The sequence below is a fragment of the Polypterus senegalus genome, chromosome 4 (genome assembly GCF_016835505.1).
Source record: "Polypterus senegalus isolate Bchr_013 chromosome 4, ASM1683550v1, whole genome shotgun sequence".
NCBI lineage: Eukaryota > Metazoa > Chordata > Cladistia > Polypteriformes > Polypteridae > Polypterus > Polypterus senegalus.
In genome coordinates this window covers 226,367,724-226,427,809 of record NC_053157.1, presented here as the reverse complement: position 1 = coordinate 226,427,809, position 60,086 = coordinate 226,367,724, and the positions used below count along the sequence as shown (strand labels likewise).

Genomic DNA, 60,086 nt, shown 5'->3' with positions numbered 1-60,086 from the left:
GGGACAAGTAAGTAAAGCAAGCTCCTGTGGACTCTTAATTATTCCTTTTTTCATTCTAGCGATATGGCCAGTTCAGAGATTCCTGCAGAGCCTTGTTTTCTTTACTTTGTTTTCCCGTCCCTGCTAAAATTCTTTGGTGACTCATGAAATTATTTGTGGCTCTCCTTTATTGTATTTTATTGTCCCAGCTAGGTTTACAGCACTTGTCCAGTGTTGTTTTGCAGCTTGACTTAACTAAAGAAGGATGTCACAGGATGACAGGAGTTCTCTTACCTGTTTTTTGGATCAGATCTCTGTTGTCTGCCCAGAGAAATCAGCTGCCTTTCACCTGATCAATCATGCCAGTCCAAAAGGTTTTGTTATTACCACCTTTATTAATTTCATTATTAAAAAATGCCTGACAAGGAAAAAACACAAAATTACCAAATGTTAACTTATTTCTCATCAAACTGCTAGTATGTCTTTTTAATTCCCCACTTTTTTTCTTATCCTTTGGAACTTTAAGTCCAACTTGCATAAAATGTGGTCATAAGGTGGTTCATGCCAGTATTTCTCCTGCAATTTGCTGAACTTTCTCTCAAAGTTTCAAACCTACTTTTTGTTTTGCCAACTTACAACTTCAGGAGAACCAGTTCCCCTTCCAGTTATAGCCCTGTTGGCAAAGCACCATAACTACTAAACTAACTCAGCCACAGTAGTCCATTGTATTTTGGCTTGTCCCTTCTTTAAAAACATTGAAGCAAGCAGTTCAGTATGAAGCTGCATCCTGCTTGCAGCGACAAATGTGTCCAGATGGGGGTGTATGCTTCCCAGAAACATGTTCTTTTTAGAATTGTAGCTCATACCTTGAACATCTATAAACTGTATATCCCTTTAGTAAACATGGTGGAAATATTAAGACAAGAGAAATGTGGTACAAAAGAAAACTTATATTCTACTTTCTTTAAAATACAGCTTTCACTGCTAATAAACATTGCAATATAATGATTTTTATACATGCAAAAACTGCTGAAGAGAAGCCATTGGAACAGTGAAACTGTCTTGCAGTTGCTCAGTGAAACTGACATGACGATTGTATTTCCATCTTCTGGAGGAGAGTGGAAGCATTATTCTTGGTAAAGACCAAAACCACAACTGTGGTGCCAGATTTTCTGGCTTTGAGGCAGCCTGGCAAGCATTTATACTCCCACTTTCCACTGACCAATGGTATGATTGGGTAAGTGCCAGTTTATTATACTCAGAGAGCTATTTGCAGATTCCATTGACCAAAGCCATATTTGCATTAGGCTCTCTAAGGCCTTCTTCTATCAGAATGGAGAAGTACACCTGTTCCAACCACTAACCTTTGTTTACAGCCCTTAGTTTGAAAAGATATTTCTGCTTCTTTGGTTAGAAAATGTATATTAATATTTAAAACACGCAATATTGGATATATGCTTTTAACTGTGAACACAGGACTTATGTAGGAATAATGCAAACTACACTAAAAATATTAAAGATGGTGCACACTGAAACCATCACCATTTTTATAGCCTCACTTCCTTTGACTTAATTATTGCAATGATTGCGGTGACATGATGATCTAAAAAGCATTCTGTAAGCAATGAAGACAAGACAAGATAAAAATAAATCTTTGTCGGATCAAACCAAAACTAAAATTAAATCTCAGAAACAAAATCCTGAGAGCAATAAACAAACAATAAAAAGGAAACAAAAAAAATAACCAAAGTAAATGTATAAAATGGGCAGCATGGTGGTGCAGTCGTAGCGCTGTTGCCTCGCAGTAAGGAGACCTGGGTTCGCTTCCCGGGACCTCCCTGTGTGTAGTTTGCATGGTCATCCCCATGTCTGTGTGGGTTTCCTCCCACAGTCCAAAAACATGCAGGTTTGGTGCATTGGCGATCCTAAATCGTGCTTGGTGTGTGTCCTGCAGTGGGCTGGTGCCCTGCCAGGGAATTTGTCCCAGCCGTGCACCCTGTGTTGGCTGGGATTGGCTCCAGCAGACCCCTGTGACCCTGTGTTAGGATATAGCAGGTTGGAAAATGACTGACTGACTAAATATATATATAATGTGTGACAGTTACCATTGCACTCACTGGGAAACGAGACCTAGAGGTATCTAAACTCCGTCAATATATTACTGACAAGAATGTGTCCAAGATACTCCTGATGAGGAGTGACAGCAGGGATTTTTATGAGATGGGGACTGAAAGATGAGAACAAAAAACAAAGGCAGGGGTCCCAGCCTAATCACTAAACACACTCATAGTTCATTACTTGTTGCTAAATTCAAAATGCAAAAGATTCATACATCTATCATCAATGCTCAATATGTTATTTGAAGTCAAAGGCTGAATTTCAAGCCCTAAAAATCAGAATCTGAAGAAAGTCTTTGCTATTTGTTTTGGTTTTTATCGACATTCTTGAATTCTGTTCAACTCGTGTGCTGGCTTTTACATTGTTACCTTGATGATTGTTCCACAGCAATAAGCCTGAATCGCATCACGGGACTAGAGCCCAAGGACAATAAAAACAAAACACACAAAAAAAAAATGAAAAGCTACTCAAAATGATGGCATGAGTATCAGCTTGTATACCTGGAATGTTCCAATAGAATTTTGCCAGCAAAAACTAACAGCACCAGTATGACCCACCACCCACCTTACTACTTTGTCTAAGTTGAGTAAGACACTTACGGTACACTGTTAGGACGATGATGGCAACTACTAGCAGAGCACACAGCGGTTGTCTCAACAGGCAGGAGGATAAGAATGACTAGAAAGAGAGAGGAGAATCTGCACTGAAAAACTTCACTGTATCTAATGTACTGTAGACAGTTATGGCCACGTTCTTCTTTTCATTAGCTATTTCAATCATGTCAGGCATAATATTCACAAGATGAACATCCTTTAGTTACACCACATAGTGGAACCTCACCATGTGATTGGGAAGAAATTTAACACAACAGCTTTCTTTTTCAGCTAGGTTCATTTACATAACATATTCAAATACATTTTAATTTACACCAGTCAGAGAACAGATAAATGGTATTTTCCACCAACGTACCTATGTCTCCTAATATAAAGGTCCCAAAATAATTAAGCATTTAAAAATATTTGGTAAATATCTGGTTCATTTTAATACTTTTTATATGTAAATAAATCAGAGGCCAAAATGAAAAGTTGCAATATTACACAATCTCATCACTTACATGATGTGCTGGTACAGATGATGTTACGATCTCTTATTTTAACAGGCAGAAACAATTTCAAGCACTTCACAAATTCATACAACAAGTTTTTCTCTTACAACTGCTGCAGGTTTCATCAAACGCTTTTTCTCAGAACTGTAAGGCCCTGTATTTTCCCTCCTGCTTCACAGTTAGTACAGAGGCACAGAAGCAGTTGCTAATGGCTGTTGTGTACCTGCTGTGTGCAAACCTAAAATGATCATGCCTAACATTAGTATTAAATACCATGCTAAGTATTTCTTATCAGAGGGGTTGATGTGGCCTGCTTTAGTTCTGGATGTGTCCATAGAGAGCTAGGAAAACACCAATGGAGCTTGTCACTAAGAAATAATCACCGAACAATGTCAGAGGTTAAGGTTCAAAACAAACTCTTCAAACTCTAAAGGGGGAGTCCATAAGACGCTTTGGAAAGAAGCTACCTGAGCACCCTGGGAAGAAACATTGGATGACCTTTTCTAAAACAAATGGGGAAGCAAAGATATGTCTTAAGGGTTTGCTTGTCTTTTCTGATTTTAACAGTTTATAAAGACTCACCAACTTAGTTTTGTTTTTTTTTTTTTAAATTTTTTGCATATCAGATGGCATCTGTTCTTAAATTAATACTTTCCAGATTAGGAAGCATGATTAGCCACATGTCCTGATGTGTCTAGACATAGAAATAGTTTAAGAGACAGACTCAGTATCTGTTCCCCTGAGAAAACCTGCACAAACCCGGAGGAATGTTATATACATTGGTCTTACATTTTTGTCTCATTATTTTTTCTGGTTTCTGGTTTACATTACTATTTCTGGTACTTATTTGGTGAAAGTGCATAGTAGCTTCCTGTGATGGACTGGCATGGACTTGACATCTGATTCCTGCTGCTGGGGTAGGCTCTGGCTCACTGACCATGAATTAGAATAAGTTCATTTCAGAACATAATCTAATGTATTATATTAATTGCTGCTGTGGAAGAAAACAGGAAACCACTTCATTAAATAATTAAAAGTCTGAATTAGCTGTCCTAATTCTGGGTGTTAATAAGAAATGTAATGATTTACTTCATGAAGTAGAAGTGTATAATAAACAAGAATAGTTGCATCAGATATCTGAAATATTAAAATGCATGCTTCCATTTAAATGTTTCAAGTCTAAACTAGGGGTTTCATCCCCTGCTCTCTTCGCTCACCAACACCCCCGGCCTGAACTACACACCAGCCACTTCACGTCTCTGCTGCTCGTGTTGTGAAGAGGGGGGCTGAATTCACCCAAAGTAGACGCAGTCGCTCCTCCAAAACCCCCTCTTAAGCGGTGATATAATGGGACGGAAATAGGTTTTTTTTTACCTTCTCTTTGCTGGCTTGCAGCATCTCGCACGGCACTTCAAACGTTTAAAAGCCTGTACAGCAGCTGTCCTACTCTTTGTCTTTTATTTCCATCCCTGGGCATGGTTAAATCTCTTGGCACAAAGTATTGTCTCACAGAACATGAGTTTTTGATATTTTTTAGTTTATAATTTAAAAATATTATCTTAAAATATTATAACATCACATTAAAGTTTGATGAATTCTAAAAAGAATGATACCAAATATATATATATATATATATATATATATATATATATATATATATATATATATATATATATATATATGTAGGTTTTAAAATAAGCCGATTTAAACCATAACAAAAAACAATAAAGAATCAAATCTTAAAAATATTATCATATTCATGATCAGCAACCTCAAAATACCATACAACGACACTCCAATTCCTGTTTTTTCAAATTTTTGTGAAAAAGAGTAACTTTGGACACATGTTCTGGGCCTGCACCAAATTAACATTATTCTGGACCAAAATTTTTAATTACCTTTCAGACAGCCTTGGACTCCCAATCCCTCCTAACCCATTAACAGCTGTGTTTGGGGTTCTTCCAGAGGGGCTTAAAGTGGAGAAGGACAAACAAATTGTGATTGCATTCACTACACTTTTGGCACGCAGACTTATTCTGATAAACTGGAAGAACCCAAACTCTCCTCTTTTAAGTCAGTGGGAAACCGATGTGTTATATTATTTGAAATTGGAAAAAATCAAATACTCAGGGGATCTGTACAGACTTTATTCAAAACATGGCAGAATCTAATCAGTAATATTTTAAAATAAGTTTATAAAGCACAGAGAATTTATTAATTTAGGTATTTTTACAAGCCTTAAATTTTACGCCGTTTGGCTTGCTCTCTTTCTCAGGGGTGGGGATTGATCTGTTCTTAGCATAATTCTTTTTTTTGTAAAAACTTGATTGCTTTGTATGGATTGTAATAAAATTAATAAAAAAAAAGAGTAACTTTGACACGATATATCCCATGAGTGGGTGAACCCCTGAGGTCAGTCAATGTGGCAAGCACAACTTCAAGTCCTCCTGGTCATTTTGTTGACAACACCTAATGGTTTACTTTTTATCATAAGGTTGTAAGTTCTTGCACAAAATATGGTCCAACAATGATCTAAAAATGAGGGGTTTAAGGGTCCGCAGGGCCATAAATAGGCAGAACCATAAAAAGTTTAACATCTTGCATGACTAGGTATCAAGAAGAATGGTATATCACATGTGGAGGTGCTTTTTGTTTCTGTTGTTTGTAATTTGCTGTTTTATTTAAATGCAGAACAAGGGGTTTTAAGTAGACATTCTTCCAAAACCAAGTTACTTTTTGAAGGGTGACAACTAGAAGCCTGAGTTAAAGCAAGACATTGGGCATGAGATGGTGTGTCTTCCACCAAAGGAAACTTTACAAATCCAAGATGCAAAACAACCCATGGAAAGACACGAGTATTTGAAACAAACAGGTACAGCCACCTTGTAGTTTGATTGACCAAACAGAAAGGCTGTCACCTACAGGCAGACATGAAAGAAATATGACTGACATCACCTAACTTTGGCAAATAGAAAAGTAAATAAAGGTGGTCATTATTCCACTTTTGAAATGTCACAAGATTCTCAGAAAGTCTGTTTCAAAATATTGACTCTTTATGCGTTATGCTGACCTTTTTCCATTTTCGTCTGGTGTCTTCACTTCATATACACTAAAACTCTGTTTCAGTTCTAATCACATTTCTGTTGGTGATCTATAGTCTTTGAGTTTCTCTGTATTCCACATTACAATCAGGAACATCTCCACTGGTTTTGAACCTAAGATGGCCTGCCATCTTAAAAAAATATATTGAGATTCAAAAAAATTCTAACTCTATGTGTTGCTGATAAAGCTTGTAAAATCATTCCTTAGCAGTCAATTCTTTGATTCATGTTATAGTGTTTTATCAGTTATTTATATAACTCAAACTTTTAAACTAACTGACTGACAAGAAATTCTTAGCTATTCAAAGACAACATAAAGAAAAAAAGTTTCAATAATAGAGTAATATAATGCCCCTGACATGCACAAAAATCAAAAGTCAGAGAAAAGTGCTTTTAATAGTTTAAACATTCAGACAAATATATAATGATGTTCTGCACTTCCACTACCTTAATAAAAGGATAAGTATCTGTGTCTGTTTGTGTGCTCATCCAGTTACTAATAAAATGCATTGCATTTGTCATTCCAACATATGGCACACAACGAGTATTAACACTGCTTTCAAAAATCCCATACCAAATGGCATATAACAGAGGCATATGCATTGCATGGTGCACTGCAAATGTTAACAATGAGGTCAACATTGATTATTTAGGTTCCAACCCATAGTTGATGGGCAGCACAGCTAGTAACCTATTAAGCTTTGAATTTAGGAAGGCATTGAACTGACCTGACATTCTGACCCTTCTTTCAGTTTACCTCTGTGTCCAGATGTCCAGGAACATCTGTGTTTGTGCCACAAATTATGTTTCTTATTTGTGGTTTTCTTGTAGTATTCATATATTTTCAATTTATTCTGGTTTATTGTCTTTGTATGTCAAGTTTTTATCTTTATTTAGCGTTTTATGCAGATTTTATTTATGCCCTGTTGCTCGGGAAAGGTGTTAAATAAATAAAATCTATTATTATTGTAATTAGTATTATTACTAGGCCTGTGTTATCCCAGTGGCCTGGAATACTCCATGTGGGTGTGACTCAGGAGTCATCCTCATTAAATGTCCAAATTACATCAGTTGATTCCTCTCATTTTAGCTTTGAGTTTCTCTTACATTGATCTTCTATTACACAAAGTGAGCCAAGGAACCCTAAGAAGGAAACCACCCAGAGCTCATGACCACAAACACAGGTGCAGATAAAGATATAGCAAGAAGAAGTTTGTGGAAGTGTTTTTGGAAAATAAATAAATACCATTGTGCTGGGTGGAGGGGGGCAGTGTGGGGTTAAGTAACATAATGTTGGTCCTTATTGGAGATTCATGGATGTGCACAGCCCATCAAAGTAGCCTATTAATTGTTCTGGGGAGTTAAACATCAGTTGGGATACCTGGAGGGAACTATGACTGAGTGTTTGAGCAAGCAGTCTTCACCTTGAATCTTGACTGTTTGGATTTCCTACAAATATTTCTACACCTTTATGGCTGTCCCCTTAACAAATGATTTTTGGTTTTAAAGACTTTGCTGGCAGTTGACCCCTTTTTAAGTTTTTGAGTTTAGTTTTGTCTAGTTTTGCCTAGTTTTTGGTTTTTGTCTATTTTTTTTTTTTTTTTTTGTCTAGTTTGGTTTTGTCTAGTATCTACTTTGCATACCCTGAGGCACACACAAAAAAAAACACATGCTTAATGTATTGAATGTTATTTCTATCTGTATCATGTTCTTTTGTTTTTCTTCTTTTACTAATTTGCCTTTAACACTAGAATTACTAAAGCTTATGAAAAAATCCATCCCACCTTAAATCCGCTTGCACCTTAAATCTGCTCGCACCTCTCCGTCAGCGTCTTTTGTCTTGCAAATGTGTCGAGAAGCCCAAGCAGTAAGCAGCCTACTATCCCATCCTCCCCACCACTGCAGAAATGACAAAAACCTCTCCCAACTGAAGCCTTGTTTATCAGGGAGTGACATAGTACCAGAGCATGGCTTACAGAGCTTGCTGATGCTACACCGTCCAGATTTAAACACTAGCGTGGTGTATGTGCCCAAAAAAAGTCTAACCGCATTCTTGTACCATTGCTCACATACTAAAGTGTCAGCAGGTATTTTTCGTGGCATTACACATGTAAATTTTGAGCATGCCCTTGACAATCAAACAGAGGAAGCTCTGCAGTATACTTGTGACTTTATGCTGTAGGAAGATAAGTAAATAAAGTAAAACTAAAAAAGACGCTAACTTTGACAAGTACTATACGTTTACAGCGGCTGTTACAGATGCAAATCAAATGTATGCTTTTATTGTATAATATTAACAATAAAAAACAGCTCACTACTCAAAACGTTCATTTTGGGAGATGTTAAGACTCAAACCCACAACCTTCTGAATTGGAGTCAGCAGCTCTAACCAGTATACTACCTTAGAAGCCAGAACAACATGCAACACTAAACTGATTTCTCTTTCTTCGGTTATAGTCTTGGAACAAAGCGCATTTGTTCTGTTATACTTGTATCTTTTGTGAAAGTGTTTCTTTAATATTTGGAATTCAGGCTTCACACATTATACACTTCATGTCTACATTGTGTCAATTATTACTAAAATATGAAAAACATTTCTGTTTTAACAATGTGTTTACTGTGCATAGATTGTTGTAGACACAGAACACACATGAAATGCAAGTGTTCCAAATAACGATATAGTATTTATAAAAGGTGTCATTTTGCTTGACTTCTCACTCTCTACAACTCTAAGCAACTGACACGCAGGCAAACAGACTTGAGCTGAGAAAACTGTGCGAGGTGGGGGGATGTGATAGCAGACTGCCTGCTGTTTGGTGCTTATCCACACATTTACAGGACAAAAGACGCTGACGGAGAGGTGAGAAGCGATTTAAGGTGGGATGGATTTTTGAGTTTTTTTGTAGGCTCTGGTAATTCTAGTGTTAATATCCTAGAATCAGCAATCGCCCATTACATATACACCTGCACAAAATTTAGACTTTGGCTGATGAAGTTTAATGCAAATAATAGTTACATTTTAAACCTGTAAATAAAAATATTATGTTGATATAATTAAATAATAAGAGGTTTTGTACATTTTATGAGGAAGACGTATGTGCCCTAATGCACTAACAGTATGCACACTTAAACTGAATAATCATTTATGAGGCAACATCTGGAATATTTTGTGCAGGTTTGGTCTCCATATTACAAAAAAAAAATAATGATGCTAGAAAAAAGTCTTGTGAAGAGTGATGAGACTTCTTATGGGACTTTGAGAAATGAGCTATGAGAACAAATTGTAGCTAGTAGTTTGTACTGAAGTTAGTATGTCTAATTAAGGGAATCAAGTTTACAAATGGACATGATATAAATTTTATGAAATTACATTAGGACAGGCCTCAGCTATTGCATAAGAACAAAGGGACATCATTTGAATCTGGTTAAGGATACATTTAGCATACTTTCTGGACTATACCTTAATACAGAGAAGTGTGGATAAAGGGAATAATTAACAAGTAATACATTTTATAGTAATTTAGGAATGTCATATTTCAACTTGGCAATATTTTGAAAATGTTTGGGAAATGACCAGTATGCTGGTTTGGCCTGAATGACCTGTTATTTGTTATGTTATCTGTTTATTGTTCTTACCTTTAAAGGTGCATTTAGGCAATTAAGTTTTTCCTACAATAGCATCTCTATGTGCTTATCTGATGTGGTAACCAGGGTTTGCAGAATTACATTCAAAATATTATATGACATAAATAATGGGCTATAATAGCTAAATAAACCTCCTTGGTAAAACTAATTGAAAATATTGTTTTAATTGGTCTTTAATTGAATGACAGCACATTTATAGGGAAAGCCCTGCAGAAATTAAATAGACAAAAAATTAACATTTATTTCTGGGTGTTTCTACAGGTTCCTTTGACACCTGAATAGCTTAATCCTGCTCTTTCTAGTAACAGTTGTGAGTAATCTGTCTATGCCAGCCTTGTGGTCAACAAATAAATGTCCAGAATGGTGCGGTACACCTGTCATGCTTTTGTAGTAGCACAGCACAGTCAACCTAGCAGAACATGAGCAAAACCTTGCCATCTATTTGAAAAGCTTTTTGATAAATTTGTTGCCAATGATAAAGATTCTTACAAAAAGGATCTAATTCAACACCAAATCAACTTTTTTCAGTGCTACTCCAATCTATTTATACCAAGGCCACCTACTACTGGACTATATAACAGAAGAAACGATCTGGAAAATGACGGTACAAAGCACTGCCAAGCAAAAGTTGAAATCAAAATAAACAAAGCAAAAGTTACTCATGTTAACTTGGATTTTTGCTAATAACTATCACTATCAAATTGTACATATTATTGAAGTGGCCCCCACACTAACCTAACCTCCAGCTTTTGCTGACTTTTGATTTGGAGAAGGATTTTAACCAAATGAACCGGCATTTTACATGGAAGGTATTACAAACCATTGGTTTTAATGTAAACTATGTCAATTTGATCAAGACATAGTACTCACCAACTTTAGTCTCCCAACCCTTTCGGATCTAGAAGGGTGCCAGACAATGCTGTCCATTATCTTGTTTACTTTTTAAGATCTCACTTGGGCCCCTTGCTGTGGATATATTCTATCTTTATCACAATCGTCTATTTTTGTGATTTCTTCTCATATTACAAGTACTCACACAGTACAAAAACGACACCTGGAACATCTGTGGTGATCTAAAAGTAGCAACACTGCAAAGCACTGCAAATGGGACAGCTGTGCTAAAGGGTCTCATTATATTTAAGTGATCTGGTTGCTCCATTGCAGAAATGTGTACCATGTAAACCACTTTTGACCCAATAAAGCTCTTTTTTCTTCTCTTCTTATAAAAACTTGGACTGATTGAAAATTTTGTTAAAGCAAAATACATGAAAGGTGAAGGATTTCGATACCTGAGACAGTTGTTTTAATGAATAACTAGTAAAGATTAAGGAATCCCACAAATCAGACACATCATCAACTACAGGCAGTTGGAAAATCTAATAGTGGGGCCAACAGAAATCACATGGAAGTCATTCTAGGATGTTGTTGGCAATGCCAGAGCACAAAACTACATCAAGATGGTTGACAACATTTTTCAATCATACAAAACCTACACTTTATTTGTCCTAAAGGGGGAAACTGGCTTTTTACAGAAGTTCTTTAAATAAATAAATCTATTATAAAAAAAATCAGCTCATGCCCACGGTCCTCTCACCTCTCATTCGTGTGAATACTTTTGTCAGACACAGTTCCTGCGCTCTTATAAATTTTTACGTTTTTCTCACTTTAAGTTCACAATAAAAGAAGACTTATTATGTCCAAATCTTAATGAAGAAGTTCATCCCAAAGGCTTATCAACAGAAGAGTACAAGGGCAATACTAGAAATGATGAAGTCAACGAATTTACGCAAAAATTGTCGATTGGTTACACGGCAAATTGGTTAAATGCGTATTAGACTATGCTGAAAAAGATAGTGGAGATGGTGCGTAAGATGAAAACATCAACTTACAATATCCCGTAGAATATCTACAACCGTTAACACCATTCGATCTTCCACCGGCAAAATTACTGTTGAAAGAAGGATGTATTATAATATTATTGTGTACTTTATGTATGAGTGATGGGCTATGCAATAAGACAAGATTAGTTGTATTCAAAATTGGTCAAATTATTCTGATATTTAACATTTTAACAGGTGACAAGAAAGGTAATGTAGTACATTACCAAAGAAGATCTTGATATGCCATTCGGTTTAAAACATTTACAGTTTCCCATTAGAATAGCTTTTGCTATGACAATTAACAAATCACAAGGACCAGTATTCGAAAAAGTCAGTTGATTTATTAGAGAGAAAGAAATGATATTCACTCACGGGCAGTTATACATTCAGTTGTCTAATTACTTGCCGTAATGTAAAATAGTTAGATCTATTATGCATATGTAACAATTCCCATGAAAATGACAATCTGTTTAAATTGTACATCCGCTTTCCCATACACGAGCGGCAGAGCCACAAAGTGGCTAGCGTCGAGCCCACATGGGGTTGGCGAGCAGGGGGCAGAGCCCCCAAGTACATACATAAGTAAATACAAGTGGAAAGCATGAACTTTTGTTGGACACCAAAACAAGAAGAAACAGATGCTGAGTACAAGTTAAAATCAGCACAAAAACATTTTAGCTTATTTGAACTAATTGAAAATGTCAGGCAAAACTTCTGAAAAAAAAATCTTTTTCAGTGTTATGTGTATTTCTCTACCTCTGGTACTGTACTTTTTAAAAAATTGTCCTAGTTAATATTTGGGACTTTAAAACCCCTTTACTAAAACATCTGTTGTCTGCGTAGGAACGCCTATAACACACTCCTAATATCAGGCCTCTATCCTTGATATGTGCCCATCCGTGTTATACTGATCCCCATCTCTCAGATTTATCCAGGGATTTGTTACTGCTATATACATATAGTTCTAATTAATTTTTTTTTATGTCTCTTGTATTAATGTAAGAAATGTTTAATGTATTACTAATTTTGTTTTGGCTTAGTTCCTGTAGGTTAGTTATCTTGTATATTTGGATTAACAATACTGTGTGTTCCTTTATGTGGAATTGTAAATCTGGCCTCTTCTAAATCCTGTGCCCCATATCTCCAGGCATAAACAATCCTCAACAAACCTACAAATAAGCCTTTTCCAACATATTAGCTCCAATCAGGTCAAATCTATTTTTTGGTTTAAATTTTTTGATTTGATATGATATATTTTGTTAATTGGACCTTATCAGTTCTGCTGATCAATTTAGCAACTAACTATTTAAATTATTTTTACAGAACAGATAGCCTGCCTTTATTTATGTCAGTTTATCCCAACATAGGCAATGACAACTAGAATAACCCACACTCCAACTAGACCATCCCTCCAGGGAGGTTTGCCACCCACATACCAGGAAGGCAAAATACTCTGCAAAATGTTTTGACTCTGAAGCAAACTAAGTCCCAAATCCTTTGGTATATATTGATTAACATCCATCCATTTTCTAACCCACTGAATCCAAATACAGGGTCACGGGGGTCTGCTGGAGCCAATCCCAGCCAACACAGGAACCAATCCTGGGCAGGGTGCCAACCCACCACAGGACACACACAAACACACCAGGGCCAATTTAGAACCGGCAATCCACCTAACCTGCATGTCTTTGGATTGTGGGAGGAAACCGGAGCGCCCAGAGGAAACCCACGCAGACACGGGGAGAACATGCAAACTCCACGCAGGGAGGACTCGGGAAGCGAACCCAGGTCTCCTAAGTGTGAGGCAGCAGCGCTACCACTGCGCCACCGTGCCGCCTAGATACAACTATAGAGGAAATTATTTTATTTTTTGAGTATCTATTTTAAACACAAAAGACAAAAGGAAAATAAATGTGTACATTGTGCTTTACCAACTTCAGAATTCATTTTGACCATTAAAATAAATTGGCCAAGGGACAAGCTGAGACTGCATAAAATTACCATCTGGTTTACTGCCAGCATTATTGTTGATAAAGGGTACCCCAAACAAAACAGGCCTAACACCTCATGAGACATTATGTTTAGGATCCATAAGTAACTTTTAGCAATTACAGATGAAGTACTGCAAGACTGACTAACATTGAGAAAATTTTTTTTAAGTCTTTGTGCCAGCTGGTAAAAGTTGCTCTTCCTAGCACATTGGAAATAATAGAACTTGAATTTGAACCAGGAGATTGCACTGTAACATAGGTCTGCAAACAAATGGACTGTCCAACTCCAAGGAGAGGAGATCAAGCCGTGGACTAAGCCATCAACCAAATAACTATCGCTTCTCAGCCTTTAACCTAAGATCAAGAATAGTGTAGTGTAGGACTGGATAACATACCCAACTTCCAGTCCAAGGTATCACAGCCCTGCTGCTAACAGCTCAGCTGTGCTGGTGACTGTTGACACCAAAAGATCATTATCTGTCCCGAATCATAGAGGGCAGCCTGGATGGTACCCAGACCAGAGCCCCATTAATCAGATCAAGCTTTCCCGATACCGATACCCTTTGCTTTGGGGTATTGGACCCCAAGACCTGATTATCATACGAAATCCTCACTGTAGAAGAAATTTTGTCACAACCTGATATATTTTTTTCCTCAGCAACATTTTTCAAAGAGGATTTCAACCATGGTGTGATCGGTGAATCAAGAACAAAAGCACAGCAGGGGAAATTAACTATTTTCATAAGCAACATGTATTTATTAAATATTTTATTTAATTACATGATTATTATTATGAATTTAAATTGTTTTGGGTTTAACCTTTATACCAATTGGGATAATATAATTGAATAGTTTATAAAATGTAATAAGCATATCATGATCAGTGCTTGGTGTAAGAGGAATGTGTAAGGTACAGTTATGTCCATAAATATTTGGACAGAGGCAACTTTTTTCTAATTTTGGTTCTGTACATCACCACAATGAATTTTAAATGAAACAACTTAGATGCAGTTGAAGTTCAGACTTTCAGCTTTAATTCAGTGGGTTGAACAAAACAATTGCATAAAAATGTGAGGCAACTAAAGCATTTTTAACACAATCCCTTCATTTCAGGGGCTCCAAAGTAATTGGACAATTGACTCAAAGGCTATTTCATGGGCAGGTGTGGTCAAGTATGTCATTATGTCATTATCAATTAAACAGATAAAAGGCCTGGAGTTGATTTGAGGTGTGCTGCTTGCATGTGGAAGATTTTGCTGTGAACAGACAACATGCGGTCAAAGGAGCTCTCCATGCAGGTGAAAGAAGCCATCCTTAAGCTGTGAAAACAGAAAAAACCCATCCGAGAAATTGATACAATATTACGAGTGGCAAAAGCTACAGTTTGGCACATCCTGAGAAAGAAAGCAAGCACTGGTGAACTCAGCAACGCAAAAAGACCTGGACGTCCACGAAAGACAACAGTGGTGGATGATGCAGAATCATTTCCATGGTGAAGAGAAACCCCTTCACAACAGCCAACCAAGTGAACAACACTCTCCAGGGGGTAGGCGTATCGATATCCAAGTCTACCATAAAGAAGACTGCATGAAAGTAAATACAGAGGGTGCACTGCAAGGTGCAAGCCACTCATAAGCCTCAAGAATAGAAAGGCTAGATTGGACTTTGCTAAAGAACATCTAAAAAGCCAGCACAGTTCTGGAAAAACATTCTTTGGACAGATGAAACCAAGATCAACCTCTACCAGAATGATGGCAAGAAAAAAGTATGGAGAAGGCGTGGAACAGCTCATTATCCAAAGCATACCACATCATCTGTAAAACACGGTGGAGGCAGTGTGATGGCTTGGGTGTGCATGGCTGCCAGTGGCACTGGGACACTAGTGTTTATTGATGATGTGACACAGGACAGAAGCAGCTGAATGAATTCTGAGGTGTTCAGAGACATACTGTCTGCTCAAATCCAGCTAAATGCAGTCAAATTGATTGGGCGTTTCATGATACAGATGGACAATGACCCAAAACATACAGCCAAAGCAACCCAGGAGTTTATTAAAGCAAAGAAGTGGAAAATTCTTGAATGGCCAAGCCAGTCACCTGATCTTAACCCAATTGAGCAGGCATTTCACTTGTTGAAGACTAAACTTGGACAGAAAGGCCCACAAACAAACAGCAACTGAAAGCCGCTGCAGTAAAGGCCTGGCAGAGCATTAAAAAGGAGGAAACCCAGCATCTGGTGATGTCCATGAGTTCAAGACTTCAGGCTGTCATTGCCAGCAAAGGGTTTTCAACCAAGTATTAGAAATGAACATTTTATTTCCAGTTATTTAATTTGTCCAATTACTTTTGAGCCCAAGAAATAAAGGGATTGTGTTAAAAAAATGCTTTAGTTGCCTCACATTTTTATGCAATCTTTTTCTTCAACCCACTGAATTAAAGCTGAAAGTCTGCACTTCAACTGCATCTGAGTTGTTTCATTTAAAATTCATTGTGGTAATGTACAGAACCAAAATTAGAAAAAAGTTGTCTCTGTCCAAATATTTATGGACCTAACTGTTAATATTTTTAGATAAGATTTTTTTTATTTAGGCAATTGCTACTTGGTGTAAGAGGATAACAGTCACTCTTGAAGGTTAATGTTTGTATATAATTTGGACTGTGTCCATGTCCACTGTGTACTTCCTATAGTTAATCAGAATCTACACATAAATATTATATTTGATATTACTTTAGAGACTATCATCACATTGGTATTTAAATAACATTATCAGTTAAAGTTGATCTAATTTAAGAATTACTGGGCATTGATTTTAATAATGGAATGAATAGTATAGTGTTGAACATTAAGGGAAATTTATCAACTGAGAGGAATAATAGTAAACATATGGGATGGTATATAACGTGTTTTAGGAATATCGACACTTGGGTAAAAATGTCTAAATCCGTTAGTATAGATAAGAGATATATAGTTTGAACTAGCAACGGTTGGTGGTGATGCAGGAAAAATAATTAATAGTGAGGCTTCTTGGACTTAAGTAATATGGAAGATAACCATACAAATTAATAATTGGGCACTGCAGAGATGGAATACCTTATAAAGATAAAGACTGTGAGTGCAGTTGTGAATTGGACAGCCCAAAGACAAGCCAAAGTTTCATGCAGGTGGCGGAAGATTTTAACATCAATAAGAAATTTGTGTACAACCCTTGCAATTTACACGTGACCTTGGAAAAGAGCAAGTGATTTACTTTGCTGGGGCAGTGCTGACATCTTCTGAAGGGAAGATTGGCACTGACTGTCAGCAAGATGTATGTTTGCTTTAATGCAATAAAGGTGGTAACCTAGCTTAAGACTACAGCTGGATGTAAATTAGGACAACTTTGTGGATGATTTTTGAGGTAAATACTTGTGCTGTCTGTATCACCACCAACAAATATTCTTAAATAGTCTGATCATAGATGAATTGTAAGACTAGGTAGTTTAATGAACTAACACAGCTAATGTTTATTGGATAAGAAGGAAATCAAGTAAGTTACCTAACAAACAAGTAAAATATGACTTGATGAAATAGTTGTTAAGATTAACCCAGAATAATGGGTGATACAAATGGGTCACATATATAGCCAAATTTGTAAGGAATATTATTGACCAAGACAGGTATTGTAATAGGTGTTTTGCTTTTTGTTTTTTGTGTTTCTTTACCTCTAACAAAATGGTTGGAGCATTTCTCGTGGAGAATTTTGTATTTCTTCATATATATGTTATTAATTGACTTTGATTTTCTTTGTTCAGTGTTATTGATTTTTTTTTTATTTTATCAATTTATGAGATTCTTAGATATTAATCATTTACACAGATTTCTACTTTTCCCTAAATCCGGGTGAGGTAGACCTCAGAGTTTTAGTAGGACTTTAAAAAATCCAAAAGGGGGAATAATTTAGAGATAATAATATTTGAGTAATTTGGTTTGCAGTGCACACTGAGATATATAAACATTTGCTTTAGAAATGTCATTAACAGAACTACTGAATTGATTAAGTGAATAAAGGACAAGAATGTATTAGGATGAAAGCTGATGTAATGCACACAAATGTACAAGGAAATGATTAAGAGATCAGCTGATATCCTGTAAACAACAAGACTGTACAGTTAACCCGAGGATAATAGCTGAACCTAAAGGATATAAAAAGAACAAGAGTGTAATAGAATAGACTTTCACTTCAATAAGTTATTTGGGTGTAAACCAATGAACAAATCAGAGTAAATGTGTGCATTAATTAGCACTGTTATGTAAGTTCAGTTGTTTATAAAGCTGATCTCTGCCCTTACTTTTTTGACCATTCTAATCATTGTGTAACAGACTGCTGTGATGAATGCTCCCTCTTCGGCATTTCCTGAGGAGTGATTAAAGACACAATGGACAATCTTCCTCCTGCCAGTTTACTGAAGAGGTTTTATCAAACTTGTCCTAGTAGAGGATAAGTTTCTTTCTTTAATTAATATGTTGATTTCTACCACATGATTCACTATTTTACTGACTATGATGACCAAATGTCGCAGTGACAGGGATAGTCATGATTTCAGGCTATGCATCCTGATAAATACTGTAGCTGAAGTATATCAAAATGTCTGCCTTAAAAAGGCTGCCAACCTAATAAAACATTGTTTTGTTGACACATGCATCCTCACAATATATTTAGAATATATAAACTCCAAGGGGCACAAACCCCATAAAGCCCCCCTCCCCTCCATGCAATATACAAATAATAAGGCAGTCAAAGCTCTGATTGGGAAGTCTTCATTAAGAACCATATAATTTAAATGTTTGTCCCTGTTTACATTTTTTATATTTGTCTGAATCACTTGGCAGTCAAAGCAACTTTTAACATAATCTTAACAAACATGTCAATGTTTTGGAAAGCTTTAATATTACAGCCATCTAACGAATTGGATGGTTGGATTAGTAACAGTTTTGAGAGATCAGGAGAGAAGATCAATCAGTCTAATCAGACCTTCAAGTCAGGTTTGAAAGAGCAGGTTTCTGACACATGAAACTGGGTTCTGATTCACAATAATAGGAAACAGACAAAAACAAAATATCTTTTCATTTAATCAGACAGAAAACCTTCAATAATTTAATGCATACTGTATAACATTCATTCAGGAGCTAAAAATTGATTCTTGATACCCTGATTATGGATTACCTGAAGAACTGAAGATGGATGCATGACTTCTTTAACTCGGATTCTCCTGGGATCCCAGACGCAATCTTCTTCTAAGCCACTGGGCACCATTCCACAGTTAGGTGGCACCCAGGCTGTATCATATCCATTGTCATGCCATGTTTTCTGCATGGGATGCTTCTGTCTGTCAATCTTTTTAACTCTTCCCACATTGACTAGGAGCTTCAGGATATATCGTTGACTTTCATCAATATCCAAGGGGTACCTGCTGGCCTTCTGAAGGTCACGGCTAACATATACCCCCCGTCCTAGCATGCCATCGGCAGAGGGTCTAAAGCCATTCTTCTTGATTAGCTCTGCATTTTGCTTTGTTGTTCCATGGAACATTACATAGACTTGGTCTGGCACAGGTTCAGTATAACTCCCGAGACTAGCTGGAATGTAAACATTGGAATCAACTTCTGCCCAAAGGTTGGAGGCCATGGTGGGTCTAAATTGAGGGAGTGCAACCTGAAATAAGAAATTAATAGTAATTTAAAGGGCAACATTTACATACACTGTTAATATTCAGCCAATCGCCACCCAAGCCATTGTCAAGCCATGCCACATGATTTACTATATGGGTGCTTAAATCCTTTAGCCTTTTTAAACTCACCTACAATGACATGGAGTATTAAACTATACTACCTATGTTGGTGGTGGTTAGTTGTCCGTAGATCTTAAATGAATGTTCCTCATGAGCATATGTCTACTGTATGTTGCCAGAGTGTGTCAACAGAGGTTTTCACCAAGTTCTAAAGAATTACCACTGCACTATCAGAAGCAGCCAAGTTTTCTGGGAGATTCACTTATCAAATGATCAAAAATAGTGTCCTCAGGTGTTGTGGGTGGTTTCAGTAGGGGAGAAATTAATATACAACCACTTCACAGAGACAATACAGAAATGTATGCATGTCTATAGCCAAGAATGACAGTAACAGTTAAGTCAACATATTGTTTTTTTGTATTTTCTGCTCCACCATGCTGTCGTATGTATCCATATACAGGTGAAGACAACCTATTCATGAAGTAATATTGCACAAAACGGATGTTTTAGGTATTTTCAGGCTGTTGAGAACAAAACCGAGAATTTATGAGCAAAATAAGAACACGTGTGTACTCACACGTATCTGCTACATTTGAACATTCTTTACTATTTTCCCTCAAGAAGATTCTCTGTCACTCACATAAAAAATGACAATTTTGATTGCTCCTTGGTCTTAAACAAACAAAAATGGTGCATTGTTACCTATCTTAAAGTACAACAGCAAAGCACTTTCCACCCTTTTTAAATGCCATTTCTCCCAGTGTTTTATTGTCATTGTTTTCTCTTTTCTACAATTTTGCTCTCTCTGCCTTTCATGCATACACACACTTAACACTTTAGATTAATACTATGGAAAATATTATCAAACCTTAGATAAATCACCAACTCCCATCTCACCCCAACATTGACTTCATTAGTGATTAGGAGAATGTCAAGGATTTTTTCTTTTGGGGTTATAGTTCAAAAAATAAAATGCATAACCATATCTTGTCACATAATAATAGTTTTATCTAGATATCTAACATCAGTAATACATAAAAGTATGATAGGATTAATATGCAAACAAAAGCTGCAATCCTGCCAAAACCTTACAACTATCTGTTCTCTTAATACAGTTTTTCATTAAAGAGGCAGCAACATCTTATCAGCATCATCTCATCAGCATCGGGTAAAAAACAGGAACAAACTTAGGACAGCATAGTGTATGAACATACACACACTAACACATTTTCAGTTAGCTTATATTTAACATAATTTTTATTTACACAAACTAGAATGTTTGGAAATAAACCTAAGTGAAGAGGATTTACAAACTCCACACCATTGTCAACTAATCCAAAAATCAAAATGATGCACCAGAACTGTTAGGGAGACCTATGTCCACCATCAATCAATCTATCTGACTAAATATTTAAAAGCATAATTCTCATTGGACTTCTTCACAAGAGAAGTTGTCTTCTGATTTTCATTATAAGTTCTCTTGTGTTGGAATCACAATAGCCTGGTCACTATTTAGGCAAGAATGCTAATGAACCTGAACTTGCACAACAAAGTTTTGTGTTCAGAAGCAGTTAGAGCTCACTAAATACATTTCAGCTCACATCAGGGAAGAAATGGAGAAAGCCCTTCAAGGTGGCTTTTCTGGTTTTGTCATTTTTACCTCTGCATAGTTCAACACAGGGCTTAATTAAATGATTTTGAATTCCCATTCCCAGTCCTTATAATTTTTTTCATTCATGTGAGGTCAGAAAAGTCTCAGACGTATAAAGCAGAATGCATAATAATAAGTTGATAGAACAGAAGTTCTAAACAAGTCAGCACATGCAGAAGAGGGCGGCTTACCTCGAGGAGTGCAGAGAGCGGCAGTGTGCCAGCGGCGTGAATGGCGGCCGTATTATGGTCTCAGTTTTGAGTTTCGAAATGAGATACAGACAGGGTGTGTCTTTTACTGAAAAACAGAAGTTAAAAAAAGGTATCTGTAAGTATATCTTAAACAAGAAACTTGCACAGAAGAATTATCAACACTCATCCAAACTAAGTACTATTAAATAATTTAGGAATCTTATAAATCTACAAAAAAATAAACAAAATTAGTATCTTATTTACAAATATAGGGTTAGAGTAAGGGTTGACTGTGAGATATCATGTTTAAGACTTTACTCTTAAGATTTCTGCTGGAAAATAATGTGTGTTGTGTACTAATTTTCTTTGTTCCTAAGAATAAGAGTTTTGGTAAAGCTTCAGACCAGAATATGATATATAAAATGTAATATAACAAAATTTAAACACTCTGAACACTTTTACATCCATCCATACACTTTCAGATGTATAATGTTTTATTTTAACTGTATCAAATTTTCACACATCTTTAACTCTGTCTAGTGTGCGTATCTATATATATAAAATTCTAATGTATATAATTTGGACTGTGTCCATGTCCACTGTGTACTTCCTATAGTTAATCAGAATCTACACATAAATATTATATTTGATATTACTTTAGAGACGATCATCACTTTGGTAGTTAAATAACATTATCAGTTAAAGTTGATCCAGTTTAAGAATTACTGGTTATTGATTTTACTAATGCAATGAATAGTATAGTGTTGAACATTAAGGGAAATTTGTCAATTGAGCAGAATAATAGTAAACATATGGGATGATGTATATAACGTGTTTTAGGAATATCGACACTTGGGTAAAAATGTCTAAATCCGTTAGCATAGATAAGAGATATATAGTTTGAAATATCAACTGTTGGTGGTGATGCAGGAAAAATAATGAATAGTGAGGCTCCTTGGACTTAAGCAATATGGAAGATAACCATACAAATTAATAATTGGGCACTGCAGAGATGGAATACCTTATAAAGATAAAGACTGTGAGTGCAGTTGTGAATTGGACAGCCCAGACACAAGCCAAAGATTCATGCAGGTGGCGGAAGATTTTAACATCAATAAGAAGTTTTTGTACAACCCTTGCAATTTACACGTGACCTTGGAAAGAGCAAGTGATTTACTTTGCTGGGGCAGTGCTGACATATTCTGACGGGAGGATTGGCACTGACTGTCAGCAAGATACATGTTTGCTTTAATGCAATGAAGGTGGTAACCCAGCTTAAGACCAAAGCTGGATGTAAAGTAGGACAACTTTGTGGATGATTTTTGAGGTAAATACTTGTGCTGTCTGTATCACCACCAACAAATATTCTTAAATAGTCTGATCATAGATAAATTGCAAGACTAGGTACAGTTTAATGAACTAACACAGCTAATGTTTATTGGATAAGAAGGAAATCAAGTAAGTTACCTAACAAACAAGAAAAATATGACTTGATGAAATAGTTGTTAAGATTAACCCAGAATAATGGGTGATACAAATGGGTCACATATATAGCCAAATTTGTAAGGAATATTATTGACCAAGACAGGTATTGTAATAGGTGTTTTGCTTTTTGTTTTTTGTGTTTCTTTACCTCTAACAAAATGGTTGGAGCATTTCTCGTGGAGAATTTTGTCTTTCTTCAGATTTATGTTATTGTTTGACTTTGATTTTCTTTGTTCAGTGTTATTGATTTTTTTTTTATTTTATCAATTTATGAGATTCTTAGATATTAATCATTTACACAGATTTCTACTTTTCCCTAAATCCGGGTGAGGTAGACCTCAGAGTTTTAGTAGGACTTTAAAAAATCCAAAAGGGGGAATAATTTAGAGATAATAATATTTGAGTAATTTGGTTTGCAGTGCACACTGAGATATATAAACATTTGCTTTAGAAATGTCATTAACAGAACTACTGAATTGATTAAGTGAATAAAGGACAAGAATGTATTAGGATGAAAGCTGATGTAATGCACACAAATGTACAAGGAAATGATTAAGAGATCAGCTGATATCCTGTAAACAACAAGACTGTACAGTTAACCCGAGGATAATAGCTGAACCTAAAGGATATAAAAAGAACAAGAGTGTAATAGAATAGACTTTCACTTCAATAAGTTATTTGGGTGTAAACCAATGAACAAATCAGAGTAAATGTGTGCATTAATTAGCACTGTTATGTAAGTTCAGTTGTTTATAAAGCTGATCTCTGCCCTTACTTTTGACCATTCTAATCATTGTGTAACAGACTGCTGTGATGAATGCCCTCTTCGGCATTTCCTGAGGAGTGATTAAAGACACAATGGACAATCTTCCTCCTGCCAGTTTACTGAAGAGGTTTTATCAAACTTGTCCTAGTAGAGGATAAGTTTCTTTCTTTAATTAATATGTTGATTTCTACCACATGATTCACTATTTTACTGACTATGATGACCAAATGTCGCAGTGACAGGGATAGTCATGATTTCAGGCTATGCATCCTGATAAATACTGTAGCTGAAGTATATCAAAATGTCTGCCTTAAAAAGGCTGCCAACCTAATAAAACATTGTTTTGTTGACACATGCATCCTCACAATATATTTAGAATATATAAACTCCAAGGGGCACAAACCCCATAAAGCCCTCCCTCCATGCAATATACAAATAATAAGGCAGTCAAAGCTCTGATTGGGAAGTCTTCATTAAGAACCATATAATTTAAATGTTTGTCCCTGTTTACATTTTTTATATTTGTCTGAATCACTTGGCAGTCAAAGCAACTTTTAACATAATCTTAACAAACATGTCAATGTTTTGGAAAGCTTTAATATTACAGCCATCTAACGAATTGGATGGTTGGATTAGTAACAGTTTTGAGAGATCAGGAGAGAAGATCAATCAGTCTAATCAGACCTTCAAGTCAGGTTTGAAAGAGCAGGTTTCTGACACATGAAACTGGGTTCTGATTCACAATAATAGGAAACAGACAAAAACAAAATATCTTTTCATTTAATCAGACAGAAAACCTTCAATAATTTAATGCATACTGTATAACATTCATTCAGGAGCTAAAAATTGATTCTTGATACCCTGATTATGGATTACCTGAAGAACTGAAGATGGATGCATGACTTCTTTAACTCGGATTCTCCTGGGATCCCAGACGCAATCTTCTTCTAAGCCACTGGGCACCATTCCACAGTTAGGTGGCACCCAGGCTGTATCATATCCATTGTCATGCCATGTTTTCTGCATGGGATGCTTCTGTCTGTCAATCTTTTTAACTCTTCCCACATTGACTAGGAGCTTCAGGATATATCGTTGACTTTCATCAATATCCAAGGGGTACCTGCTGGCCTTCTGAAGGTCACGGCTAACATATACCCCCCGTCCTAGCATGCCATCGGCAGAGGGTCTAAAGCCATTCTTCTTGATTAGCTCTGCATTTTGCTTTGTTGTTCCATGGAACATTACATAGACTTGGTCTGGCACAGGTTCAGTATAACTCCCGAGACTAGCTGGAATGTAAACATTGGAATCAACTTCTGCCCAAAGGTTGGAGGCCATGGTGGGTCTAAATTGAGGGAGTGCAACCTGAAATAAGAAATTAATAGTAATTTAAAGGGCAACATTTACATACACTGTTAATATTCAGCCAATCGCCACCCAAGCCATTGTCAAGCCATGCCACATGATTTACTATATGGGTGCTTAAATCCTTTAGCCTTTTTAAACTCACCTACAATGACATGGAGTATTAAACTATACTACCTATGTTGGTGGTGGTTAGTTGTCCGTAGATCTTAAATGAATGTTCCTCATGAGCATATGTCTACTGTATGTTGCCAGAGTGTGTCAACAGAGGTTTTCACCAAGTTCTAAAGAATTACCACTGCACTATCAGAAGCAGCCAAGTTTTCTGGGAGATTCACTTATCAAATGATCAAAAATAGTGTCCTCAGGTGTTGTGGGTGGTTTCAGTAGGGGAGAAATTAATATACAACCACTTCACAGAGACAATACAGAAATGTATGCATGTCTATAGCCAAGAATGACAGTAACAGTTAAGTCAACATATTGTTTTTTTGTATTTTCTGCTCCACCATGCTGTCGTATGTATCCATATACAGGTGAAGACAACCTATTCATGAAGTAATATTGCACAAAACGGATGTTTTAGGTATTTTCAGGCTGTTGAGAACAAAACCGAGAATTTATGAGCAAAATAAGAACACGTGTGTACTCACACGTATCTGCTACATTTGAACATTCTTTACTATTTTCCCTCAAGAAGATTCTCTGTCACTCACATAAAAAATGACAATTTTGATTGCTCCTTGGTCTTAAACAAACAAAAATGGTGCATTGTTACCTATCTTAAAGTACAACAGCAAAGCACTTTCCACCCTTTTTAAATGCCATTTCTCCCAGTGTTTTATTGTCATTGTTTTCTCTTTTCTACAATTTTGCTCTCTCTGCCTTTCATGCATACACACACTTAACACTTTAGATTAATACTATGGAAAATATTATCAAACCTTAGATAAATCACCAACTCCCATCTCACCCCAACATTGACTTCATTAGTGATTAGGAGAATGTCAAGGATTTTTTCTTTTGGGGTTATAGTTCAAAAAATAAAATGCATAACCATATCTTGTCACATAATAATAGTTTTATCTAGATATCTAACATCAGTAATACATAAAAGTATGATAGGATTAATATGCAAACAAAAGCTGCAATCCTGCCAAAACCTTACAACTATCTGTTCTCTTAATACAGTTTTTCATTAAAGAGGCAGCAACATCTTATCAGCATCATCTCATCAGCATCGGGTAAAAAACAGGAACAAACTTAGGACAGCATAGTGTATGAACATACACACACTAACACATTTTCAGTTAGCTTATATTTAACATAATTTTTATTTACACAAACTAGAATGTTTGGAAATAAACCTAAGTGAAGAGGATTTACAAACTCCACACCATTGTCAACTAATCCAAAAATCAAAATGATGCACCAGAACTGTTAGGGAGACCTATGTCCACCATCAATCAATCTATCTGACTAAATATTTAAAAGCATAATTCTCATTGGACTTCTTCACAAGAGAAGTTGTCTTCTGATTTTCATTATAAGTTCTCTTGTGTTGGAATCACAATAGCCTGGTCACTATTTAGGCAAGAATGCTAATGAACCTGAACTTGCACAACAAAGTTTTGTGTTCAGAAGCAGTTAGAGCTCACTAAATACATTTCAGCTCACATCAGGGAAGAAATGGAGAAAGCCCTTCAAGGTGGCTTTTCTGGTTTTGTCATTTTTACCTCTGCATAGTTCAACACAGGGCTTAATTAAATGATTTTGAATTCCCATTCCCAGTCCTTATAATTTTTTTCATTCATGTGAGGTCAGAAAAGTCTCAGACGTATAAAGCAGAATGCATAATAATAAGTTGATAGAACAGAAGTTCTAAACAAGTCAGCACATGCAGAAGAGGAGCGGCTTACCTCGAGGAGTGCAGAGAGCGGCAGTGTGCCAGCGGCGTGAATGGCGGCCGTATTATGGTCTCAGTTTTGAGTTTCGAAATGAGATACAGACAGGGTGTGTCTTTTACTGAAAAACAGAAGTTAAAAAAAGGTATCTGTAAGTATATCTTAAACAAGAAACTTGCACAGAAGAATTATCAACACTCATCCAAACTAAGTACTATTAAATAATTTAGGAATCTTATAAATCTACAAAAAATAAACAAAATTAGTATCTTATTTACAAATATAGGGTTAGAGTAAGGGTTGACTGTGAGATATCATGTTTAAGACTTTACTCTTAAGATTTCTGCTGGAAAATAATGTGTGTTGTGTACTAATTTTCTTTGTTCCTAAGAATAAGAGTTTTGGTAAAGCTTCAGACCAGAATATGATATATAAAATGTAATATAACAAAATTTAAACACTCTGAACACTTTTACATCCATCCATACACTTTCAGATGTATAATGTTTTATTTTAACTGTATCAAATTTTCACACATCTTTAACTCTGTCTAGTGTGCGTATCTATATATATAAAATTCTTTTCAAGTTTGAAACGGAAATTACGCATGACCACGCAAAACGGAAATTACATATGACCACAGAACATATTATAATACAGGAACTAATCATTTCGTTTGTAGACTCCATTTTTACATTGTCTTTACGAATTGTTATTATTTGTGTGAGAGTTATTTTACTGATATTGAAAAGAAGTAAACAAAAACACACCGATCTGTCCCATAGAAGTGCGCCCTGCGTCGCCCTATCCCAGCCCTCCTCTCTGGACTCCAGTGCTGAGCTGTCTGCTGCCAGATGCGTTCTGACAGAGAAGTTTTATTTATTCGTCCATGTGACTGTCGCGGAAACTGCCACATTATAACTTTTTTTTAATTGGCAGTACTTGATAGTAGAAGAGATGAGGAAAACAGCTTTGCGTCTTTCTACTTTTTAACTGTGCCGAGCTGTAAACAATGTGAAGACGACACTGCCTTCAGCGGCGAGGGGTCGTGAGAGCAAAGTGGATGCTTGGAGGTGCAGAATGTCGGGCTGCTCCGGCGTGTCGAGAGCTTCAAAGTTTCGGGTGGAATCCTCTCTTTCTCGCACTGTTCGTGACACTTCGAGTGCCCTGTCGCCTCCTGGGAGACTGGAAATCTTTGCAAATGAATGTAATTGGCGCCATCGAAGCAAAACTCTAAATTGCACTGCACGACCTCTTACTGCCCTTGATGTGAATTCAGGTCACTAAAACCCTGCAACATTCAAGGTTGCTTTTGCGATGAATTCTTTTAAGAAGATGGAGGGTTTACATCTAAGAAGATGTACCGACATCTTCATGTTAAGTTTTAGACGTTAAGCACGGAACAGCAGCGTCCACATTTCTCAGAATAATTTTTTCTTAAATCACTGGCACATAGTGCAAGGTTGTCAGGCAGAAATTTGCAGGATTGCATAGAAAATGTAATTTCTATACCACAGCGGTCGAGTAGCACCTTACACATGGGATCTTCTACCGAGAGATGATCCAAATACGTTTAAGCTGCTGTTAGTGCTACTTACCTATTGTGTTATAACACCTTTAAAATCAACTTTACCTGAAAGCACTCCAGTACTGCTCAATGTATCTTTACTTCTTACATGTTAATGTTTTACTGTTTAATAATTTATGTACTACATTTTATTTTTTTTCCCTTGCACTCACTCATTGAGTGAAGCCACTGGGTAATCAGCTAATAAAATAATAAATTGAAGTGATATATTTATCAAGAGTAATGTGAATTTCAAACAGATTTTTCTGTTCATCACTTTAGTCATCATTCTTAATTTGGTAATCAAACACATGCTATTTGTATCCAATAAACAGTCTAAGATTGTTAATTTTTACATTATGCTCAAACTCATATTTCTAACCCACTTTTACCAGTAAAGGTTATGGTGGTTATGGAATTTTTTTTTTAAATATTCAAATACATTCATCTGTTTTATTAATGATCTTTTCCTAAAGCAGTGGTTCCAACATTGTTTGTGTCATTAGTACCAAGCTGAGACTTCATTATGTAACGACTGAATAAAAAAAAAATAAAAATGAAGAAGTAATAGTTTTTAAATGTAATGGTATTAAAATTCATAAAAGAAGTAATAACATTTGGTTTGGAATGACTTGCCTATATTTGTCTTACAGTTAACATCAGCAATGATAAGCTAAAACAACTTCATCTACCCAATAGGGTGTGACAACATTTGTTGCCCTCAATAGCAGTTTGCTTTGTTTTTCTTTTAAAAATTATCTTGCCATGCAGGAACTACTGGTTTTCAAACTTCGCCACAGTAAATAAAAAACGAAACTGAGCATTTCCCTGAAACAATTACACTTTCAATGACTGGGGTGAGCCTGCTGTGTGCTGCAGATTCTCTGAACGTGGGGCTGCCATTTTGAGATGACTACTCTTAGTTTATTTTCAGTGTTGAGCTTTGACTTGTATTTTGTCTTGTTTAAGGCAGAAAAACCAACCTCAAACAAGTAAGATTTAGCAAAAAGTAAGAGTATGACCAGGTCTCTTTGTCCTATAGCATATAATTAGACCTACTGCTGCATTCTGGTACTATGGAGGATGGTACATACATTGTAGGGTCTTTAATATATAAAGAATATCAGGACTGGTGACCTGAATAAATTAATACACTTCTAACGTTATATCTTCCTTATATGATAACACCTGTACATACAACACTCTCTACATCTGATCCCACCCCATCCTTTGTCTACAGCGAGGTGTATTTATTATTAGCAGCATATGTTCAGCATTCCTGACACCACCGCTGTGTCTCAATGTTCCCCACAAGGTTCGCACCTCCCAGTTTGAGAACTGCTGCCCTAGAATTTGATCTTTTTGGGAGGGACTCAGTTAGTTAGTGTGGTACAGTGTGTCAGGGGTCTGTGACAGATCAGAAAGTTGCACGATTTTTTGCAAAATAGTGTGGCTCAGATTTCATGGATGTAGGGAAGAAAAGACATGCGTTGACGGAATTCTTGATGGGGAAATTGGCTTGTTAGTAAATTCATGTATGCAAACACAATTGGTGCAGCCATTTCTCATCCCAGATTGTTAAAGGAAGCACTTACACTCAAGTTGTATAAAGGTCTGAGTGGGTCAATAAAGAAAAAGAAAAACGTAGGAGAGAAAATGAAGGAAAACTGAAAAAAGGTGGCCGAGCAATGATGTTGGAAAGGCCCTGTAGTGGAGTGAAGAGAATGGTGTTCCAAAGGCAGATCAACCTTGCTGAGTTGTCGGAGCCGGGGCGATTCTGTGTTTCTGAGGGTCCTGCAGTGATTGACGAAAGTTGGAGTAAGACAAACTCATTGGTTCCAAGTTGGTATCGAAGGAGTTTCCTGGGATGAAAGTTAATCCTTTTTTTAATGATTTATTGTGTTCACTTATTATTTATTTATTAATATTTATTGTTTTTAACTCCCTTATGACACTGTTGTAGCATGGGATATTATTTATTAAAGTTTTTTGACTACATCACAGACTGGACACCGACTGTTTTGTTGCTTTCCCAAGTTCATTCTTGGTTTGGAAATGCTGATGCTCCAGGAAACATATGAAGCCCATGGTTGTCACCTGTGAAATTTTAGGAGAACAAAGGAAAGCCATTGGATAAAGTAGGATAAAGAACTATGGAGGACTTTCACTCTGCTTGGTTTGGATAAAGTTTGTAGTGGCAACATGCCAAGATAGATTGACTACACTGTGCTATTGCAGATCTTCCCTGGGAATAACCATATCTTCCTGTGAACCACCCAGTCTCACTGAGGTTGCAATGGTGGTGAACCAGCCCCAGGAGTCTGAAGGGATCTGTGGTATCCGGGTTGAACTTCTCCAGGCTGGTGGTAAGGCTGTCCTCCTGGCATTGCAAGCAATCTTTGCTTCCATTTGGGAGACTGGCATCATCCCAACTGACCGGAAAACGTGACTTGTTGTCCCTATCTGGAAAGGGAAGTGTGATCGCCTGGATTGCAGCAACTACAGGGGGATAACACTGCTTTCTGTGTCCAGGTAAGGTCCTTGCTAGGGTCGTCCTCAGTAAGATCCATGATCACTTGCTCACCTACCAGCAACCGGAACAGACTAGTTTTATGCCTAAGAAGTCTACTATCGACCGCATTCTGGCACTGAGGGTTCTCATGGAGCCCAAACGTGAATATCGGCAGAGTTTCTTTGCAGCCTTTGTTGATTTTCACAAAGCGTTCAACTCAGTTGATTGAGCTGCCCTGTGTGACATCCTGAGCGTTCGCGGGATCCCCTCAAGGTTGCTGGATATCATGGCCAGCCTATATACTGGTACTGTGAGTGCTGTGAAGAGTGGAGGCAGAACCTTTGTGTTTTTCCCAGTTGATTCTGGGGTTCGTCAGGGGTTTGTTTTTGCTCCTACTCTGTTCAATGATTGTATGAACTGGGTGTTGGGCAAGGTCGTAGGGTCCAGTGGCTGTGGGGCATTTGTTGGTGAAGAAAGGTTCACAGATCTTGACTTTGTTGATGATGCTGTGATCTTCGTGGAATCAATGGAGGCTCTGATTGGGGCACTCAAGAGGCTGAGCGAGGAGTCTGAGTGTCTGGGCTTGTGAGTGTCCTGGATAAAAAAAGATCCAGGACTTTAATGTCCTGTTGGGCGCAGCCATCAGCAGTGTGTCTGTTTGTGGAGAGAGTGTCGACCTTGTCAAGATGTTTACTTACCTCGGCAAAGACCTTCATGTATCTGGTGACTCTTCCTATGAAGTCAGTAGACGGATTGGGAAAGCATGGGGTTCAAGAGGTTGCTGGAAAGGGGTGTGTGGCACTCCCGATATCTGTGCAAAAGGACGAAGGTCCAAGTCTTTAGAGTCCTGGTGCTTCCAGTCTTGCTATATGGTTACGAGACATGGACGCTATCCAGTGACCTGAGACGAAGACTGGACTCCTTTGGTACTGGGTCTCTCTGGAATATCCTTGGGTACAGTTGGTTTTACTTTGTGTCGAATGAGCGGTTGCTCATGGAGTCTCGAATGAAGCACATTACCTGCATTGTGAGCATTTCCCCCAGGGTGATCCGGCTTGTAAGATCCTCATTGTTGGAGACCTGAGTGGCTGGACCAGGCCAAGGGGTCGCCCACATAACACCTGGCTGCGGCAGATAGAGGGTCATTTCCGGAGGGTGGGACTGGACCGTGTGTCTGCCTGGGGGTTTGCCAACTGGGATCCCAAGTTGTTTCGTCGTTTAGTGGGTGGGGCAACGCACTGTACCAGTGCATGCTCCCTAACTTGACTTGATTTGATTAATAACTATATTCCAAAAGTTTGAGTCCTTTTGGCACTGTATCTGATCATGTTCAGCTCTGATGGGAGAGTGCCCCCCACATGGGGAGAAAAGTACATGGGTGTGAAATCTCTGCCAATGAGCAGGTACCCTCTAAAATGCATGTAGCTCTGATCTATCCCTCAAAAACATTAAATGTTAATCCTTAACAATCTCCAGATGATAAAGTCTGCTGAACAAACAGGTATCACTAGCTAAGTGGAGGCAAGGTATACTCCAACACATGACGAGAGGTAGAGCAACTCAAACAGAGGCTGGCGTGTGAGTGAGAAAGGCCCCGCCCTGCCAGCAGCCTCTCTCTCAGATTAAATCTGTACTGCAAGTGAACTATGAGATTTAGTGAGATGAGAGAAGTCGCAAATTCAACAAGAATGTTCAAGCAAATTACAGAAAAAAAACAATCTAAATCTTTAGTAGTAGTTCTCTCATGAAAAGCGGACAGACATTCATACAGAAAGACAGACAGACGTTGGATTTCATAAATACTACATTTTAAATAATTTAATTTATTTTAAATAATAAAATAAAAGTACATTTACAAACATAGAATAACAACAGATAAAGAAATTAAACTTAATGTAACAACAGATCAACTAACAGTATGAAACATTACATAACACAGTACTATAGGAAAGTGACAGAGGAAGCTCTGAAGCTGATGAAAAGAGGCCTTCACTAATTTGTTAGCAAGACAATGTCCACATATGAATGACAGGTATGGGCTGGCCATAACGGTGGCAGTTGTGACAATGACCAACACAAAAGCCTGTATGTGATTGGAGTTTGGCAAGATCATGGAGAATGACTTGAATAGGTCCTGTCAATCTATTCAATGACTCAAGAAGGATAGGGTTAGACATCAGCCTGGCTGTTCTCAGCAAGAGTGAGTAAACACTCACCTCATTTGAGGTATTGTTGTAAAGTAGAAGCATTCTGGGGAACTACTAAACTCTATTAATATGCTCATCTCAGAAAAGGCACTACCAGAAGCACCAGTTCATGTTGGTCATGTTTGCTGCAGTGATTAAAATGTTCCACAGTAGCAAGGCCAAAGTGGCAGATGTAGTCCAATCAGAAATGCTGAAAGCACAGGATGTTATGGGATATTTTAATGAATGCAGCTCTTCAGCATTGACAAGGACAGTGCTCTGATAATGGTGGACTGGGTTTGTAATCCTCATTTAAAAAAAAGAGAACAAGATGGTGCATTCCAATTAGGAAGAGTAATCAAAAGGAAAATGTCAAATTTTTGAAGATAAGAAAAAGTAATGTGGGTTTCATCTTGGCAGTGAAACAGTCGACCAAATCTTTTCTTTTCTGAAAATACTTGAGGGTTCATGGGAATTTGTCAATTCTATCAAAGTTTACCTTATGGACTTAGCTTATGACCACATGCAGAGGTGCCTTGTGAAATGTTACATAAGATTATGGTTTCTGGTCCCTGCATTTACATAATGAGAATTATGTTTCTGTTTTGAACTGTGGACATTGGACTTCAATAAGGGTTTGTCTTTACTTCTTACCTGTTCATGATTTTCATCTTCAGGACATTAAGGCACAGCCATGGGATTGAGAGAATACAGTCTGGGAACCAAAGGGTAGCATCTCTGCTGCTTGCAAGTGGTACTGCATCGCCAATGTCTTACTGTTCTAGCTAAGCCTACCTTTCTTCAAAAGGCTGTAGTCCACATTCTGTACAAAAGAGACAGTGAAGACTACAGAAAAATCAGTAACCTTGCCAAAGTTTACTTTAAATTATTAGAATCCCTTCTTGTTCTCTAAATTAATTCCTTTAGTCTTAACTCTTATTCTTTACCAGGACGCCTCCCCAGTCATATTTCCACTTAAATCTGAAAATGGCAACTGCAACAGTTGTGATATTTAAAATAAAAGATTAAGTGAACAAACACTATTATTACATACAAGTATATTACACATACATGATGTTTCATACACTAGATAAATGATTTACGCTAGGTTCTTTTATTAAACTTAAGAAAGTGAAACAAAAGCCATGTTTAAAGATGTTAATGTAATTGATGATTATCTTCATCTGAATAAACACCAGGATCCCAAAATTAAGAGATTCTGAGAAGATTTTGAAGACCACTGTACCAATACTGGGTAAGGCCACCTTTTTCTTTCAAAACAGCATACATTCCATAAGATATTTAAAACATTCCTTTAAGATTCTGGTCCATGTTGGTATGATTGCACCATGCTATTTCTGTAGATTTCTCTGGTGCACATTCTTGCTGAAAATCTCACATTCCATTGCTTTCGGATGTGCTGACTGGGAAGGCCACTGAAAGACACCAAACTCATTATCATGTTCAGTTTGAAACCACTTTTCCTTTGTTACATTGTGATTGTGTCTTATTATTCTGGAACAAGCCATTAGAAGATGATTAAAATAGTCAAATGGGCAGTAGCAATGCAGTTATGATTGGTGGGTATTAACGGACCCTGAGTGTGCCAAGGAAACATTCATTACACCATTACACCACCACCACCAGTCTGGACTGTTGACAAAGGTTGGGTGTCCAATTCTGACCCTACTATCTGTGTGCTTCAACAGAAATCAAGGTTCATCAGTTCAGATTACATTTTTTCAGTTTTCGACTGTCCAGTTTTGGTGAGCCTGTGTCAATTGCAATACAGCTTTCTGTTCTTGACTCTCAGGAATGGACCCCGATGTGGTCTTCTGCTCTTGTGGCCTGTTTGTCTCAAGGTTCAATGAACTGTGCATTCTGAGGTGCTTTTCTGCTCACCACAGTTATACGAAGTAGTTATCTAAGTTATATCATATTCTTTTTGTCAGCTTTCTCATCAACAAGGAGTTTCCATCCACATCATTCATTTTGTGGTTTTTGTTTTTTTCACACTGTAAGCTGTAGAGACTGTTGTGCATGAAAATCCCAGGAAATCAGCACTTACAGAAATACTTAAACCAGCCTGTCTGGCACCAACAATCAGGCCACGGTCAAAATCACTAACTTCACATTTTTTTCCCTTTTTGGTATTTGATTTGAAAATCAACGGAAACTCTTTATCTGTGTCTGCATGATTTTATGCATTTCGCTGCTGTCACATGATTGGCTGATTAGATAATTGCATGGATAAACAGGGATTCACATGTTACTAATAATTTATTCCATGGGCATATTCGTTGAAAAGGGGAGCGCCTTCAGTACTGACCTCTTAGGATCACCGCTTCTAACATCACTTGCTTGGAAAACCCGAATGTCTGAAAATCTAAACTGGGAGAGCGCCAGAGAACAAGTTTTTAAAACATAATATGGTGTTCTACATCGCTGAGTGCCCGCAACTGGTTATGCAAGAAAAGTATTGTAGCTTGTACAGTCTGAATAGAAATGGAAATGTGTTCTTTGAATCAGACGTTTTTGAAAAAGAGGCCAGAGACTTTCAGAGAACAAGCATAACCTTGAGCTCCACACAGGCATTAGTGCCTGCTTTGGTGTTAGTGATGCTGATCGATAAGACAATGGATAGCAGAAAGTGATGGAGATTGTGAACACTGGGATATCATAGTGTGCAAGCTGCACTGGAACACTGTTTTACTGTATGTTCAAAATGATGAGCTTCTGCCTTCCACGCTCCTCACTAACTAGTTCTGCAGAGCTGCTCTGTAGCTAGATGAGGAGCTGATTCACAGCAAGCAATTCCTTTAAATAGCCTGATAAAATATCCATTTACATGTTGTGAATGTTCTGTGTAATGGTCAGATGGAGGCATGACTTTTGTTTAAAGACTGTGTATACGCCAATGCGAATCCTTCATATTAACAAGTCATTTTATCATCATGTCAATACTCCGCACAGCACAGAGATGAATAACCCATCTACTGATGTGTTACAAATGTTATGAAGACAAAAAGATGTGTATGTTAAGATCTTGAGTCATAAGTGTAAATGAGTGATTTTTGAAGCAGCTAAACTGAAGTGTTACTAAGATATTATTGAGGGATGTCCAGCTTGTTATTAATGTCGTGAACTCAGTCGTAAAGCATTAAATGGCCAAGGTCCGGCTTACTTGTCTGAACTTATCATGACTTACAAACCTGAGCGCACATTAAGATCTCAAGATGCCGGTCTGCTTAGGATTCCAAGGATTAATAAAATAACAGTGGGAGGTCGAGCTTTTAGTTACAGGGCCCCTAAACTGTGGAATGGTCTTCCTGCTTCCATAAGAGATGCCCCCTCAGTCTCAGCCTTTAAATCCCGGCTGAAGACTCACTACTTCAGTTTAGCATATCCTGACTAGAGCTGCTGATTAACTGTACATACTGCATCTCTGTTGTTAGTCATTAACACTATAACATAAGTAACATGATAATTATATTTGAATACTAACCCTCACCTATTCTGTTTCTTTTCTCGGTACCCAAATGTGGCCATTGATGCCACGGCCCACCTGCCAAGTTGTTTGCCTGCCTATGGTAAAGTCATCCCTGATGGAGGATCACAGGAATCATGGGAAAGAGGGGTCCTTTCATCGGAGCAACGTTTCAGCCGTGGCATGGCCAAATGGGGAGGCAGCTTAATGGATGAGGTCTCCAGGACTCTAAAAATATCCAAACCTAATTATGTCATCATCTACTGTTAAACCGTACTTCTAAAATTTTTATTATTATGCTGTCTCAAGGAATTGTTCTGTTCTGTATATTGTATTGTATTGACCCCCTACTTTTGACACCCACTGCACGCCCAACCTACCTGGAAAGGGGTCTCTCTTTGAACTGCCTTTCCCGAGGTTTCTTCCATTTTTCCCTACAAGGTTTTTATTGGGAGTTTTCCTTGTCTTCTCAGAGAGTCAAGGCTGGGGGGCTGTCAAAAGGCAGGCCTGTTAAAGCCCATTGCGGCACTTCCTGTGTGATTTTGGGCTATACAAAAATAAACTGTATTGTATTGTATTGTATTGTAACTCCAGCAAGGCTCCTCCAGCCTTTTATTCAGTCTTGATCCCAGGGCGTCACACACGTCATTTGAGGTATTTGATAAGAGATAAGTAAAAAAAGTAAGTAGCTATTTCATTTTTTTCTAATATGGCAGAGACTTAATACAGTAATATAATGAGATGAAAGAAGAATTTCTATTTGTCACCAAGAATTCTTTGAAAGTGTAAACACCTGATAAATAAAAAAAATGAAAAACATTTGCGATGGATGGTTAAGCTTAAATAGCAACTTTCCTACAACTTCCAAATGGCACTGCTGATGTTTCTTAAATGTAATACTGGTGTTCTGTTAATCTTAGGCTGCTTGTAGGTGTACAGTTATCGACTGTTAGTTTGTTACTGTGGGCTCCTTGCCTGTCCACAGTTTCTTAAGCAGTGGTGAGTATTGTAATCACAAAACTTTGTGTCATATCTTCTAACCTCACATGTTCAGTAAAGATGTTAATTAAATGATGTTCAGCCTTCACTCTAAAAAATAATTCAAGAGATCTTCAGTCAATGCTTAAGTAAAGCATGAATGCAAGGTTAAAATATAAAAATGAATGATTTTATTAAACTTTGTGCAATATAACGATTGTTTAGTAAGTTGTTCTGACACGATCATAATAGCTTACTATTGTAAAGAATTTGAACTAAATCTCATTGATTCATTGATAAAAAACAAAAAATGATGCTGTGGTAACTTAATCAAGTTGGTTGGATGATGTGATTTCTGCCCATGTCATAATTTAACTTATAAATACTAACATATAACAAGATAAAAATATTTGTAAAATTTTAATTGTTTGGAATGTTATCAACTTAAATATGCTGTATTTATATTTGCAAAGTACATGATATATAAGTGAGTGGCACACTAGCATAGTGGCAGAACATCTGCCTCTCGAGTGGGGGTTGGGGCTTCTCTGGTGACGGCCTCCCTGGGGTCTCCGCGCTCTGGGGTGACCTCTGGATCGCTGGGCTTGGAACTCCCTCCATCTTCCGCACGTTTTTGGGGGCAGGTCTGTGCCCCTTCACACTCACTATTGGATGCTCCTATAGAGAAACCTTACACATACAAGCGTGCGTACACACACAGGTGCTCACATGGTGATTTCATAAGTATGACTTGGACATCTTCAGCACATGATCTAAGGTTGTGGTTGGCCCTAAATACCTTAGTAATAATTACTGTATGATTGTCAGCAAACATTTTTACTTTTATATATCTTCATGTAGCTGATGCAGCAATGTTTTTGTCTTGTGGTCCCCCTCTTTCTGCAGGTCTAGAAGCGGATTCTGGTTGATTTATTGTTTATTCTATACGAAAACCCCCCCATTCCCCCTTTACCTCCATCTCTTCCTTCTCTCTCTTCTTTTTCTTTCACTTTTGTCTCCGTGTCCGGTTCGAATCTTAAAAACATCTAAAAATATTTTTAATAAAGTTTTGGTATCAGGCATGACGTCAGCAGAAGCTGTAACGCTCCACCTGAGAGAAAAACTGTAAGGCTAGTCGCCAGCATTCAGACATCAATTCTGATTGCTTCACAGCCGAACAGGACACGGTAAAAAAAAAAAAAAAAAGAACATCTGCCTTGCACGCTACCATTAGAACATTTTCATTCTAAATCATTCACACACAATAAGTATGAAGCCTTATATCAGCAAGTTCTGGGTTTGTACTATTTTCTTTAATTTTTATTACATTACATTTACAGTACAATACAGTATGATGGATTTATAAGTGTAAAGGTACTTTATAAGAATAAAATGAGTTAGATTTGCCAAAACCTTTCTGCAGTCACCACACAGGCAAGGTCCTAGGAACTTAGCTACTAATTAACTGTCAACTAGAATTTTCCAGACAAAAATGATTTGATAGACATTTTCTTTATTTCATACATGTTTGAGTTAAGCATCTTCTTTGCTATGTTTCCCTCTCAAAAGTAACTGAGCAATGAAGTGAAAAAACAGAGGAATTTCAGAATTTCTTTTTGTACAGTATTTGTTGAAATATGTGAGAACCTCATAGCTTCTCACACACTTATTTAAAAATATCTAAAAACCTCTCTAAGAGGTTAGCTATTAATTCATTATATCTTAAAGTGCCAGCATCATAAATTCAAAACTCACACAGTTGCTGTTCAACTCTCTGAGCCCTCCAACTCCACTAATATGGGACACACTGGCTGCCCTGATCCTCACTAGCAAGGATTTAGGAAATTACTTTATTTTCCTTATTTAATTTTTGCTCTTTATAATCTTTCATTATTGAAACACACGTGGGAGGAGGTGAAGGCTTCAAAAAGGGATAATTCCATGCCAGACCAGGGGATGACAGGGCACACTAATCCTCTCTCTTTTTCATCAGCAGTCCAACCTCCAGGACTGGAGGACATCACTTCTGGTTCTGACAACATCACTTTCAGTTCCTGCCCCAATGACATAACCTCCCCTACCCGGGGTAATGTCTACTGGAATCAACAAGAACAAAAACCATAGGTACACCTACATTTATTTTGAGAACTATTGACTGTAACCTAGTAGTTAGGATAAAGACAGCTAATATATTAAGGATATCGGTACTACTGTATTTGAAAAGTATTATCCTATAAGAAGAATAAATCTTCAGTTGTTTTAAGAGTTAGTTATGGCATATTGATCTAAATGAGTACATGATATATTGGTTTAAATGAGGAGGCCAGACAAAGAACAATTCATAACTGACCCTCATGAATGTTTTGACTAAACCAAAGTGATTCTTGCACAGAACATGGATACAGGGACACACTCCTGGACTCAGATCCGGAAGTACTGTTGACCAGCAAGTGCCTGGTAGCTAGTTGACCGATGGAACCCAGTTGGCTTATCCTAAAAAAGCTGTGTGGAACTTCCATGTGGGCTCAGTATCTGCAAGGTGCAGGTCAGGAGGGATGGATCTAGGCATACTAGATCTTGGGATTTAAAACTGGAGATGTAAAATGTGACTTCTCTTAATTAGAAGTAACCAATATTCATGCAGGATGTTGAAAAAAAGTTACTATAGTCAGACCTCTTCACATAAAAATTGCTCTGGACCCAAACTTTTTGATCAAGTGTGGCCATTCTGTACTCATGAATTGTCTCACATGAGTGACTCTGAGAGGCTGTGGTGCCTTACAATTTAAGTTTATTTTGGTAAGAGGGTTGCTAAATGCAACTTCAAGTTGGGGATGGTAAACTTTTGACTGTTTGTACCAAACAAACATTCAGTGAAGTTAGACTCCGTATATATACTGGCTTTGTACTTGAAAGGATACCATCCTACTGGCAGCTGTCAGCCCTCATATGGTGAATAATGAAAATACTTGGAGTTACTCAGAGTGTTATTCAGAGGAACATCTTTCCTGGTCATATTCTGCCACTAGATTATTATATATTTTGTCACATATTTTCCATAACACATGTTCGAACAACAAAAATGCCCCTAGAAGCACCTGCTAGTAGTGAATAATCAACTTCATCTATTGATCAGCACTCAGTGGCGAGTTGGCTAAGACTGATGAAGCTGAAGCACCTGCTACACAAGTATAGAAGACCCATATGAAACAGTTTCAACTCTGACTGGACCATGTTTGTGACCTCAGTAATGAAGGAAGCTGTAATGAGACTTGGCCAAAATGCTGTTGGTTACTGGCATTGCAGAAATTCTAGAAAACTATTGAGTTGATAATATGAATTTGAAAAAAGATGCCTTTTGTTAATTGTTAGCAGGATGATATCCACATACATCTGAAAGGTACTGGCTGGCCAAAATGGTAATGTAATGTCAGTGGGCAAAACTTACAGTAGGTCTTTATTTAGGTGAAATTTTGATGGGAGCATAGAGAATGAGAATGGTCTTCAGGGTGAGGAAACACAGATGTCAAAGCAGACATGCCAATTAATGTGCTCTCATCAGAAAAGAGAGTACCGGAAACATGGGTTCAGTTCATGTTCGTCTCTGTGGCCAAGGTTAATACATTTAATAGAAAGATCAATTGTGGCAAGGGCAAAAGGTTAGATGTAGTCAACTTGAAGTGCTAAAATCATTGAAAGCTATGGAGTGTTTTAGCTAGTGCCACTCTTGAGTATTGCCTGGAAGTCAGGAACAGTGACCTGGTACTTGCAGAATAAGTTTGTGATTCCTATTTTAAAAAGGGAAAACAAGAGGTTGTGCTCCAATAATGAAGGTGTTATCTGGTAAAGCCTATTCCTAGTGTGTTCTAGACTTGAACCTCAGAATTAAGAGGAGCAAGAGGGATTCTATCCTGACATTGTAATAGTGGGCCAATTCTTTGCCCTTCTTCAGGTACATGAGGGGTCATAGGACTTTGTCAATCCTGTGTAAATCTGCCTTATGGACTTGGAAATATGACCATATACCATGTGGTATGATGTGGAAGGTTCTATATGAATATGGGTTTGTCTTTCTGTATTTGCATGATAAAAATTGTATTTGAGTACTTGGTATTTGTGGACCAGGAGTTTATCTTTAATTATCCCCTGTTCATGAATGTAATGGTCAGGATATCTTGGTGGATGGCACGGTGGCGCAGTGGTAGCACTGCTGCCTTGCAGTTAGGAGACCCAGGTTCAATTCCCAGGTCCTCCCTGCATGGAGTTTGCATGGTCTCCCCGTGTCTGTGTGGGTTTCCTCCCACAGTCCAGAGACATGCAGGTTAGGTGGATTGGCGATTCTAAATTGTCCCTAGTGTGTGGTGGGTGTGTGTATCCTGCGGTGGGTTAGTTCCCTGCCCGGGACTGGTTCGTGCCCTGTGTTGGCTGGGATTGGCTCTGTGTTTGGATTCAATGGGATGGAAAATGGATGGATATCTTGGCATTAGTCAAGGTATTAAGAGAATCAAGAACCATTTGGTAGCATTTTTGCCCCTTGCAGATCATATTATCCTTTTGGTATCAAAGGTGTTCTGCCTAAAAGGACAACATAAAAGACAGGCCTAAACAGCAGTAAACCATGAAATCAAAAAGAACAGTGATCAAATCCAAGACACAGCCATATTCCAAAATAAAATAACAGCCCAAAGCATTTACCAAAACTCTTAGTCATGAGCTAGCACTACGGATATTCAAAGGCTAACACATTATTCAAAAGCATTGTCCAATTAATGGAAAACATTAGGCCGTGAAGTTAGAAATAAGCGCCACTGCACACACTTGAAGGTTTGGTTATGTATCCAGAATCAAGGACACTAGGACTAGCATGATGGCAACTTAAATAGCCTCAGATGAGTGGAAAAATCAGAAACAGCAGTGTACACCCAAAAATGATCTATAAAATGGTGGTGGGGTGAAGTCACAAAAATAATGTTAAAAAATATCAGTACGAAAAGAAGATAAATGCACAGAGTAAAAAGGAAATATATACAGGGATTCAAGACATCAATAATCATAGCAAGAATCCAGTGATCACTTGTGTACACCCTTAACAGGTTAGCAGCTGTACTGTTACAGGATGAAAAATAGGTAGGCCACAAGGACAAGAGAGAATGGACTGGCAGATGAATATCACTTGAGAAAACAAAGTGAAAGCCAAAACCAAGAAGGCAGTAAAATGACAGTCAATATCTACAATGTGAGGCAAAATCTGTAGTCAAAAATAATATAAATCTAGAGAGATACTTTTCTATACATCTTAAAGGAAGTTTGCAAACACTGTCTTGGAATATCACGTGTTGAAATGGCATCAACAAAAAATTAAAAAATAATAATACTAAACATGGTCCTAAACAAAATAGAACATATAAGTAATGATACTGTAGATTTCAGTACTCTAACTTTTGAAACCTTCATAAAAAAATAAAAAAGCTAGAATGAGAAAAATGTATTTAAGACATGAAAAGTTAACAATATTTACGTAGTCATAAAAGCTGCTGAATGTGATACAGTTAGGATGAGAATCACCACATTCAAGTTTGTGGTCATGTTTCTTCCCTGGAAATAAGAGAAGTTTAAGAACTTTGGGGTCTTATTATTCAATGAGAGTAGAGTTGATTCTGAGATAGACCAAACTGCAGCAGTGGTTTTATGTACAGATGACAGATTTGCTGCGATTTCTGACATCTGGCAACATTTGTTGAGAACTGTGTTTTGAGTTTTAACCCAGGGCAAAGACTTTCTGATTCTGTGATCATAAAGGTTATGGAGCCATTTCTGCACAAAGGCAGAACTGTACTAGTGTTTAGATCTGGCAGTGCCATGCTGATAATGGATGTGCCCAAAAAGAAGAAGCCTTTGATCTGAGTCTGTAACAGACGGTGTAAAGTTTTGCTACCTGTAAAAGATATCACTGAAGGGATATAAGCAGACACACAAACGCCGGTGAATCATGTCTTCTTGGTATCTTGTTGTCACTTGAATTTTTTGCTATTCAGTTTTATTCTTGAATAAAAGCACACTTGTTTTATTATACCTTTGCAAAACTGTTTATTTTATATTCCAGTAACCACTTGAATGAGATCAAATCTTTCTCTGCCTCTCTCGCGCATGAACACACACATGCATACATAAAAACGTCACTATTTGAAAACACTATGCCATTTGAACATTTTTTTTTTTTCAATCTTGAAAAAAACAAGTGCCAACTTTTACAAGCAGCTAAAATTTAGACGGGTGTTACAGACTCAAATCAAATGTATGTGTTTCTTATAGTAATAATAATAGCAGCGCACTACTCAAAATACAGAGTGCCTGGACTTGAACCCAGAACCTTTTCGTTATAAGGCAGCAGTTCTTACCTCTGCAACATCCAAGAATGCATATCGATTGACATTTGAGCTTATTTTGTTCCCTTTGGTTATATTCTTGAATAAAAGCACATGTGTTTATTTGATATTTGGACTAAAGTCTTCACACATTATACTGTACGCTTTGTGTTATTATTAGTATAACATGTTAAAAGTTTCTGTTTTAGCTAAATGATCAACATTTCTTGCCTGGTATTTCCTTTCATCCTACACTTAAACATGTTGTTATAGACACCAAACACACATGAAATTCATGTATTACGATATTATTATAATGATATTTTATTTACCATATGCAACTCCAGGCACCTCACATTCAGAAAAAGAGCGTTGAGCTTAGAGAACCTTTTTGCCAGAGTTGAACTCTGTTGGTGGGGGGTAATGAGATAGCAGGCTGCTTGCTGCTTGTGCTAATCCACACATTTGCAAAACAAAAGACGCTGATGGTGAGGTGTGAAGGAATTTACAGTGCATCCGGAAAGTATTCAGAGCGCATCACTTTTTCCACATTTTGTTATGTTACAGCCTTATTCCAAAATGGATTAAATTCATTTTTTCCTCAGAATTCTACACACAACACCCCATAATGACAACATGAAAAAGTTTACTTGAGATTTTTGCAAATTTATTAAAAATAAAAAAACTGAGAAAGCACATGTACATAAGTATTCACAGCCTTTGCCATGAAGCTCCAAATTGAGCTCAGGTGCATCCTGTTTCCCCTGATCATCCTTGAGATGTTTCTGCAGCTTAATTGGAGTCCACCTGTGGTAAATTCAGTTGATTGGACATGATTTGGAAAGGCACACACCTGTCTATATAAGGTTCCACAGTTGACAGTTCATGTCAGAGCACAAACCAAGCATGAAGTCAAAGGAATTGTCTGTAGACCTCCGAGACAGGATTGTCTCGAGGCACAAATCTGGGGAAGGTTACAGAAAATTTCTGCTGCTTTGAAGGTCCCAATGAGCACAGTGGCCTCCATCATCCGTAAGTGGAAGAAGTTTGAAACCACCAGGACTCTTCCTAGAGCTGGCCGGCCATCTAAACTGAGTGATCGGGGGAGAAGGGCCTTAGTCAGGGAGGTGACCAAGAACCCGATGGTCACTCTGTCAGAGCTCCAGAGGTCCTCTGTGGAGAGGAGAACCTTCCAGAAGGACAACCATCTCTGCAGCAATCCACCAATCAGGCCTGTATGGTAGAGTGGCCAGATGGAAGCCACTCCTTAGTAAAAGGCACATGGCAGCCCGCCTGGAGTTTGCCAAAAGGCACCTGAAGGACTCTCAGACCATGAGAAACAAAATTCTCTGGTCTGATGAGACAAAGATTGAACTCTTTGGTGTGAATGCCAGGCGTCACGTTTGGAGGAAACCAGGCACCACTCATCACCAGGCCAATACCATCCCTACAGTGAAGCATGGTGGTGGCAGCATCATGCTGTGGGGATGTTTTTCAGCGGCAGGAACTGGGAGACTAGTCAGGATAAAGGGAAAGATGACTGCAGCAATGTACAGAGACATCCTGGATGAAAACCTGCTCCAGAGCGCTCTTGACCTCAGACTGGGGCGACGGTTCATCTTTCAGCAGGACAACGACCCTAAGCACACAGCCAAGATATCAAAGGAGTGGCTTCAGGACAACTCTGTGAATGTCCTTGAGTGGCCCAGCCAGAGCCCAGACTTGAATCCGATTGAACATCTCTGGAGAGATCTTAAAATGGCTGTGCACCGACGCTTCCCATCCAACCTGATGGAGCTTGAGAGGTGCTGCAAAGAGGAATGGGCGAAACTGGCCAAGGATAGGTGTGCCAAGCTTGTGGCATCATATTCAAAAGACTTGAGGCTGTAATTGCTGCCAAAGGTGCATCGACAAAGTATTGAGCAAAGGCTGTGAATACTTATGTACATGTGATTTCTCAGTTTTTTTATTTTTAATAAATTTGCAAAAACCTCAAGTAAACTTTTTCACGTTATCATTATGGGGTGTTGTGTGTAGAATTCTGAGGAAAAAAATGAATTTAATCCATTTTGGAATAAGGCTGTAACATAACAAAATGTGGAAAAAGTGATGCGCTGTGAATACTTTCCTGGATGCATTGTAAGGTGGCTCGGGATTATGAATTTTTTTTTTGTAGGATTCAGGGATTCTAGTGTCAAAATAAAACAGGTGAACAGATTACAGAAATGGAGTTAATTAATATGGCAGGACTAGAGTGTTGAACCAATACTTCATTATACTGAGAGGAAACGTTTAATTGGTTCTGGGAATTCTAGGTACTGTGTTTTCAAAGGGTTGGATTAAGTTGCTGGCGATAGGGAAGCTGTTAAGCCAAATTCACTGTGCTGTTATATGTTAATGATGATGATTATGGCAATTATCATGCTTCTCCACAAATCATCCTACTTCACTGCAGTGTCAGGAGCAGTCCATCAAGAATCAGTCCACAATTATCTAGAAAATCAATGCATTAACCAGGAGATTCGCATACTCCATTCAGAGAGCCACACCCATGAGGCACTTCGTCCATGATGCAAAGAAGGGTGAACAGAAAGCTGGTGGTGTAGAACAGGAGGCTATAAGAAATGAACAAGAAGTGTGGTTTAGGTGTATTGATGTGATTCAGACAGGATGGCTAAATTTGTATTTTTGTCATGCATTTGGTTGAAAACAGCAGAGAGATAAAACATTTAGAAGGCCAGTGAGCAATGTTCCTACAGTAATTAAAAAGTACACGCTTTTTGACATCATCCTACACAGAAAGTGTAATATACCATCTTCGAAACTGTGCAAAATATGAGAAATTTTGAAGAAATTCAAAAAGGATTTTTTGTATAATAAATCTTTATTTAACAAATCACTTCTCATTAAGTAAAGTCTCACAAATACAGTAGCTTGTTAGATAAGAATACAATTTCAAACAACCATTATAAAGTATGACAATGCAAGTGAATTAATGAGACAGCACTATAAACACTGGGAAGTGTCTTTAAAAGTTAAACATTGATTATAAAATATATAATAAACAGCACATTGTGTCAAGCATAAAAATACTGCAAGATGAACAAAAATAAAATAAACAGCACCTTTAAGACTGTTGAAAAAAGCATGCTTTTTGACAAAGTGAAAAGAAAAATGTAACTGCTGAAGAAAAAACACAAATTACCAATGTTTTGTAGCTAATTCAAAAAAAAATCACAAGTGATAAAAGGTGTGTTGTAACTAGCATATAATTTAAAACACCTTACTTTACTCTACTTATACAGTAATGCAGCATCACATCTACATTATTAGGGTGATTCTCTATAGCAGTGATAGGGAAACTTGCCAAACTTAAAGGAGAACAGTTTCAAATAAGAAAACAGGCTTCAAAAGTGAGGCTGGTGTTAAATTACAACCTTCAGAAGGGCAACTACAGAAACTCTGAACTACACAATGAAAAATCTTATAGGATAACCCCTATCCTGTACGTACATGAAAATATCACACATGTACAGGATACTTTTACATAAGTATGAGATGTTTTCAAATACATACAGAATACTCAAAGTGTACTTTTGTCACTTTTTTTAATTTAAGTATCTTGTATGTGTGTTAAAGTATGCCATAAGTACATGAAAACAGCTTGTACTTATATAAAAGTATCCCATATGTAAGATATTATCGCGTACGTATGAGATAAGAGTTATCCAATAATTTTTTCATTGTGCGGTTCATAGTTTCTGTAGGCAACAGTTTAAAATGTGAAAAACAAACTTTATTGGAATAATATAAGAATAAAAAAAGAAGTCTATGAGAACCTGTGATCCACATTGATGGTTTCCCACAAATACTGATGTTTAAGTAACCCTTAGAGAGTTGGAGGAAAAGCTGAAACAGTGCGATACCCGAAAAGGTGAGGTAACATTCTACCCCCTTCACAAAGTAACAGCTGCTTAAATTACTACTGAAATGATCCTCATTATGTTTGAAAATGATCAGTCAGATAGCAGTTAAAGAAATAGAAATGCATTGGTCTCACAGATCCTTTTTGCTACAGATTCACAATTAAAGTCATGCCAACGTTTCTGCTGTAGGATTGCCCATATCTGCACACAGTTTTCTTTACTGTCACCGCCAGGCTCTCCTGGTTCCCAAAACCTGAAACAAATGAACAGCGATCAGTCCCTCACCTGATCTAATCAAACAAACATTTTATGTAAATTAACCCACAAACAGTGAATTCAGACAGTATTCTGAACACTTCACTTTCTGTGCCTTTTATTGTGTTGTAGATTTAAATTTAAATGGATATATTTACCTTTTTTGCCCATAAATCTACAATCAATAGCCCGTAATGACAAAGTTTTAAGAAATGCCTGCAAAACTGAAGTCTCTCTTTCTGTAAGTATTCAGACCCTTTGCTGTGGCACTCCAAATTGTGGCTAGGTGCATCATGTTTGCTTTAATTCTCCTTGAGATGTCTCGAGAGCTTGATTGGAGTCCACCTATGGCAAACTGAACTGTTTGGACATTGTTTAGAAAGTCACACATATACCTGTGTATACGGTCAACAGTTCATGCTGTTTGCCAAGCCATGAAGTCCAAAGAACTGTCTGCAAACCTCCATGATCAAACTGTGGTGAGGTATAGATAAGAGCAGGGACTGAAGCCATTTCTAAACTTTTGAGGGTTCCCAGGAGCACAGTGTCCTCCATAATCATAGAATGGAAGACGTTTGGAACTATCTGGACTCTTTAGTTGGCTGTCTTGAACAAACTGACAGGTCTTGGTTAGGAAGATGACCAATAATCACTTCAATAGAGCTTCAGAAGTCTTCTGCTGATATGGAATAACCTGTTGGAAGGACTACCTTCTCAGCAGTACACCGTCAAACAGGTGTTAATGGAGGAAGCAACTCTTGAGTAATAGGTAGAGAACAGATTAAAGGACACTAAGAGTATGAGAAAAAATTTTCTCTGGCCTGATGAGACAGTGCTTTGTCTTATATACCATGCTAGTAATTAGGGCTGCTCTTGTCTGCACAGTCCTGCTTTGTATACCTGTAACAGTTTATACTGTTGGTGTTCCAATATTAAAATTTAATTTTAGGTAAAGGACTGTGAACCATTTTAAATATTTGGTACAAATTCACTTTAAACAATAAAGATCTTTCAGCAGCAGTAGTAGTAGTAGTAGTAGTAGTAGTAGTAGTAGTAGTAGTAGTGTGTAGAGTATAGTTATCTAACACATTTAAAAACAGCAAAGAAAGGAATTGAACAAGCAAAATATAACTTAAAACAAAAAAACTTTGCAAAGATGCACTATGAAATAACAAAGTACAGTAATTGCACATTCTGCGTAACAAAAATATATGGACAACTACCTGAGTGTATCATTTAGATCATTAGAACAATCTAGATGAGAACAGCCCATTCAACCCAACAAAGCTCACCAGTCCTATCCACTTATTTCCTCCAAAATAACTTCAAGTCGAGTTTTGAAAATCCCAAAGTCCATCTGTCCATGTCACTACTTGGTATCTTATTCCTTGTTCTATGGTTCTTTGTGTAAAGAAAAACTTCCTAATGTTTGTGTGAAATTTACCCTTAAAAATGTCCAGCTGTGTTCCTGTGTTCTTGAAGAAATCATTTTAAAATAACAATCTAAATCCAAACACATCAATCATGTCACCTGTTAACCTTCTTTTGTTAAAACTGTATAGGCTCAGCTCTTTTAATCTTAGCTCATAATTCATCCTGTGTAGCCCTGGAATCAGCCTAGTCGCTCTTCTCTGGACCTTTTCTAGCGCTGATATGTCTTTTTCGTAGCCCGGAGACCAGAACTGCACACAGTACTCCAGATGAGGGCTCACCAGTGTGTTATAAAGCTTGAGCAGAACCTCCTGTGACTTGTACTCTACACATTGTGCTTTATAACCTAATATTCGGTTAGCCTTCATAATGTCTTCTGAACACTGTCTGGAAGTTCATAGTGTCAAGTCCACTATGACTCCTAAATCCTTCTCATGAGGTGTACTCTCGATTTTCAGACTTCCCATTATGTATTCAACCCTAACATTTTTTGCTTTCTATATTTAATACTTTACATTTACTGACATTAAATTTCATGTGCCACTAATCTGCCCAAGCCGGCATGGTGTCCAAGTCTCTCTGTAATGACTCAACTGATCATAGATTATGTGCTAATCCTCCTAGCTTGGTACCATCTGCAAACTTAACCAGCTTGTTACCTATAGTATATTCTAATCCAAATTATTTATATATGTTTATAATACTGGTGGCCCTAGCATCAACCCCTGCTGGATCATACTCTTAACGCCAGCCAAGTCTGATACAGTCCCTTGCACCATAACCCCCTACTTCCTATGCCTGAGCCATCTTACAATCTACAAACACCACCCCAAACTCCCAGTTCTTTTAGTTTGATACCTAACCTCTTATGTGGAACCTTATCACATTCTTTCCAAAAATCCAGATAAGTAATATCATAAGCTCCACTTTGATCATATCCTTTTGTTGCTTCCTTCTAGAATTCCAGGCTGTTGGTTAAATATGACATCCGTCTTCTGAACCCATGCTGACTGCTCAATAAAACTCCTGTTCTTGCCATGTATTGCCCAGCCTTTCCCTTAATAATTCCACCCATTCATTTACCTGTGATGCATGCTAAACTTACTGTCCTAAAGTTACCTGGCTCTACCCTGTCACATTTTTATATATTTATCTTTAAATTTATCTCTCATCTGAAAGTATGTTTGATGTATGATCTTTTATTTGTTGCATGTGTTTGTATTAATTGTTTGTTGTTTGTATTCTACTATTGTCACTAGTATTAAGGGGACACTAGAACACAAGATTAATTTTGATGAGAACAGGATATTCAGCCCAACAAATTTTCCTAGTTCTTCTTCCATAATTTCTCCAAAGCAAAATCCAGTCAAGTTTTGAAAGTCACCAAAGTCACTCTGTACTATTTAATCCATAAGTGTGTGCTTCTTTTGTTTGAAGAAACGGTTTCAAAAATGTGTGTGACACCTACCCTTAGTAAGTTTCCATCTGTTTTCTTACTGAAGAGTTAAATTTAAAGTAACAGGTGATCTCCACTGTACTCATTCCTTTCATAATTTTAAACATGTCAGTCATGTCACCTCCTGATCTCTGTTTAGTTCCTTCAGTCTTTCTCCATTGCGTGTATTTTGTAATTTTGCATTCAGCCAAGCCACTCTTCTGTGGACTTTCTCTAGTGCTGCTATGTTTGTTTGTTTGTGTGTAACATTGAGACTACAGTACTTCAGGTGTGGCCCCACCAATATGTTGTATAACTTTGAGCATAAACTCCTTTGACTTGTACTGTTCATATTGTGATATACAACCTAACATCCTTTTAATCTTCTTAATGGCTTCTTTACACTGCCTATATGTAGATAGTGACGATTAACTACTCTCATAAGGAATGCTTTCAAGTTTTAAACCACAGATTGCATATTCAAATATAACCTTTTTTACTTCTTATGTGCAATACTTATATTTAAATAATTACATTTAATCTGCAGGGTGGCATGGTGGTTGGGTGGGTAGCACTGCTGCCTCGCAGTTAGAAGACCCGGGTTCACTTGCTGGGTCCTCCCTGCATGTAGTTTGCATGTTCTCCCCATGTCTGTGTGGGTTTCCTCCGGGTGCTCCAGTTTCCTCCCACAGTCCAAAGACATGCAGGTTAGGTGCATTGACGATCCTAAAATTGTCTTTGGGATGTGTGTGTGCCCTGCAATGGGCTGGTGCCCTGCCTGGGGTTTGTTGGCTGGGATTGGCTCCAACAGACCCCGTGACCCTGTAGTTAGGATATAGCAGGTTGGATAATGGACGGATGGACATTTAATCTGCCAAATGTCTCTTGAATGATTCTAGATTATCTGACATTGCACCTACAGTATTTGAGTATCATCTGCAGACTTAACCAACTTGATATTTATAAGCCTAACTGGATTTTTTTATCTTTATTTTAAATCTAATATCTATCTAATTGTGATAAATAACCCCACATTTGACCTTCTGCAAATCCAGATTGAGGTGACCCTTGAAAATATATTTTAAAAACATGTTATGGTGTTATACATCACTCAGCATTCACAACAGGTCCACACAGTTTAGGTAGGAACTAAACTGTCTGCGAGTGCTTCACAAGCTGGAGAGGCAAGAAGGTTGTTTGAGGGGCCCAGACTATCTGGCTTTTTGAAGATAGAGGCTATTAGCTTTTTAAGGAGAGCCATTAATAAGAGCTACATGCAGGTATTTGTACTTGGCTTGCTGTTAGTAATGCTGAACAATGTGACAGTGGATAGTAGAAATTGATGGAGTTTGCTAATACTGAGATATAGCATGCATGTTAGGGGGAAACATATGATGAGCCTCTGCTTTCTGTATTCTTAACTACCTAGATCTGAAGCACTGGTCTTTAGCAAGGTGAAGAATTAGCTTGTAGCATGCAGTTACCTCAATCAGCATGAGGTAAAGATAAAAGAGCCATTTCACAGTTACAACATCTACATGTGTATATGTCGTGTGTTTTTGGTGATGCAGTTCAGAATTCCAAGATATGCATTTATGATGAGGTTCATTTGCTTAATATATATTCATAACCTAAGTGATTGCACTCTACATAGCTAATTTATTGAATATACTATAACAGCAGAGTAAGATTTACTGTATGTGTTCAGCTAAAAGAGAAGAACTAACATGGTCACTTGATTCCAACAAAATTAAAGCATGTTCATTGTGGCATATTTACTGCTTGGGTGGCGCAGTGGTAGGGCTGCTTCCTCACAGTTAGGAGTCCCGGGTTCGCCTCCGGGTTCTCTCTGCGTGGAGTTTGCATGTTCTCCCCATGTCTGTGTGGGTTTCCTCCGGGTGCTCTGGTTTCTTCCCACAGTCCAAAAACATGCAGGTTAGGTGGATTGGCAATTCTAAATTGGGCTTGGTGTGTTTGTGTGTGTCCTGCAGTGGGTTGGCACCCTGCCCGGGATTGGTTCCTGCCTTGTGCCCTGTGTTGGCTGGGATTGGCTCCAGAAGACCCCTGTGACCCTGTGTTCGGATTCGGCGGGTTGGAAAATGGATGGATGGATATTTACTGCGCACATCTTTGGTGGGGTTTACAGGAAGAGTCAGTAGATTTATTATGTAACTGATTATATCTGACAACAAATGATAATTATGTCAGCTGTGAAATATTTTTTATTCAAGAATATGTCAAAAGCCAGTAATATTTTATTTGTATGTATTCTCCTATATTATTTAATTAAGTAATTAGATGGTGTGTCACCTAAAAAAAGGGGAAAGGGTTATCTGTAGTTGTCACCCTTTGCTTCTACCTAATTTTCTTTTGCTGCTGGTTTTATTTAAAGCAGGATGTCCCAATTTAAAGACATTTTCTTACCGAGTATTTGTGTCTAAGGTTTTGTTGTCCACCCAAACAAATTGGTTTTCTTTCTTCTGATCAGTCAGGCCAATCCAATAACCAGATTTTTTCTCTATCACGATGTTAGTTTTATTTTCTAAAAAACTCTGTTAAGAAAAAAAATGAATTGGTGCAGGCGTTATATAATTAAACTCAAACAATTGTGTGTATTCACTTATAGGTTTGCATAATGGTGAAAGATATAAAAACCTGGAAAAATAAAATATGTTTTCCATTTTTTGTTAAATTCTAAAGATACTGTGAAGTGATAAAGATTAAGCAAATTGTCCGTTATAAAATTTCTAAATGAAAAACCCTAAAATGGGTGGAAAACAGAAATCTAAAGTATTGGCAAAATAAAAGGACAATTTGACTAAAACACTAAACCCAGACGTTAGAATTGTCTAATCTTAGAAAAAATCTAGCAGAAAGTAAAATAAAGCAAATTTCTATTCGGGCTCTTCAGTGTTTCAAGCTGTTTTTTGCTTAAATGTCCCTCCCCCTGCTAACACAATCAACTGTCAAAAGTATAAGTTTGCCATCTTTTCATACAAAATACAGCACATCAGCTCACATAAGCAAGTGTCAGTGATGTACAAGGAATATGCTGCTTTCCAGTGCTAATGGAGGTATGATAAATATGACAGCCCCACTGGGAAATTTTGAATGAACCCAGAGAGCATCAACAAGAGGTAGAATTCAAATACAGCTTTAATGCTGATTTTGCTGAGTTCTGATTTAAAATTGACCTTTTCCTTGCTTTCAAATTCAAACTGAACTGATAAGATCTTTTCAGCCTCCTTTTTCCAATATATTGATTCCAATTCCATCAGGATAAAGTGGGTACCTCCTCCTCTGCAGATTCCACTATCACCAGGTGTCCACCCATTGACAGGCACTGCTCTTGACTCGACTGCCAGGTCAAGGTATTGTTGGAGAAGAAGTAACACTTGGACTGAAAAAAAACCCAGCCCTCTGGACATACAAGGCATGTCTTTCCTGGAGAAAAATAAATTAAATATCATATGAAAATGAGGATTTGAGGATTTTGAGGATTTTACTCACTTTGCAGTAAATCACTTACCTTGTGACAGGCTTTCAACAGAACAGAAGAAACTCTTCAGTTTTCTAAACCTTGCTAACAGTTCAGCATGGCTCTTATTCAGAATTTCATATTGAGACTGAAAGGTAGCTAGACTTCCCAAACGTTCACTGTAGTTGTTAGTCAAGTTGTAATGTGCACTCTTTAACTCTTCTAGCTGTTGCTGCTTGTCATTAAGTTTTGTGAAATCTGAAAAACGCAAGTCATTTGAATATAATGAGTAATAAAAAGTAATATCTCATTAAAATATTGTTTTTATTAATTTAAAGGAAGTGTTCTTACTGCAATTCAGTCAGTCATTGTCCAGTCTGCTATATTCTACAACAACATAGCACATTTTCATACAAAAAGTAGTCTCAAAGTGCTTTACATAATGAAGGATAGAAAAATAAAAAAAACAGTAAGAAAAACAGAATAAGTCAACATTAATTAACATAGAATAAGAGTAAGGTCCAATGGGCAGGGTGAACAGAAAAAACAAAAAAAAAATCCAGATGGCTGGAGAAAAAAATAAAATCTGTAGGATTCCAGACCATTAGACTGCCCAGTCCCCTCTGGGCAGCCCAGTCCTATTCTAGCACAGGGCCACAGGGTCTGCTGGCCAATCACAGCCAACACAGGAACAAACCCCGGGCAGATCGCCAGCCCACCTCAAGGCACAATTTAGAATCACCAATGCACCTAACCTGCATATGTTTGGACTGTGGGAGAAAACCCACGCAGACACGGGGAAAATATGCAGATTCCACACAGGGAGGACCCGAGGAGCGAACCCAGGTCTGCTTACTGCAAGGCAGCAGCGCTACCCACTGCACAACCGTGCTGCCCTACTTTAATTCAAGAAGTACAAATATCACATGGTGTTTTTTTTTTTTCTTTTCCAGTTCTGGTTACACTCAGACCCTTGATATCTGTGGCTTCTAAGTAGTTTGCATGATTTCTTCAGTCCCTGTCTCTTAATATTACATATATTTTCAGATTGTGAAAAACCCAAATATTTTCTGTTCCTATTAATTTCCTTAAAGGATGTTCCATTACAGTTTGGTTTAGAATTAAAGATTTGTTATTTTTGTTGTGAACAATCAGCACGCTCTTACTCCTGAGCCCCTCTTTTAACAATTTTAAATCATTATTGCTTTTTCTTGATACATTCCTGGGAGGCATGGTGGTGCGGTGGGTATCACTACTGCCTTGTAGTTAGGAGACCCGAGTTCGCTTCCCGGGTCCTCCCTGCGTGGAGTTTGAATGTTCTCCCTGTGTCTGCGTGGGTTTCCTCCCACAGACATGCAGGTTAGGTGCATTGGCGATCCTAAATTGTCCTGTGTGTGTGCGCGCGTTGTGGTGGACTGACACCCTGCCTGGGGTTTGTTTCCTGCCTTGCACCCTGTGTTGGCTGGGATTGGCTCCTGCAGACCCCTGTGACCCTGTAGTTAGGATAAAGCAGGTTGGATAATGGATGGATGATACATTTCTTGTCCAACCCAGTGTTTTGTTGGTAGAATCTTTCTTTACTTGTAATATTCTTGGTGGCTTTGTAGATTTCCCCAAAACAGCTCATTCATTCGGTGAAGCAGCTTGAGATGTGTCACAAGAGTCTTATTGCCACATGGTGATTTTTTTTAAATTAGCAGAGGAGCACTTCACATTCTGCAATCTGTGACACACTCAATCATGTGTGTCCTTCCATGAATCAGTGCTTTAAAAATTGAATGACAATTTTACATTTACTTGCTCAAGCATTTTTTTCAGAAAAATTTTTCATTTCGTATTGTTCACCTGCAGACACATTTAAAATTTTCATATGATCTGTTCTAAAGGTTTAGGGTGTCCCCCAATTTGGGAATTACTTAAAAATGACCAATTAGTCAGCTGACACACATTAATAACGGTTCCCAATAATCTCTTTTTTGACAACACAATGCTCTTCTTTCATCTCTTTCTCAATCCAAATACAATTTATGTCACTCTTCTTCAGATAAGCCTTATCCAACTCTATTCCCGACTGACTCACGAAGCTGAAGCAAAGGAATTTCTTTTCAAACCAGAGCTAAGAGGATTTTCGGTGCAACATTATTGCCTTCAGGAAATATTTCTGGGTCAGTTATAACAAACAAGACAAACAACACACCTTTCGCAAAAGGTAGCCTCCATATTTTGAATAAGGGTACTCAGTTCTTTGACAAATATTAACTTTTTTTTCTGTCTTCTTTAGCTACCCCCAATTTGATCAAATCCTGTGTTTCTGAGGTGGGTTTCTCATTTCAGATAACTATGCCAGTAGTGTTGCTGTTCTCCAATTTATGTTAATAGGGATGTCACATGCTTAACTAGCATTTCTTTTTAACTCCCCACTTTTTCTTCTCCTTCAGACACTTAAGGCCAGGTCGCATAAAATGCAGTCACAAGCAATACTTCTTGTCTAGCTTGCTATGTTTTCTTCCCGGCATTTTAAATCTAGCTTCAGTCCTACCAACTGAAAATTTCATCGATGCCAGCTCTACTTCCAGTTGTAGCCGGGATGTTGATTCACTCAGCCACGAGGGTACATGAACAACCACCCTACATATAGGTTGGTCCCTCCTTAGCTAACATTAAAGAAAACAGCTCAGTATGAGGCTGCATCTCATCCTCATTGTCACCGCCACTGGTGCTTGCTCCCTGAAAATGTGTTCTTTTTTAGAAATGCAGGACGTACCTGAACCTGAATATATCCCTTCAGTAACCAAACATTAAGATAAGAGAAATATGGTACATAATGATTGACTCTCAATATATATTACATATATAATCATTAATATCTAGAAAGCTAGGCTGAAGAGAGGCCATTGGTACAGTACAATCATCATCCAGGTCTTCAGTGGGAAATGCTGATGACTGTCCATCTGGTTTGGCAGAGTGCAGGAGACACTGTTTTTAAAGATGTCTTCTGACTCATCATTCCCACACATTTTGCATAATCATTGAGTTATTTGTCATTAAATACCAGGTATGGCCTTCAGCATCCACACTTTTAGCACATTAAGTGAGATACGTGTGGTCATTACCATATGTGATTAGGCTCTCTAACTCCCCAGAAAAGCACCTCTTTCCCTATCTGCGCACAGCCCACTGGATCTAATTACTCATGACCTCTGCCTGATAGTGGTCGATTAGGCCTGCTTTAATCCCTTAAGGACCCTTACTTCAGCAGAATGTATGCTAACACAATTAAACTCACAAATCACAATTCTTAAATAGTTATTTCTCAGTTTTAATTTCAGGCATCTAAACTCTTATGCCAGAAAGACTATTGCTTTTCACTATGAAGGTGCAGGTGACACAGCAAAGCAACCAACTGAGAAAAACACAGAAAATCATGGACAAAGGATCATGCAGAAAAGAGAAAGAATGCACTCCGATGCAAGAGGAATCCTTCAATTGAACCTGGAGAAATAGCAAAGCAATAACCTAACACATGATATCTGACTTATTGTAGTTCTTTCGTAATTGCGGCATGTTACATAAGCTGAAACTATATAGATATAATATAAAAAGGCGACACCCCTCCCTTTGTGAAACGGCGGTAAATCATATAGGAAAAATAACTTAGCTTTCTTTAATGACGTTTTACGTAGCATAACAGACAAAGGAAGCCATGACAAGAACCCAGTTCAGGAGTTGGAGCCCGATGTATACAGTCTGCCATTTTTGTCACTGCGTTGGAAGGATATTCCGGATTGGATGATGTTATCTCCCATCCGTCTGTCAGCTTCAAAGGTGTGCCGGGCAATGTTCCAAGGCTTTATACTCTTTCTCCATGTGCAGGCCCCCACTTAGGTAAATCATGCCATTCCTAACAAAGAAACGAAGATCCAATCTCATGCTGACTCTCACACATAGAGATAGTGCATGTTGCCCATTCACAGTTGTCCTTATCTTGTCTTCTAATGCTTGCCTAGCAGTTCTTAATGTTGAGCCCCTGTGTGCTAAATCTGCCCTTGTGTTAGCTGTACATGTGAGTGGATTTAGAAAATATTTTTTGTACAGAGCACAGTGACATATTAAACTTATGTACTTATTACAGGGAGGAAGGTCACCTGGGGCCTCATGTATAACGCCGTGCGTAGAACTCGCACTATAACATGGCGTAAGCACAAAAGCCGAAATGTGCTTACTCACAAAAATCCAGATGCAGGAATCTGTGCGTACTCCAACTTCCACGTTCTTCCGCTACATAAATCCCGATCAGCGTGAAAACTAACGCTCGTGCACGCGCATTATGTAACGCCCCAAATCCTCCCAGAATTACGCCTATTTGAATATGCAAATCAATATAAAGCGCCCTTAAGCGCAGCCTTCTGTGAAAAGACAATGGGAAAAGCACGGGGAAAATATAAGAATTTCAGCGAATACCAAGTGGAGGCAAAGGAAAAACATACTATTTGTTCAAATAAACGTGGTATAATCAACAAAATGAAGTTGATCGAGTGACATAGCGTGTTGGAGAAACTTGAAAGCTCACATTCACAAAATCGCACAGTGCCGAAATAAAAAAGAAGTCACATATCAAAGTTGCCGTGAAAAGAAGAGTTGTAAGCCCACTGTCTGAGGGTGATATGAAAGCTTAGGGTACAGAGAAAAAGGCACAGTACAAACTTTAATCTCAAATTTTCCACTTTAATCACGTAGTTTATTTTGTCATTTAGTAGAACATTATAAACTTCATCTTAAAATCGTTTAATTAACCAGTTTCTCAAAATTACATCGTAATTAAAGTGACGTTAAATGCTTTGTTTTGTATTTGATCTTCTAAGTTCTATGTGTGTGAATCACTACTTGCTTCTTAAACTGGCTCTCTTCCTCCAACTGGACACAGAGTCCATTACATTTGTGATATTACAGCTCTCTGAATAACTAAAATACTGAGATGTATCGTGATGTCATTTTCATGATGATAGGAGCTAAAGCACATTATTAAACATGTGTTTCATGAGCCTTGCTCATGACAAGCATTATCTTTTGTCGAAAGTGTTTTTAGCTGTGTTGATTTTCTCTTTCTGTTTTATATTCAGCAAGAGTCCTTGCTTTTCTTTCCCCAAGTAACCGATCGCCACACAATCAGCTCTGTAATAGGCGTTAAGCCATCTGTAAGCTTAATTCTTCGTTTAAAGAACATTGAAATATCTTAGTAGTACATGTTTAATTATTCTATCCTTCACGACACTCCCAGTGAAGAATATAGATTATTTAAATGAAGTTAAAGTTTTATGTGTATAATTTAACAAACATATTTTGCTGCATTTCACCTTAAAAATGATATTCATATGTAAATCGCGCTTTATAAAGTGGCTCAGGTTGTGAGATATTATAACTGTAGTGCAAGTTTACAGTGGGGTGATTGTACTTATAAGTACAAACAGTTCTACAAGGAGCAATTGATTGAGTGCATTTAAAGTTCTTGGGATTAAA

At 37.7% G+C, this 60,086-nt stretch overlaps 1 protein-coding gene across 1 annotated transcript; it reads right to left on the bottom strand.

Annotated features, from left to right (window-relative positions):
- Positions 1-48,075: 48,075 nt before the first annotated feature.
- Positions 48,076-57,679, bottom strand: LOC120528865 (perlucin-like protein). Its single transcript, XM_039752943.1, has 5 exons — positions 57,622-57,679; positions 54,621-54,827; positions 54,384-54,535; positions 53,516-53,643; positions 48,076-48,223 (listed from the first exon to the last, which is right to left on the bottom strand). The coding sequence occupies exons 1-5, from the start codon at positions 57,677-57,679 to the stop codon at positions 48,076-48,078; spliced, it is 693 nt and encodes a 230-aa protein (XP_039608877.1).
- Positions 57,680-60,086: the final 2,407 nt, after the last annotated feature.

Coding starts and splice junctions, on each gene's coding strand:
- LOC120528865 (XM_039752943.1), bottom strand. CDS start 57,679: ATGACCACACGTATCTCACTTAATGTGCTAAAAGTGTGGATGCTGAAG. Junction 53,644..54,383: donor TGGAATCTGCAGAGGAGGAG/GTACCCACTTTA, acceptor TTTTCTTAACAG/AGTTTTTTAGAAAATAAAAC. Junction 48,224..53,515: donor ACCTTAGACACAAATACTCG/GTAAGAAAATGT, acceptor CATTTGTTTCAG/GTTTTGGGAACCAGGAGAGC.